The sequence below is a fragment of the Sarcophilus harrisii genome, chromosome 2 (assembly GCF_902635505.1).
Source record: "Sarcophilus harrisii chromosome 2, mSarHar1.11, whole genome shotgun sequence".
NCBI classification, from domain to species: Eukaryota; Metazoa; Chordata; class Mammalia; order Dasyuromorphia; family Dasyuridae; genus Sarcophilus; species Sarcophilus harrisii.
In genome coordinates this window covers 110,485,597-110,557,685 of record NC_045427.1, presented here as the reverse complement: position 1 = coordinate 110,557,685, position 72,089 = coordinate 110,485,597, and the positions used below count along the sequence as shown (strand labels likewise).

Genomic DNA, 72,089 nt, shown 5'->3' with positions numbered 1-72,089 from the left:
TACTGTGCTTTCATAATCAAATTTTATAATGTCTTTTTTATAAGAGGTTTCATTCCTCTACTTATTCCAACACTTTCCTTCCTGCCAAGGAGAACCAAAAGACAAAGACAAAAAATAAATCAAATGTTATTATATATGTATATATTAGAAAATTATATTTATTTGACTCAAGATAGGTCATTTTCCCCAAAGGTCTGCTAAATTGCAGCAGAAGTGCTATAATATCAACAACAAAGTTGGACAATTAATGAAAAAATTTGAACATTGTTAGTAACAATAGAGATTCAATCTTGATAAATAGTCAACAAATATATAATGCTATAGTAATTGAACTAAGGAAATAATTGTTCCAGTACAGTAAGGTTTATATAAAATATATAAAATTCTAGTTTTTATAAGATGTCCTTTGACTTAATCAAAAAGCTGAAATGATTCCCAATCTATCATAAAAAATTTTTAAGGACATGATTAATTCCATTGTTTAAATTCTCTTTTATTGCTTTGTAGAATTCTAAATGATCTTGCACCTATTTAGGGATTATCATTTCCTTCTAAAGTAACACATTAATTAATTTCAATTAAATATATGTAAAAGAAAATATATGTTGAAAAATGCTTCTCCCTCACCATTTGTTAATCTATTGAAAAAGTGTAAACCTTGGAACATTTAGCATAGAAAATATTCATTTTTGGTAATTTCTCCAGGGGGCAATTTATTAAACAAAAGGCTTTTACCATTAGCTAAAAGCAGCCCTGTAAATCATGGGTGTCATCAAACTGCTTCATCACTTCATTAATTTAAAAGATTATTATATGCGTAACTGACATAATTTTGAACAATGTTACATGGTTAATTTATTAATGTAGAAAAGCAGAAATGACACACTGGCTTGATTTATTTTTGTAATTGTATAATTTTAGGACTTTTGCCTGTAACTTTCACCAAAAGAAAAAAATGATTCAGTGTCTTGTTGCTAATTTTATCGAGGTCTTTTCCCTGCTAATGCTTTGGCAATCGTAATATCTACTGGTCAAGTCATTTTAAAATATATTTCTAAAAGTGTAAGCCAAGGCCATCAAAAAAAATTTCCTTCCATTATTTTTAAGTATGCTGGTCAAATACAGGCAAGCATACATCTCCCTGAATGATGACAGTTATGAGGTATGTAAGTATGCAAAATGCTTTGAACTCTTTCATAGAAAGTTGTCAAAATACTACAGGTATTTAGCAACTTAGCAGATAAGCCAGACAGAAATTATATCATTATTTTTCCAAATATTTTGGATATTTATATTTTCTATGAGATTACATTTTCTAATGATTGCATCAAAATATGTCTTTGAATGTCATTTTTAATTTGATGATTTCCTGAGAGCCTCTCAAAAAGATTAAAGTCAAAAAATTACAAATTCTGATTCTTGATTTATGTCAGAAAGTCTGATTTTTTTTTTCTGGAAGATCCCACATATAGGGAATTCTTTGCAGAAACTCACATATTGGAAGAGGCTGACTGTGATTTCACAAACTTAAAGGGTATAACGCATAGCTTAAGTATAGATTATTGTTTAAATTAATAAAATCTCTTTGAAATGAGTGCTGACAAAATTTGATTTTAAAAAATTTCTTTTTGATTATGATTCTTGAAATTTAAGTTTCAGGCTTTGACTTGAGATAACAAATTCAGTGGAGAATAAGACTTAACAGCTTGACACAAGGGTAAAATTTTTCTCTGTGTATTTTAAACTATAAGATTTAGTAATGGGTATATGAGATACAAAAAAATTGACTTGATGACCTTAAAAGACTGAATTTGCCCACAGAAAGACTTTCTCTCAACCACCTAATTCATACATTGAGATATAGTCTAGTCAAATCAGCAGCTATAAGAATGATATTTTTTTTTTTTGGTTTTGTGTGATGATATTAAATTAGGATGAATAGAAATAGGGTATAGTGGGATACTCTTCTCCATGATCTATGTGTATGCACTCCCCCCCATCATGTATGTATGTATGTATGTATCAAATATTAATTTGAACTAGAGTGTTTTACTTGGTAAATGGTTTGTAAAATATGGTAATGATTTCTACATAATTATATTCAGTTTTCTTTTATGTGCTCTAAAATAGGATCACTTTCATGCAGTCTTAAAGATATATTTACAAGAACCTCTCTTTTGTAAGGAAAAATCTTCTCTAGGATATAGCAGTGGTCTCATGGAGTTACTTACCCCAGAGTCTGATAGGATGCTGGAATATACTTTATTGTGTCTTTAGTTAATTCACTTAATATATTCACTAATACATTATAAACACACAGCAGGTACCTGGCCAGATCCTACTATGAAATACTTTGAGACTTCCTTTAAAAGTCTCTGCTAACTTGTTCACATACATTGAGAATACATACTGAAGAGATAGAAAGGTCTACTGAGTTTGTTTTTCTCTTGAAATATTTTTGACAGATCTCAATAGGTACATGGGAAAACGATTCCCAGAACAATTATTATCAAAATATTTTCTTAAAAGAAACATTCATTCTACATAGGAGATTCTTGATTAATCCCTATTTTTTTTGTCCCCTCCTGGCCCATAACAGAGAACACCTCCATTCTATGAATAGTTTTCTTAACAGATCCTAAAGATTAGCAAAGGTAAGGTCAGCTGTCACAGCAGATTGGTGACTCTTGGTAGGTCTTTAATCAAATAAGAAAGACTTAATTATCTTTCATTTCACCATATTAATTGTTTTGTCAACATAACTTTTAAAATAATAATAATAACAACAATAGCAACAACAATAATTTTAAAAACTACCTGCAAGCAGGAGTTATCAAAGATGAGTGTTAGAAGATTTTGTTCCAATAGTTTGGAGAATGGGTAGGGATCCTTGAGAGCTGTTTCACAAGTTGCACAATCAAAAGGCCTGAGTTAGCCTACTTCAAGAATGGGCAAGGTATTGTTACTTAATATTTACTGAACTCTGGCAGTTTAATATGGCAATAGAGAAAACACAGGAAAATCCACAGTCTGCCCTGAGGGTTTATGATCTAAATTAGACAGATGAGACAAGCTAGACATAAAATCACTATAAGAAAGTGGATGATGGTGGAGTAAAATATTTTCAAAGATTATGCAACTTTATGATTTGACAAATTCAGAATGGGGTAAGTCCAAAAAGAAAAAAAAAGAATGCTGTTCTTCCCCTCTGTCTGAATCTGTTACTTTCTTGGTAATACAGATAGAGAAAATATTTTGGTGGTGATTAAAAATCTATGCAGCTGTTCCATAAAGTATACAAGTAAAGGATAAAGATAAATATCAAAATTCTCAGTGAATGTATAGGAATAAGATGTGAATTTCTTTGAGCTATTTCTGTATGGACAAAATGGTCTGGATTGCAATGATTGCTCTCTTCATGAAAAGCGAAAGGGCTTAACAGTTATGTTAACTGAGTTCCATGTCTCCGCTCAGGAAAGATGGGCAATTATTTCAAATTATGTCTAATAGTTTTAGAATGTGGAGTGCTGTTTATTAATGTCTGAAGGGAGGTCCTAAGTCTCCTCTCTCGAAACTCTAGTTTTGACTTTAACTGTCATTTTTTGAAGATAAAAGAACTAGCTTCATTAAGCAAACCGAGATTTGAGTTTCGGTTCTTTAATTTGAAACACACACACACACACACATACACACACACACTTATTTCAGGCTAAATAAAATAGTTATCAAACAAATTCATTCTTATAATCTTGAAATGATTTTTCCCTCATTTGTTCTCAGTAATTTGATGGGAAATGGAACATTAATATGATTAGCATGAAAAGTATTAAAAATACTTTTTCTGTTGTTTTGAGTTCTGTTGTTTGGGGGGCTGTAGGGGGAAATTTCATTAGTTGGGCTTATGTGGTAATGCTGACTATTTATACATTGCTACATTAATTATATATGATATCTTTGGGGGGAGGATGAAATTTTGTTCAGGAGAAGAAAACTAAATGTGCAAGTCACCAAACAGAAAGTGAAATCAATAACCTTAAAACCCCAACAAATACCTACCAAGCAATTGATAGCCCAAAGCAAAATGCTAGCTATTTTGGGCTACATGAACAGTTATGAGACAAGGTCATTGCCCTCAAAGGGCTTATATTTTAGTCCAGACATATACACATGAAAATTTAAATCTGTTATTATAAAAGGAGAAAACAACATTTTAAGATTATATAGAAGGTGGTAGAAAATTCATAGAAAAATGAATCCTAGAGACAATACCTGCTATAAAGATTCAGAGAAAGTAGAAATCATGTTGGGCTAGGGCAGTCAGAAAAGACTTGTAAGCTCAGATTTTATTTAGCTGGACCTCCAAAATAAGATAGAATTTGATTGGGAAGAGGGGAACAGGGGAGACATACCATACAAATGGAATAGGGCATTTCTCTGACAAATAAAAGGTAAACAAAAAGAAAAATGGATGTCACCAGTATAATAGAGTAATTTGTGTCACAATTTCTTTAACTTGTAGCACATTATTTCTTTAATCATTGGTAAAATATTGCCTCTTCAAAGTTTCCCAACATGCTTAAGTTTGAGGAGGCAATTATAAATCCATAAACAGAAGTTTTGTGTTTTCCTCTATAGTTCAGTGTATGTATGTGTGTGTGTGTGTGTGTGTGTGTGTGTGTGTGTGATCTGTCTCCTAATTGTCACGTTTTGGCCAGAATTTGCAAGTTTTTTCCTGTTTGTTTGTCCTGAGGTTTTGACAGTTATTTATAAGCTACATGTCTATCTCTTCTGGCACCTACTTCTGCAAGCCTAGGTCATGTTGGAAAGGAACACTTTTGCCATAAAGAACATTTTGCAATTTCATTGAGCAGCTCTCTTACCAGGCTCCCTGTAGGTTAAGACATATCATGCCAAAAACATATCATTTAGAGAACTATAAATGGACACTGAACCACTCTCTGTATTATCTGGAGAAAATACCAAGAAACTCCTAAGGGTTAGAGATTTCAAAGACTAGAAAGACAAAATGAAGAAGTCTGTTTCCCTCCCCTTTCCCCTTGCATCAAAAGCCAAAGTCTGTGGGACAGAAAAATGTTGCAATCTTTAAAAACTGACACTTTTTTCCACAAACTTTCTTTGGTACCCCCTTGAAGTGAGTCTTTCTACAAAAACATCTGGGATATCGATGAGTCAGATTCAAAACCTGTTTTCCCCTTAACAATTTTTCAATGTAGTGGAAAGGACATTGTACTAGAAAAGGGGGTCCCAATTTTAACTACTACTATTTGGCTGTGAAATCATGGAGATAATCACATAGCCTCTCTGGATCTCATTCTCTTCACCTATAAAATAAAGAATTGGAATAAATGATATTTTAAGTTACTTTTCAATTTAAAAAATGATAGGAATACCTTATCCAGTTTGTTAAGGCTAGATGAATAATATGTATACATAGCAAAAGAGCTACAAAGACCAATATAGTATAATATATTTGGTTATCATATTGCCTCTAGGCAATGAATTCTGAGAAAGGTGAGATCATTGCTGTTTTATCCTGATGTCCCTGGTGGGTCTCACTTCTCCGTGGATTTGGAATAAGTTCAGCTGGTAGAAGCAGATATGAAACTCAAAACCGAACCTGGGATATGTGCCATTGTCCAGCTTGTTGGATTAAATTATTTCTAAGGTTCCTTTGAAATATAAATTCCTGAAGGGAACTAGATTGTGCAGTGGATAGAGTTTTGGGATTTGTGTCAAGAAGACTTGAGTTCAAATCTAATCTCAGACACTATGAGTTGAGTGTCATTTAACTTTTGTCTGCCTCAATTTCCACAACTATAAAACAGGAATAATAATAGTAGGTGTTTATCAGTTATGAGGATCAAATTAGATATTTGTAAAGTGCTTATATTGGCATATACTAAGTAGTTAACAAAAGCTTATTTTTTCCCCCTTTCTATGGCGTCCATTTCATTCCATCCTCTCTAAGACATATATGTATCCAGATTCTACATAAACACAAAGATATAATTACAGACTGATATTATAAAGATCAAGAAATCAATCTATTTTACTAATATCTCTTTTAGAGGGTTAGTTACCATGCACAAATTTGGATTTACATGCACACATATATATACATAATATATGTACCTAGGATCCCCAGAGATGTGTAGCCATGATGCTTTCATGAATCCTACCTGGCTCTGGTTGCCTATATGCCTTTATCAAGACTCTTCCTGCTATACAGAGAATTTATGGCATAGTTTAAGTTCATCAGCAGGGCAAAATCTACTTTCCTCCTTCTCTTCTATACTGCCTATAGTGAGTTTGAGAAAAAATGAGAAGGTACCAGTGATCATAGCTTTTCCCCTAAAAGCCTACCAACACTTCTTTCTCTGAGATACTAATTACTGACAGTTATAGAAGAATCCATTGTCCAATGACTTGATAAAATATGATGTATTACTATGAGGTAGAGGAAGAAATGTCTACAGCCTTTTTAGACTTCCTTAGTCACTCTAGTCATGTCTGTATGCATTGAACAGGGATATGATGGGGAGGGGTGGGGAAGATACAATTTAACTAGCTTTCTTACCATTATTATTTTGTTTCTTTTTCTATTAAAAGAAGCAGAGCTTTGAAGATATTTACTCACCAGAAGTTATAATAAGTTCTAAGAAGGAAAATGAATTCCTAATCTTGCCTGAGACAAAACTTAAAATGAGAGAATCAGAGGACCACAGTAAAGGAGAGGGCAGGTCTCAAAAGCATTCAAAGAATAGTCATTCATTATATTGTGAACTTTTTGAGGGCAGGGACTGTCTTTTGCTTTCTTTTGTATCCCCCTTGTTTAGCACAATATCTGGCACATAATAGATGCTTAATGAATCTATATAGAATGATTATTAATTATTTAAGCAGATGATTTCTAATTAAAGTTCAAAAGCCAGATCTGAACTTAGTATGTGCCTTTGTTACTTTCTAGTGTGGCCTTGATGAGAAGACAAACTCATTAACTTCCTGGGCTGACCCAGGAAAATTAAAAAGAACTTCACCCTATTGAATGAGGATAGTTTTTTGTCCTTCATCTACTGGGTATATACATAGTAAAGATAGCAACTCCAGCAGATAGAGGACATAAGTATCTCTTAAGATGTTACTTCAATTCTATCAGAGTAGAAGACTGAGGCAGAATAAAATGTAACACTCCCCAGAGAGAAGAGGCTTCTTAAACACAACACTCTGTTATGCATGATGGGAAGCTAACTGAAAGAGGTGGTTTAATAAAATTGTATTTTTCCCTTCAGGAAATAAAATTATTTACTATAATATCTGTATTGTGACTGTCAGACAAGTTATTAAGTGACCCTGAAGATAGTTGGATAAATAAACAACAGCTGAAATTGAGCTGTGACACCTAGTGAACAGCAAGATTCTTGATTCTTTATTGATCAAACAAAATCAATCAAATCAAACAAAAAGCATTCAAGAGGAGATACAGAAGCGAGACTGTCCTTGGTTCAAGAAAGTTTCATTCTAATGGGGGGAATACAGCATTTTCACTGATAGGCAAATACAGCATAATACACGTGTGTGTGTGTGTGTGTGTGTGTGTGTGTGTGTGTAAAACTCATAGCTCAGGGTCCTCTAAAGACTCTGAGCTCATATAGACTGTCTGATCCCATGATCTGAACCATGGGAACAATTATCTTTATTTGCTTCATAGTTGCCATGGAAAGTTTATCTAAGATCATCTTTACATGAAACATATATGGTTCATATCTAGGTGTAGCCCAAAATATATAATATGGTTCTTAATTGAACTCAGTGTATAATATGTAAGACTTTATTTCACACACCATAGAAAATGATCAGTGGAAGACAACTGAGATAGGGTGTTCAATAAGGATATATAAAAAGCAAGGCTCTTTGGGATTAAAGTTCCTAATACCATTGGCATTATATCAATAGAAGACATTGATAATTTTATAGAATCAGCTTGTAAGTTGTATTTTCACATGTGTATCCTGATCACATGATCCCTTAATGTGGATGTCACAACCATATATGCTCCTTATTGTGGATGACCTTTATATGATTGCTGCACAGTATTGCTAGGGAGAGTATATATATTTTTATGAGAAGGCGAATTAAAGATTTGAGAAGAGGGCAATATTTTCTGTTGGTATTATTATTATTACTACTATTACTACTACTAACAAATTCCTTTTAACTTAAAAGGTCTTTTTATGAATTATGTGTCTTCTGAGTAGAAAAAATAGGCATCCAAATGGGGGCACAAAGCTAAATTTTGTAAAGTCTTTTTACAAAGTACTTGGAACTTGAGGTAATTAAATGGGAGTTCATTGGTGAGGGACTCTCAGGTGCTATCTTAATGTGACTGAAGTGATCATTTGCCAATGCTATAGTCACTTTTTCCTTTCCACTCCAGCTTAATCTTGATCTTTGTCTATTGAATGAAAATGTGATTTAAAATCTAGACCAAAGTACCTAGTTGATTTTGCATAAAACAGCAGCTGTCTGATGGTATCTAATAATAATGATTTACAAATACTCATTTAGACTCTCAGAGTAGGTTTATATTCCAACAAACCAATAGATCATCAGCTGAACCTTGGTTTGTTCAGGTGATAACTACACAGCAGGCTCTGTTGATCTCACTGGCACTTGGGAAATTTAACCTCTAAATGGATCCAGATGATCTGAATCTTTTCAGGACATGTGTTTGGGGGTTGGGAAAGGCTATGATAAATTAGATTGAAGAAATTAGAACAAAAAATCCCCAACATTTGTTGGGTAACAAATGTAATGTCCACAATTACTTGTAGATATCAGACCAAATTTTCTTTCCATTTCTGTTCAAGGACTTTTTATATAAATTTTTAACTGTTCTAAAATTTCAGATTTCAGAACAGTAAAGACCTCTAGATATTAATCATAAAAAGGCTTAATAAATTATTTATTATTATATTATATATTATTAATTAATTATTTAAAAGTGTTAATGGTTCCTTTCCACAAAATTCTATTTCAAGGTACAAAGTAGGGAAAGATTGACTGAGAATTGGATGGATTTGGGCCTTAATTTATTCCTTGCTTTATAGAAATGGATGTTATTTTTCCTAATTTATATGTTTCCTTTTAAGATGAAATCTCTTCTAGTTTTGGTAATTAGGACAGACCAATAACACATTCTAGTGCCATGGAATAACCGTCGTTGGAAGATTGACTGTACTCCTTGCTGGGGAGTATAAAATATGCCACTTCTCACCTTTGAACAGATTATTCCCAAGATGTCGATAGGATTATTCCTTATTTTTATATCCTGGAAACTCTAGCTCTAAGAAGAATAAACTCAAGAGCTATCTTTCACAAAAAGCCTTTCCTTTTCAATTATTAAGTGTTCCCAAACCACTCTCATTTCATGTTGCTTAGGCTAGAACATAGCAAATGCTTAATAAGTTGAATTGATTTGAATATGAAATAAAAGCGTGATAATGAAATACTTTGAACTCTTAAAAAAATCAAAATCCTCTTATATGGATGTGGTCAAACTATCCTAAGACTGAATGCTACTCTATGACAGACAAGTTAGGCAATGTAGTTTAATGAAGAGAACATTAGGTAAAATGGATACTTGGATTTCTTGGAGTTCTTGTTCTGCCATTTACTAGCTGGGTCATCCTCTGGATTACTTCATTCCCCAGTTTTGCAGAAAGAATTGGATCAGAACTTGGAGTTCTTAGGGCAAGGATTGTTTATGCCTTTCTTTAAATCTCTTTCCCTTAGCCCAGTGCCCAACACAGAATATGTGTTCAATAAATGCTTGTTTCCTTGATTGATTTGACATAGCTTTGGGAATGAAAAGAACCCTCAATGCAACCTTATGGTTGAGAGAACTGAAAACCAGGAAATGAGATGACTTGTCCGATGTCACATAAGTGGCAAAGGCAAGGTTTTAGGTTTTCAAAACCCTAAATGTTTCCACTCAGCCATTCACATAAGGTAGAGTCCTATATTGAGATTATGCAAGATAGGATTCATATTGTCATCTCTGATTCTTTTCTAGCTGTGTACACTTAGACAAGTTGCTTGACCTCTGAACCTCACTTTCCTTATCTGTAAAATGGAGACAATTGTACCTGTAGCAGCTATCTCATAGGGTTTTCATTAAGCTCAAAAGAGATGAAGTCTGCAAAATGCTTGGCAAATCTTAAAAAGCGATATATATGCCAGTTATCCTTAATAAACCATAAAGTGCTACATAAATGTTATTGCTTTTTTACAGTGGTTCTGGGGTACATTTACTATATATTTCTTGGAAAAATAGTAGTTCCAAGAGTGGTTCTAATTATAATGAACTGCATCCAGTGTGTGTGCTTGTGTGTGTATATTTTGTACACACACACTGTAAGAATTTTAAGTGTATTGTAAAGTATAACATATCTCTGTGGATAGCATGACAAGGAGGTTAAAGCTGTAAACAGAAATTCAGAGATGTACAGGCTGACAGTTATCACACGTGAAAGAGACAAAATTTAAACAGAAACAGACAAAATGACTAGCTAAGCGATTAGTGAACAAATTGTCAAATAAATATCTCATTAAAGAGCCACAAAGCTTACACGAAGACGCCAGGGCAATGTCAAGAGGTAAAATTGCTTGGATGCTTATAAGTAAATAAATACAAATAAAACAGAAATATAAATAGGTGAAATAGTTGTTTTCTCAGTAATTACCTGTCATTTTTGTTCTATACATTTCACTGGAGTCTAGTCTAACAATGCTCTGTTTTTGTATGAAGTGTAACATGCACAACAGTGGGACGGGGGACACTAAACAGAAGTCCAAAAAAAGTTTCAGGCTGAGACATTTCCAGATGGAATAAGGCTGTGTGGCCCACACTTGCCCTGTGTAGTATTTTCTCCCCTTTAAGTGGCTGACACTTGTGAATGTTTACAACTTTAGCCTTGGGCCTGGCCTTTCACCCATGAATTACCTACTCTGTAAAGACATTTTCTCATGAGTTCTCATTGATGTCTATGCTTCTAAAATTCCCTCTCATTTCCACTCCCATCATGACGTCCATTTTTCAAAAGGAAACCTTTTTTAAAAATATTACTCCAAATTTAATTTCAAATCTAATTTCCTTCAGTGATATAGCAACTACAGTACCACCATTCTTAAGTCTTTCAGTTTGTTGTTTGAATGTGAGCCCTTGGATTCTAGGCTATTTTTCCTAGTCTAGCCTCTTTTTTTTCCTTTGTCTTTAAGAACCAATGCTAAAAGAACCAGTACAATTTGTTTTTCTGCACAAATCAGTGGAAATTTAGGTTTCAGTAGGTAATTTGCCATTAATCTGTGTATGGTATTCTATGGTGAACCCAGGTCTATATTAGGAATTAGTTGGACTGTTTGCAGTTCTCCACAGCAATGGTGTTCAAACATTTTGATACTGCATATCTATCAAAACATTTTTGATCATGCACTCACAATATATGTTTATTTGTATAAATATAAATAAGTTTATTTAACATAGTTGTATATTAACTGTGTAACTTATTAATCTTCTACAACATAGAAAGTTTTAAAAGAATGGCAGAAAAAAGAAACAATATTTGGTCTTAGTGTCAAGAAGAAGGCATCAGAGTTTATTGAGGGTATTTGTGAAGGGATGAGGTCAGTCATGTGCTTTAGGAAAATGGTGTTGGCAGATGCATATGGGAGAATGAAGTTCAGAGATATGTCAAAGAGGAAGACAAATTATGATGCTATGGCAATAGTCTAGGAAAAATTGATGAATGTTAGCGGAGATGTGGAAAAATAAGCATATAAATGCACTATTGATGGAACTGTGAATTGGTCTTTCCATTCTGGAAAGAAATTTGAAACTATGTCCCAAAAGTCACTATGTTGTATAAAATCTTTGATCTAGAAATATTACTACTAGTTCTGTACCTTCAAGAGATCAAAAAAGAGGGAAATGATCAATATGTATACAAATATTTACAGTAGCTCTTTTCATGGTAGCTCCTCAAAGCTAGAAACTAAGGGGATGTGTAGAGGGCTGAAACTCTTAAGTCGTTGCACTGAGGTTGGTTCAAACACTTAGGGCTAATTACTGATTGGATAATACTCTATGGGCATATGCTTGGAAAATGGTCCTTCCCACTATCCTGTGCTGGCTCAATGATTGGTGTATACAGAGGATTGTAGGAGCGACTAGGGGGTGGAGCAAGATGAGCCAGAATCACCTTTTACAGTAGATGAGGGAGAAGGCGGTTGCAGAGATTCTGCTTCCATCCTGTTTAATCCTGTGTCTAAAGTCCAAGAATAATGACTAAGGACTTTTGCTTATCCTGACTCCAGCTGATTCTGGGGTGTCCTGGGTGCTAGCACGGTCGTCACAGGGGTGTTCTCATGTTAGGCAATGGCTAAACAAATTATGGTATATGAATGTAAAAGAATACTAGTATATAAGATACAGATAAGATATGATGAAAAGGAAAGCTTCAGAAGAACCTAAGAAGACTTGGATGAATTGATCCAAAATGAAGTATACAGAACCAAGGTTGTAATTTGTGTGATGATGATAGCATTGTGAAGACAAACAACTTTTAAAGAAAATAACTATGATCAATGAAATGATTAACCATGATTTCTGAGGACCAATGAGAAAGCATTTTAAAGATGAGAAAGCTAAGTATCACAGTGATTTGCCAAGGCTGTGTGGTATAATGATTAGCCTTGGAGGGAGGAAGAAATGGGCTCTACTATTACCTCCAACAAGAACTTGTTGCTGTGTGATCTTGGGTAAATCATTTATCCTCTTACTACCCAAGTTTAGGAAACTTGTAAAGTCAGTTTGTCAATCAGTCAATGAACATTTATTAAACACTTATATGCTAGTGCTTGAAATTAGAGTTCTGAAGGTGCTAACCTGAATCAGTTGAGGGATTTTTCTTACCCTTATATTAATGAAATTGTAGTTCCAGTCCCTATTCATGTAGATAATAAGAAACAGAAGCGTAATTCAAACCCATCAAGGAACAAGGCATAAGAAAATTGAGAAAGTAGGAAAGATTAAATTGTGAAAGTCTTAAATGCCATGCAGAGTATCTTTCAAAGATTCCTGCCACATGGGATGTCCAGCTCATATCTGAACAGGGATTCCCAGTACAGTCTCTATATCTCTATATTTAGTATTCTTTCCATTATACCATATACCTAGTAATAAATTCCAAATATGCCTCGTGCAGCATTCATTCATTCAAACAAGTGTATGTTGAATGCCTGCTGAATCTAAAGCACTATGGCAGTTGCTGTGGGGCCTATGAAGAGGAATAAGACAAAATTCTTTTTCTGAAGCAATCTTTAATCTTATAAGGAGAAGCTCTGAGTTTTTAACAACTCACTTCCTCCCTCCACTCAAAGAAACAACCAAAAAACGAAGTGCCACCAAATAAGAACTAATTAAAGTTTAGGGTGTTTACACTAGAGATAATTCAAAGAAGGCTTTGTGAAAGAGGTGATATTTGGATTGATTAAGAATTTGACAGATTGATATAGGAAGGATAGCATTTCAGGCATAAGGGAATGACTACTGAGAAATCTTAGAGAGAGAAAAGAAGGAAATGTAAAAAAGAGAGATTCCTGCCATAGCTGAGCTACCATGTTCACCAGGTACTTTGGTATAATAGGATATAATTAATCTAGGTCTCACTAGAGTGTCTAAGTGATTTCTTTTCTCCCTTTATCAAACTAAGATCCTCTGTTGGTCACTTTTGTTCTCTGTCTTTTCCAGCTCAAAGGTTGCAGAATCTCTGACTCTGAGAAGGTTGCAGAATTTCTGATCTGGGACTAGACTAGAAAGGAGCATTGATCATAGGAAAGTAGGGGAATTAGTAGAGCATGGGATGGTAATGTACAACACAGGGAAACAGAACTATTGCTCTTCTTTGGTTTATGATTTTTTGCTAGAAAAATCAGAAGTTCATTCAAAAATAAAAAGTACCACTTGTCAAGCATACTGTACTGGGAAACCCTGTTCAGGTATGAGCTGGACACCCCAAGTGGCAGGAATTTCTGAAATATATTCTATATGGCATTCAAGCCCTTCACACTTTTTTTTTTTCCTGAGGCAATTGGGGTTAAGTGATTTTCACATAGTTAGGAAGTGTTAAGTGTCTGAGACTGGATTTGAATTGAGGTCCTCCTGATTTCAGGGCTAGTGCTCTATCCACTGCATCACCTAGCTGCCCCAAGCCCTTCACAATTTAATCTTTCCTACCTTCCCAGTCTTCTTATGCCTTGTCCCTTGATGTATACGCTTAGATCCAAGGACACTGCTCTCCTGTCTGTCCCACCAATGATACACTTCCCCTCTTGGATTTGGGCATTTTCTTTGACTACCACCTTTGCCTTGAAAGTTCTTTCTCTTCTGCTTTGACTACTGACCTCCCTAACTTTCTTGAAGTTCCAATTAAAATCTTACCTTCTATAGGAAGCCTTCCCCAATTGCTTTTTTTCAAGCGTTTTTTATCTGTTAATGATTCCTACTTACCCTGTATATAACTTACTTTGCATATATTTGTTTTCATTTTGTCTCTCCTAAATTCCTTTTCATATCCCCCTGTGTTTGGCATAGTGTATTGTATATATATAAAAAGCAGTTAAACAAATTTTTATTGATTAGAATATCATGAGGAATGGAAATTCAGCATAAAGAATAAATATTGTACGTATGTGTGTGTGTGTGCGTGTGTGTTTTTAAGGGAATAGAATGTCTATAGCATATAGTCCAGTGAAATTGTCTTTAATTTCTAGCAAAAGTTCTGTAATATACCACTAAAGACATGGTTGTTGAATATCTTTAAAAGGACATGGTGACCACCAAGAGCCAGAATGATTTCATTAAGAAAGAACCATTTCCAACTAATTTCATTTCCTTTTTGGATATGATTATTATCCTGGCAGATTAAGAAAATGGTGATCAATATAAGTCCAAGAGAATCTAACATACCTAGATTTTAGCAAAGCTTTTAAAATGTTCTCCCATTCTATTTTTGTGGACCTGATGGAGTAGTACAGACTAATAAAAAATGCAGTTTAGTGTTTTCAGAAATCATTGAATTCTTGGACCAAAAGAGGAGTGCCTAAGAGTTTGATGTCCATTTAGAAGAGTCTCTTTTGGGTATCTTTGGAATGTATCTTTCACTTTTTAATATTTCAATTTGATAGAAACTTAGAGATTTATCTTGATACAAATATAAAGAACATGCTTATATTAAATTTGCAGACAGAAGTAGTAGCAATACCTAATACACTGAATTATAGAGTAATCAACCAAGAGAGTTTCATTTATTTGGGACATCAAACCAAATATAGCATGATGAAGTTTAAAGGGGATAACTATAAAGTCTTATTTTTTTTCTTTTATCAACTACAGAAGCATAAGGTAGGAGACTGATGGACCAACAGACTGTTATGATTTAGATATGAAAAATAATATGGTGTAGTGGGACATAGTTTAATAAAAAGAATATTGAATTTGGAGACAGTAAGACACAGATTTAAATACTGCTTTTAACACTTGCTGTCTGAGTGATACTGGGCAACTAGGATGTATTAACTATGTCTCCAGTATGCTGAAATATTAGTGGAAAGTATTCCCAGATTAGGGGAAAAGGGAGAGAGTCTGAGGATATTACAAGTCTTCTGTTTTTTTGTTTATGATATCCAAAAAAAGTTAATGCCATCTTAGGTTGTATTAAAAGATGAGTAGTGATCAGAGTGGAGTATGGGTGGGGATAGTCTCATTATACTTTGCTCTCTACATAAAGCATATCAAAAGTCCATTCTGGGTGACTCATTTTAATGAGGATATTGATAAACTATAGACAATCCCAAAGAAAACAACGAGGATAATGAAGTTAATAATTTCATTTTTTCCATTTCTCTTCATATGACATGAACTTTCATTGCTCTTCTCTAGAAACTGTCTCGTTAGTCAATGTTATCTTCAACTAAGGAATCCAAAAATGAATATGACATTCATAATAGTATCTGATAAAGGCAGAGTACAATGGGACTATTTCTTCCTTATTCTTCAAATTCACTTACAAGCTGGACAATATGTTTTCCAAGGTCTCTTCAAGTTTTGAAATTCTGTGCTTGGGAAGAGGTTGGTGGAAACAGCAGAAATAGCTTTCTCATGGAGGATCAAAAAATAAAAAGATTAAATGTCCCTGAGCCCACATCCTTCCCTTAGACCCAGGTTAAGATGTCCATGGAAAACATTCTTGGCTTAGGGCTGGGTGCTACTACCTTCTGGTCTTGAAGGGATGAAATAGTTGGGACAATCTGGGGAGAGAAGATTCTTAATTCAATTAATATGTGTAAATTGGCATATATTTACATGTATTAAGCACTTGCTGTATGCAAAGGAGTTGTGCAGAGACCATGTGGCCTCGAGGAGTCTGGGCTAAACTTTGGTGTCTGAAGATTCAGAACTTTTCATTTCAGGAGACTATAAATATGTTACTGAGTGGCTGAGTGGTAGAATCAGGACATAGGAACTCAGAAGGAATAGCGATAATTAATATATTTTATCACTTTTAAAACACCTTAGTATAGTTCTTTGATATCAGATATGTAGAAATTGTTTTAAAATCTAATAAGTGTTATTTGTTGATATTATTTGAATTATGGTTTTTTGCTCTCATTCTATGAAGGCTCTTTATTTTGCCAAGAGGAGCCCTGAAAAGTGTTGTTTTACCTTCCAACATTTTTATCAGAGTAGAAAGACCCACCCAGCAGCAACTGTCCTGAAGCAGAATCTGGCTGATAATGTGGGAAGCCTGCTGCAGTGAGTGGGACAAATGGTGGATTTGGCAACAGAACCCCTGCTATCTAAATACTAATTTTCCAATCACTTCAAATCCCCAGGCTTTTTATATGTAAAATGATTAGATGGACCGAAAAGTCCTCTACAGCTATACATCCAGGATTGTAGGAGGTTTTTCAGTTAAAATCAATGCGACAAGGAATTTTTTTCTTTATATGCCAGGAAAAATGCTAGATTCTGAAGATATGAAAAGAAAAATTAAACATCCCTTGACCTTAAGAATCTTACTGCATAAGTGGAAAAATCATGAGTCTTTTATTTTATTTTGTTTTTAAAATTTTCAATAGTATTTTGTTTTACCAATACATGTAAAGATAACCCTTTTAAAATATGAAGCAGCAAGGTCATAGATCTAGAATTGGAAGCTAGCATTTTAAGATTTTCAAAGCACTTTCCAAGTATTATCTCACTTTATCTTCACAACAACCATGAGAGATATTATTGATAAGGAAACTGAGGCAGACAAAATTAAATGACTTTTCCAGGGCCACATAGCTAACTGTCTAAGCCTAGATTTCAATTCAGCTCTTTTTTTTTAATCTAACTCTATACATTCCCAAGTGACCACAGAGGCTATTTAGTTTAAAAAGATCATATAAGTATTAATAGTAGAGGCAGGCTTGAACCCACATCCTTTGACTGTTACTAGCAATCTTCAATCAAAATGAAATGGAGATGCTTAGTTAGTGGGGACTCCTATTCAGGTAACAGATTAGAACAGATAATCTTTAAGGTCCCTTCCAACTTGGAGATTCTGTGAGATATTCCCCTCTCTTTCTACTCTTTTACTCACGTTTATCACATATGTCGTGAATTTTATCTTTAAAAGACTTTATAAACATGGGACAGATTCTTGAAACTCTCCTTCAAAGTGGATTAGCCCATTTGACAGATAGGAAAAATGGATCAGAGAATTTAGGGAACTTGCCTAATAATGAACAAGGGCCTAAGGCTCCAGTAACTGGTTCAAGGCCTCTTGTCAAGAAGGTAAGAAAGAATGCCAGGTATCATTATGCACATATTGATCAAGAGCTCCCTGCTGGCTCCCAGATACTGGTCTCAGGCATTTCACATTTCTTTCTAGTCACAAGGAACAAGAGATTCTTAGATGTGTTCCTGACAAAGGCCTGCTGTGACCTTTTTTGCAAATTTTTTTTTGCAAATTTTGCAAAAGTTTTGCAAAAATTGGTGGCAATGAAGTAGAATAAAAATAAATTCTTAAAGTCAATTTTTAAATAAACTAAAATTGATAGAATTGAAGATTAAAGAAAGACCCATTTTTGAAGATTTCATGACATTAAAAAAAAAGCATACGTTTGCAAGGCAAGATGACTAGGCAATACCACAGGCTTTCATGTTAGGAATTCATTGTCTTCCTTATTCATTGACCTTCTCACACCTGGGAAGTCCTTTAGAGCAAAAAAAAAAAAAAAAAAAAAAAATTGGCAGGATATTCAGTTGCTCCTTAGACTGATAACTTAAATTCTTTTTATCATGAGCTTTCATGTTGGAGGAAGGCTTGGATTTATTATCGTTTGCTTCAGAAGGTAGAAATAGGGATTGTAGGGAAAAAAACTATCAAGAGAATGATTTCAGTCTATATATGGAAAACTTTTCTGACACTCAGAACTATCCTGTGCTGCCTCAGGAAACTGTGGATTCCTCCTCATGATGATCTTCACTCAAAATGAAATGAAGATGCTTAATTGGTGTGGGGGATTCCTGTTCAGGTGACAGATTAGAACAGATGATCTTTAAGGTCCCTTCCAACTTAGAGATTTTTCTTTGAAATTTCATTTCTTCAACTATAAAAAGGCAGTGATAACTTCTATTTTACCTACCATAGGGCTGTGGTGAAGACCCCATTAAACAACAGATGAGAAAATACCTTAACAATTTAAAGATGCTATACAATGTTGAGTTTTATCATTGGTAACATTCAACTAGATGCTTTCTAATAAAGGACAATTTCTCTACTATGAATTATAATTTAGATTGCTATGGATTTTTCAGGTAGAAGATGAGCTACAAAAAATTAAGTAAAGAAGAGCTTGTGTTTCTATTTACTTGTTTGGTTAATTTACTTTTCAATTTGATTTAACCGGTTATTAGCCAGGCAATTTTTTATGCTTCTGGATCCCTAGCATTCTATATTTTCTCTATTAAGTTTTTTCCCCAGATGATTAAAACCTAACAGGTTTCAATTTCTTCTTTTTGTCTCATCTTCCTTCTCTTTTACCTCTCTGGGGTGTGAAAAACTAGTGAAGTGATATACACTGGCTCAGCTGCCAATCAACTTTAGTCTGTGCTGGGCTTTCTCCATGTAAATGACATTAGGGGACTCCCTAACTATGTGCATTGGAGATTTATCATGTCATTACTAGGGGCCATATGCTCTTTATAAATGGAAACTCTTGGTACATCTGAAGTCTTTGTTCCCAAGGGTTGAGGGTAGACAAGCAGTCCTGTTCAGACATTCTGACAACATTACACATTGAATTGCATTTAAATAGAGAAAAGTCAGGAAGACTTATAATTATTCAGAATATTATATTTGTCATTTTATATGGAGGGGAATATAGTTCATATTTCCCCTATTCTTTGACAAAAAATTTAACTGGAGTATGATGGTAGTTCTGTGCTGTTACCACTGGACAAGGAGGCAGATGGTGATTTGGAATCTAGATCATGGGGGAAGAGAAAATATTTGTAAATTTGAGGGAGATGAGAATCCCTCTTCAGAGGCAAATGAATGAGCTTGGTGGCAGGACATAAGGCTATATCTATTTCTCATGAATCTGAGCTATAATTCTGTTCATATAAAATGTATCTCAATTCAAAGTATTTCAATTCAATTCATTTAAAATGAATGTATTAGGTGACATTGATATGGAAAATGCAATGCTAAGTGTTGAGGATACTCTCAAAGAGTTTCAATCTACTGTAAGCATTCAATATGTAAACAAGTAAATAGAGAGAATACTACCAATCAGGGATAAGCTAGGCTTCTAAAATTGGGGGGCATCCTAAATGATGCAGACTAGCAATTCTAAGAAGTGGAGGTAAGAAAGGGGTACATATAGGCTCTAGGAAGAGCCTGACTACAGGCTGGAAGACACGTGGAATGTTAAGTTTAGGGAACAGTTGGTAGACGTGTTTGACAGGAATGTGGACTATGTGAAGGGGAATCACATAAAATAAATCTGAAAGTTAGATGAGCATCACTCACACATTCTCCAAAGATATGTCCTAACTAGCTTATTACTTGTTAGCTCTATAATGAATAACTCTCCTTAAGTTACTACTTTGGAAGACTGCTATGTAGCCCTTATTAAGAGAGTTTTATCTTAAATTTGTTGGATCAGAGATTTTTATGTCTTATTTATATAGCATCTCCTTAATTTTTTCAGATAAATTAATGTTTGATCTGTGATTTCATTGGTTTAAAGAATTCTAGGGAGTGGGGAGGATTCTGGAAAGATGATGGAATAGGTTGGTAAAATTCAAGTCTCCTGATTTCCCCCACAAATAGAACAAATTTGCACCTCAGAGTGAACATAGACTGGTGAAAAATCAAGAAGACTTGGGGCAGAACAGGAGTCTTTCTGATATAACCCAACAAAATATGAAGAAAGACCCCAGCGGGGATTAACCTGTATAAAGTGTAAACTCCTTCAGGCTAATTCCTCAGAAATATCCAGGTAGCTGGTTGTTGTTAGAGCTTCATCAGGAACCACAGAGACTTTTACCTCCTGGACTGTTTGTCCAGTGAAAGTGAGCATTGGCTGATTGGGAATACTGGGCCCAGCTGTGCTGCTGAGATGCAGCCCTGGGTGAGAAGGAATCAGCACCTTGTGAGGATCAGCACCTTGTGAGTGCAGAAGCAGCAGGGCAGGGATATTGTTTGCTGTGGACACTTGCAGAAGGGTGGAGCTCTTGGTTTGGGGTTCCTGGTCATAGTGGAGAGCTGAAGGGAAGCTTAAAGCACCATCCGTCCACCCCATGATTAGAAGTATTTATACTAATACCTCTTATTTTAAAAAAATGAACCATCAAAGAAGAAAGGATGCCATCATATGAAACATATGAAGACTGGGTTTCATCTTCAGAAAAGGATACTTTAGTTTCTACAAAAAAGCTTCTATCCCAAAGAGTAACATGAAATAGCTCCCTGTGCAGAGATAATTTATAGAAGAACTCAAAAAAGAATTCAAAAATCAAATGAAAGACATTGAGGAAAAACTAAAGAAAAAAATTAAAATAAAGAAAAATATGATTATGAAAAAAAGTTAACCAATTAGAAAAGGACATACAGAATCTCAAAGATGAAAATAACTCTTTGAAAATTAGAATCGGACAAGGGAAAGCCAGCAAAGCTATGAGAGTCCAAGAAATAGCAAAACATTATAAAAATGAGGAAATAGACTAGAATGTAACACATCTCATAAGAAAATGACATATCTGGAGAACAGATCAAGAAAAGAAAATATAAGAATAATTGGACTGCCAGAAAGTTGTAATCAAAAAGAGCACCTTGACACAACAATGCAGGAAATAATCCTAGAAAATTGTCTTGGAACATGAGAAGAAAGTAGAAATAGAAAAAAATCCACCAATCATCACCTCAAAGATATCCTTAGTGGAAAACACTAAGTTCTTGGAATCATATCGACAGACAAGCAAAAGAATTAGTCCTGCACCTGAAAATATCATATCTAACAAAATTGTCTATAATTTTGAATGAGAAAAAACTGACATTCAATGAATTTGCAGATTATCAGAACTTTCTATCAACTGATCCCAAACTTAACAGAAAATTTAGCATATAAGACCCAATATCAAAGATCATTTTTAAGGAACGCAACATGGACAGACTATTTAAACATGGACAAATTGCTTTTTTACATGGGAAATATATCCTCTATGTTTAAGATTTACATCAACAATAAGCTCAAAAGACAGACTGGCAGAGTAAAGATAAAAGTAGTAGTCAGGCTATACAAATGAGGTACAGAGGACACAGAGACATTAGAGGGGGGAGGAGGGTTTGTAATTCTGAAAACCTACTCGCATTGGGAATGGGTTCAATAGACAACATTATATATATATATATATATATATATATATATATATATATATGTATATATACATATATATATGTATATATACATATATACATATATATATACATATATTTATACATATATATATGTATATATATATATATATATATACACACACACACACATATATATATATACCATGAAGGGTTTAGCACCCTCCAAAATCTATAATGAAATAAGGGAGGAGAGAGGGGTAGTTAGGGAAGTGAAGGATGAGGGAATAAGATAAGGTAGAGATTCCTGGGTGGGAGAAGGTTAAGTTATAATAAACCAAATCATGGAGCAGAATTTAATGAAACAACAGAGATAGGAAAAACATGTATGTATGAGAGGTATGTGTGTATGTGAGTAAGTGTGTGCATGTATGGATATATCTGCATATGTATACTTAAATCTTAACTGTAGCTTGTTTGGTAGTGGTTGGGGGATGAAAGGGAGATATATGTGTGTCTATGTGTGTGTATATATGTGTATGTATGTATCTATATATGAAAATATCCTTTCTTAACTATTACCTGCTTGGGGAATGAGGGGAATAAAAGGGGGAAAGAAAGAATAAAGTAGAAAATGTGTGCAGCAGAGAACAAAAGAATAATTTTCAAGGGAGTAAAGAAAATAAAGACACTCATGAATATAATTTCTTCTACTAATATATATGTATATTAAATATATATAGTATAGTGTGTGTGTTTCTCTCTATATATATATTCTTTCTTAAATTTGTATTTGTTGTCCTGTATTTTGAATCCTCCCTGATGTACTGCTGGGCACATGATAATGTTCTCTCTTTTTTGTGTCATTTTGTTTTGCATTGCATTTCTGTTTTTCTTTTTTCTTATTCTGTTTCTTCAAATAAAATAAATTTTGGGGAAAAATAATTCTAGGGAGGAAATTCCCCATACAAATGCATTTCATTGATTCAAGCCCCTCATTTTATAGACAAGGAAAATCAGACTTAAGGGCACCTAGCATGGCACTTTGCATATATTTTTGTTGAGTCATTTCAATTGTGTCTAACTTGTGGCCTCATTTGAGGTTTTCTTGGCAAGGACACTGAAATGATTTGCCATTTCCTTCTCCAGATCATTTTTTAAGATGAGGAAACTGAAGCAAACAGAGTTAAGTGCCTTGCCCAAAGTCACACAGCTAATAGTGTGAGGCTGGATTTGAATTCATGAAGAAGAATCTTCATGTTTCCAAGCCCAGTGCTCTATCCACTGTGCCACCTAGTTGCATCCTTGTGTATATTAGTCACTTAATAATGAATGATGAAATAAAGTAGAATGCTTTTTACAGAGCTGCCATGCAAATTCATGAGGGAATGGGCATTCTTTTGCTCATCTGCATCTGAAGAGGAGCCTAGGGACCTTGACATTTGTCAAACTTTTCTTTTTTCCTTTCTGATCTAGCCTTAAATAAAAAAAATACAATAACCATCAATTCCTCCCATCAGCCTGTGGTGATAAGAATATAGAATTATCATTATACCCACAAATAATCAAAGATCAAATATTCATTTAGCCACAGAGTCAAGACTAGAACTCAAAACTGCCAGGATGCTCTGTTTTTCTTTTCTGTCTTTTACACAAAGCTATTTTATTTTATAGTTTCTCTCTTTTGAAACTTGATTTATTGAACATGTTCATGGAATAACAAAGTATTTGTGAGTGGGGAGGCAGGATGGAGAAAAATTGAAGGTCTGGAAAGGAAGAGAAGGATTAAAGAGAGAGGTTTTCTACAATGTAGCCATAGTAATCTAATTCACCATGGGCAGCCTAACTTCAGGGAATAGTGACTTTAAAGGACTACAACTCCTGAAGACAGCTGGCAATGAGCTGGTGCTGCTGTCGGCTTCATATTGCCTTGGTCTATCCTATAAACACAACTGATGCTATTTAGATTTTTTTTTTTTTAAAAAAGGTCTGCACAGGAAATTTTTTCTCAATGCCTGTAAAAGCTGTTCGATTCCCCAAAGAAAGAGACTTGGCAACTTGGTTAGAGGGAAATAGAAAGCTCTGGAGCACATGAGCAAATTTTAACAACATGCAAGTGTAACTTTTATTGCCAACTGTAGATATGCATTGGAATTTGAAGAGAGGCCTAAGTGTTAAATGCAATTATTTTTATCTCCGAAGAATGCTGTGGTTTCACTGCAAGATGAGTCACTTTGCTCTGATTTATCCTGTTTGTAAATGTATCTGATTTGTTTTCATTAGGGAGTTGAAATATTTTTTTTTTTTTTTTAGCAAGGCACACTCTGCTTTGGTAAGAATATAAAAGAAACCCAACTTTGTTGAAATGCTTGGGAAAGTTAAAACCAGGATGTCACCTGCCATGTATAATGAAGAGGGTTTTGGCAATAAGAGGAAACTTTGGATTTCACAAACCAAACACAGCACAGTGAGCTTCTGACAGCAACTTTTATATGCCCATTCCAGGTTGTTAAGTGAGAAATACTAGGCCTTTTGTTTCTTGTTGTCTTCATTTTCTTAAATCAATTATAGTTTGGTCTGAATCAGTGACTTTATTGATGTAGGGAACTCCCAGGGAAGAAATCCTCTCTATTGTGGCTACTTTTCAGTACCTAAATAACCTTGGGGACTCTCTGGGGGAATATGAGTTTAAGGAATTTGTTTAGGATCAGGAAGCCAGTTAAGTATCAGAAACAAGATTCAAATTCAGCTCTTTCCACTAATATTTAAATACTATCACCAGTGTTCTGGGCACATGTGGTATCAGGGGCAATGAATAGATAGATAGATAGATAGATAGATAGATAGTTCCCCTTCCTTCTCCCCTAGACAGTCAACAATCTGATATAGGTTAAACATGTGCAATTCTCCTAAACATATTTCCATATCTGTCATGCTGACAAGAAAAATCAGATCAAAAGGGAAAAAATAAGAAAAAAATAAAACAGCAGCAGCAACGAACAAAAAGGTGAAAATACTATCTTTTGATCCACATTCAGTCTCCACAGTTGTTTCTCTGCATGTAGATGGCACTTTCCATCCTAATTCTTTTGGAATTGTCTTGAATCACTTCATTATTGAAAAGAGCCAAGTCCATCACAGATCATTACATAATCTTCTTATTAATGTGTACAATGCTCTCTTGTTTCTGCTCGCTTCACTCAGCATCAATTCATTTAAGTCTTTCCAGGCTTTTCTGAAATCAGTCTGCTCTTCATTTCTTATAGAATAATACTATTCCATTACACTCATATGCCACAACTTATTTTCCCCAGCTGATGGGCATCCACTCAATTTCCAGTTCTTTGCACTACAAAAAGGGCTGCCACAAACGTTTTTGTACATGTGGGTCCTTTTCCCTCTTTTATGTTGATGTACATTCATTAACATAAAATATCAATACATTTTTTCTATCACTATCTTATGTCTAGACCACCAACAAATAAATTAACCATTGCTATGTAGTATTCCAAACAATTTTCAATTATAAAAGTTTATATTTCCCAATTACACCCCTGTTCTAAGCCTTGTACCATGCTTCTTCTTTTATATACTTTGAATTCTTAATTAAAGATAGTATCATTTATCTATAGTGCTTTCCACAAGCACTATAGACATAAACCTGATAAATTTCAACTGTGTCAGACTCCTTGTGATTCCATTGGGGTTTTCTTGGCAAAGATACTAGAGAGTGCTTTGTCATTGTCTTATCCAGCTCATTTTATATATAAGGAAACTGAGGTAAACAGAATTAAGTGACTTGTCTCGAGTCACATGGCTGATGTTTGAGGCTGAATTTAAACTCAGGTCATCCTGACTTCAGTCCAGCACTCTAGCCATTCTACCACCACACAGTGGATACCACACAAGTATTTATTAAATCATATTGAAGATTACACCTCATTTCATATGCTATGATATAAATGAGGATGTCATTATGTTCTTCAGAACTTGTTTAACTGGTTCAAGCAAATCAACATGTTTACAGAGCATCTTGATCATTCCATTACTTTTTAAAAAAAACTTATTTGTGTACTTGCTTCTCACCTTCTTATACCTATTAGAATATAAGCTCTTTGAAGCCAGAATTTCATTTTTGTCTGTCTTCAGCTTAGTGTAGTGCCTTCTAGCTCATAGACTCCCAAAAAGTATCTATTAGATGGAATTGCAAAATTTGGCATTCAGAGATCTTTTGTTGAAGGAATGAGTTTGCTTATTAGAACAATATCCAAATAATTCAGAATAACTCTGTTTTTAACCTTTTAATTTTTTAAAAATTCTCTACATACAAGAGAATTTGTGCTAATTAGGAAAATATTTTTCCTTTTGTAACTTGTTTTCTTTCTCATGTTACAAACTAAAGGAGTAGTATAGGATCCTGCAAAGCTTTAAGCGTCTCTCTGTGTATTTCTTTCTATGACCCAAATCACCTTTTTAATTGGAAAAATGACAGATTTCATAGTGTATTAAACATACTGAGGGGAAATGGTCCTGCACAACAAGTCCAATAACTAAGGCTATTTTGAGAAATATAGGCAAAATGAATATGCACGAAAAGTTTTCACCTTGATCCTCTGGAGAGGAGAATCTGTAGATACAAACATCATTTTAACTATTAAATTTGGAGAGAATTTACTTTAAAAGGAGAAGATAAACAAATGTCTTCTCATTAGAAGCATTTTCCCATTGTGTATATTGTTTTTGTATGTCTATTTTCCCTCTTTATAGCCATTTTGAATTCCACAGAAATTTCTGTGAGAAACAATACTTTGTTTTAAGCTCAGTGGACTGGGATGTCATTCTAGTGACTTTTTACCCATGAAGAATTTATCAGACTCTCTCTCCCTCTTGTCTCCATTACTTGGCAGGGCTAAAAAGTCTGTTTCCAATCCTGGCATACCTAATATTTAGGAAGGTAACACTTTTGTAGCAGATTTAAAAGAGTTCCCAACAAGACCTCATGGCTTTACTCAACCATGTTTCCTCTTCTATCATTTGTTGGAAAAATCCTTTGCTAACTCTTCTTGGTTCACTGTCCTTTGTTAGCTACAAAAGGCAGATTTTCTTTTGCAAATCCTTAGTAATTAAATGAGTACTTCAGTAGCTGGAGCCTTCAATGGCCTTGTTTCCTAGGTTTTGCCTTTGACAGTCATATTTTTGCAAAGGCCCCTAAGATGACTGGGCATCTTACCCTACTTAACACTAAACCAATTGATGGCCGCGCACCCTGCATGAAGGAGGAAAAGATTCATTAAGGGCACTTCATTAAAGAACTGAAGTGGGAAGGTCTCAATGTGCCTGAACCAACTTCAATCCAGAGGCGCTGTCTATTAGGAAGGCAACAAGCAACAAAGACAGTTTCGGAAACTGAACTCCGGCTCCAGTGCATCGGATTAGGAAGAGTGATGGGATTAGTGTTTAATGACTTGGGGCCGGAGACAAAGGGAATTTCCACAAAGAGGCTTAGATATGGAAGAATTAACACTCTCTATCCCAACCAGGCCTCCAATGACTTCCAACATTCTTTTCAGACTGAAGGGAAGAAGGGGGGCTAAAAGATGAGTAAACCTTTAATACTTCCTTAACCCCCTTTTTTTTTATCACAGTAGTAACAACAATAAAATGAAAGAAAATAAATTAAGGGCACTTTCTGTATCATTTATGCTCAGAATTCCCATTGAAAATAAAGATTTTATATATATATATATATATATATATATATATATATGTATATATATATATATACACACATATACACTTGTATGTGTTGTATATGTTTTATATACACACAAACACATACATATAAAATACTTTATGGTTTACAAAGGACTTTCTATTCATTATCTCATTTGTGTCTCATCACTAATAAGCAAAATAAGCTATTGAGATGGATAGTTATAAATATCATCACCCCCACTTTTTTTTTTTTTTGCTGAGGTAATTGGGGTTAAGTAATTTGCCTAGGGTCACACAGCTAGGATATATTAAGGGTCTGAGGCTGCATTTGAACTCAGGTCCTCCTGCCAGGGCTGGCACTCTTTCCACTATGCCATCTAGCTGCCCTATCCCACTTTCTTAAGAAGGAAACTGAGATTTTATGAGAATAAATGCCTGACCCAAGCACACAATCAGTATCTGAACCCACAACTTATATAGGTTCAGAGACTCAATATCTAGAGCTGGAAATTAAAGGTTATCTAGTGTAACCCCTTTATTTTTACTGATGAGGAAATTGAGGCCCAGTGAATTTAAGGGACTTGACCAAAGTTCCAGGTAACAAATATTAGACAAAGCATTGAACCCAGGTCCTCTGAAGCCAGAACCAATGTGCATGGCACTGTACCTAAATCCCAAAAGCCAAGCCCAGTGTTCTTCCACCTTAACCATATTGTTACATAAGGTATGTACTTGGCCTTAACAACAAACAGATGGTCTAAATACCTTCCTTTCCATCTCCAAACATTATCACCAGTGCAAATGAAACTCCAAATGAACATCCTTAGCAGGCTGCAGTGGCCCATCAGAGTGGCTTCAAAAAAAGCATTCTACATAATCTGGCTGTTTATGCTTACAGGTGGCAGGAGGGGCTGAGGGAAATTCCACATCACACCGATGGAGGCCTCCACCTGACACCAGCTGGCCCAGAACCAAAGGAGCTGGGAGTTGATAGCCTGATAAAAAGTGTTTAGTGAGATGGGATGATTATTCTGGTGGCAGGAGGAGATAACATTGGGAACATAAATAGTTTGAAAGTACATTTTTTCAAAGTACACATATTTAAAGTCAACTTAAAAGCTAACAGGCAGTGCTAGGTCCTGGCAAGAGTGTTTTCTTTGAATTGGACAAGAATGAGGTATCATTCTCTAAACATGAAACCAAAATGAAGTAAGTGCCTGACCCTCAAGTAGGGGATTATTCCCTGGACTGTTAAGTAAATAGACTCCAAGCACCAAGTGCCTGCTCACAGTAAGTATGTGATTATGTGTTGGAGCCAATGGCAGAATGCAGGTGCATGTGTTACTATAGGGGAAAGGACGATCCAAATAGAGCAATAAATGCTCTCATACTGTAAACCAATTCAACGTGGCCTGATTTTTAACCAAACTAAATTACTTGCAGAAAATCTGGGTATTCATTTCATGTGCTAGTCCATATGAAATGGTCCTGGAGCAGCTTTAGACACCAAGGTATTATTTAACCGGTGTGGTTTATCGGGACAATGGCAGCCCCCTGCCGTAATCCATTCAGGGGCAATACCGTCAGTCAGTGTGAAATTAAATACATTACAGGGTAAGAGCTTAATGCGTTTTATAGGCAGTTGTTCATCCACATCAAACTTTAGCTTTTAAAATCCTAACATTTGATCCCACGACAGGAACCGTGGCTCAAGTCAGAGATTGGCACATTTTGCACTGCCAGCAAGGCAGAAAAAGGCCTAGCAGCGTCTACAGTTGAGGGTACAATTGGCTGAAAGGAAACATTTTTGAATTATCTTAACTCCTCAGAGCACCTCAGACTTCAAGTGCCCAGACTGGCGGTCAGGCAGTGTTTGAACACCATGCTCTTTAGCTTGGCCCTGCATGACTTGGAAGTCTGCTTTACTGCTAACATTTTTTTTTCTTTTTTTGAAGGATCGATGTTTTCCCAGGGCAGTGAGCACTCATTTTCTCGAAGCAAAAATAATGTAGAATGTAATGGGCTTCCCTCACCTCCCTCCTTGTCCCCCCTCGACCCCAAAGTCTGTTCTTTGTTAAATTGAAAATGTGTAGAAATTTTTATAGAGATCCTCAGCTATATAAATAGCTTTGAAAATTGTTGTAACTTTAAAAACAGGTCAAAGAGGAAATTGAACAGCTAGTGAGTTTCATACTATCCAGTCAGGCTTTTTAAAGCATCACATTGGCCTGCTGTAGTAAATGGTTGTTTTTACCGCTGGGGTTTCAACTATTTCTTGAGCTGTTTGCAATCCAAAAGGGAGCTTTTATGGAATTCTGTGATAGAATATCAAACATACTCAGATACATGGAGGACTCCCAGGACCACATTCAGTCACCAGGAATATTCATCAGCTTTCGGTTAAAGGATCAGATGTCACTCTTGCATATCTGACACTCCAGGAACACTGACAACTTTCACCATTTGTAGTAGCTTCATGGCATTTTCCTAAACATTCCTGGAGATGGGCTAGAAATCCTCCAGTTTGTCTGCCTTCATCTTAGTTATGTTGAGCCGTTAGACTCTGGTTGCTAACTTCAGCTTTGAGGATAAAAACCTAATCCAAAATATGGCAAGTTTTTTTTTTTTTTTTTTTTAAGGGATGGATCTTGGAGATATATGTCTTTATTATATGATATTACTTAGAAGATTTTTATCTGTTAGTTTAATGGTGCTCTGGAAGTCTAGCAGCTCTGGGCTTGCCTTTTTGAAAGTGCTAAGCAGTACCTCCTTTGGGAGTTGGAAGCCAGTTAAACTCCAATGGGGCCATTGGGGGAAAAAATCCCCAGCCCTGGAAGGTGATATTTCTGCAGACTATTCCAAATGTAGAGTGTAAGGAGGGAGGGAAGGAGGAAAGAAAGAAGTTTTACTCAAGAAGTAGCATGCAGGGGGGGCAGGGAAGGGGGGGAGTAGGAAGAAACTCCCAAGGCAAAACCAAGACTCACTTAAATCTCAAATTTCAAATCTTCCTTGGAAAATTTCTAAAAAATCTGATGCAATCTAGAAGTGTTTTAATTCCAAAAAGGAAAAAAAAAAACACTTCCCTTTAAGGTTTTCCATTTGTCTTTAATTTTCATATTCATTTTGTGTGGATATCTTAGATAGGGAGATGAATCGTAAAGCCCAAAGCTGTGGAAGTCATGATTCTTATTGTTTCAGGCCCCATTTGCTTCCTCCTTTCTTTTCCCTTTTCAATGGATCTTTTTCTTGATTGTTCTTCCCCTCTTTCTTGCTTTCCCTCCATGGATTTACTCCCAACTTCTTCTTTATCCCTTGTATTTTCTTTTCTATGAAATAAAAACATTTGTAATTCCTTTGCTCATTCTTCTGTTGAGCTGGATAGGGAGTTTAGAGATAGTTGGATTCCTGAATGCTATTATAAACAATAGCTTGCTTTTTTATATAATGCTTTAAGTTACTTAGACTATTGTACATGCATTATCTCATTTTCACATCATAACAATATTGCAAAATTTAATTATCTCCATTTTCAGGTAAGGAAACTGAGGCATGCCTAAGATCATGCAATTGAGACAGAATTTTAAAATTCCGCCTAACTAACAAGGCCAAATGGGCACATATGCTGCCTTTTGGTAAATGGAGGGAATTAAAAGAGAATAGGAAGAAAAGAACATTGAAGGGGAAGAGCTGTGAAGATATCATGGAAAAGGCCCTGAACCAGGAACTAAGAGATCTGGGACCTAGTCCTTGTTGAGCTCATAGCTAGCTGTGTGACCATGAACAAGTCATATTACTTATTTAGATCTTGGTTTTTCCATTGTAAATGAGATCATTAGTAAGAAATAGCATTTAGGTTTGTGGACCCTTTCATCACTAAAACCTTATGACATAGGCAGCAAAAGCATTTTCACCCCCATTTTACAATGAGAAAGCTCAGGCTTAGAGAAGATAATTGTCTTATGGAAGGCCACATAGCTAGGATAATGGAGCATGCACAGAGCTACATTGGCTGTTTCCAGCTAGTCATTTGTGATAATGCTGAAAATAACTTCGATGCTTTGGGGATAAGGAGACAATCCCCTTATTGCCACTGATTAGTAAGAGTAGGTGACTCAGTAGACAATAAAAAGGATATAACTGCCCTAGACTCTTTGTTCTACCCTCTTGTTGCTGTTGTTTAGTTGAATTCAGTTGTGTTTAAGTTTTTAGGATCACTTTTGGAGTTTTCTTGGAAAAGACACTGAAATGGTTTGCCGTTTCCTTCCCCAGCTCATTTTACAGATGAGGAAACTGAGGCAAATAGAGTTAAGTGACTTGTCTTTCTGACTCAAAGCTTGGTGCTCTCTCCAATGAGCCACCCTTGTAATGCCTTGTTTAGCTTGAGAACTTACCATGGGGTAGGAAAAAGTGACTTTCTTTAGTTACCTCCCTAGCAGAATGTAGCCTATTCTTCCTAGCAACCAGAGCAATGGGGCTCCACTAGTCAAGTTTGAGGCTGGGCCACAGAACAACTCTTTGATTTTGTGGGGTTTTTTTGTCTGATGATAATAATAGGTAACATTTATATAATTATTACTATTTGCCAAGTACTATAGTAAGCACTACAATTATTATCTTATTTGAGTTTCACAACACTGTGAGATAGGTGCTATTATCATCCCCATTTTACAGATAAGGAAACTGAGGCAAACAGGGTTAAATGATTTGTTCAGGGTCACACAGATAGTAAGTGTCTGAGGTCATATTTAAACTCAGGTTTTTCTGACTCCATCCGCAGCATTCTATTCCCAGCAATACCAGGTATCTAACCTGCTCCAAAATGACAGAGATGGTGGTATCTAGACTGGTAGTCAATTTTTAAAGTCCCAGGTGCCCCCAAATCCTGGGTCAGTCCATGATGATTGTGTTATAGGAGTCTTAATAACCAACTATTTTGAGGCTCTTGGGGAAAATGACTATCCCACAGAATGAATTTAATTCCTATTCTGGTTTAGAATACATTTGCTATAACACAGAACCTGCATGAAATTAAAATGCCTACTCAACAGTCCTGGAAGATACTTTTGATAGTTTTAAGTCTCGGTCTTCCAGTAGAGCAAAACAGCACTTGCCTATGTTGTTCAAGTTTTTCTGTCAATCAATACTTGTAAGAAATATTTGTTAAAGAAATGGTTGACCATCATTTTTTGGGTGTGTAGGAAAGAAATATCTCTTTCTTACCTGACTTAGACTGTACATTGAGTACCTTGATATGTTCTACTCTGACATTTAGTGATGTCCTAGAACTCAAGCATCTTAGATAAGAATTAAACTATAAGCATATTTCCTCTAGGATGCTCTGGTGGTGTGATGAGTCAAAGAAAGTGAGAAAAATGGAGAATGATCTTTGTTCTAGGTAAGAGATTCTTATTTAGGGTTCTTGAGGAGATGTCTGTAGATAGATTTTATAGAATCCTTATTTTTAGAAGGAGAAAAATAGTATACCTACATTTTCCTTAACCTGGAGCTAAAATTTAGCATTACTTTTAATTATTAATTTAAAAAATATTGTTTTGAGAAGGGAGTCATAGTTTTTGTTAGGCTTTCAAAAGGATTCATGATACATAAAGTTTAAGAACCTTTCTTCTAAATAGTTAGACTCTCTTGGAACTGAACCAGGTCTAGACTGCATGACTGGATCAAAATAAAATAGAATTCAACTAACAAATACAATGCTAGAACCCAGTTCTTATTGAAGCCAGCAGGTGTATGCCATTAAAAAAATTAGATCAGAGATCTGGTAATTAAATTTGTCTCTGCTATAGAGACAAACAGCTATAACGAGACAGTGTTTGGTATAGAGTACCTGGAGGTAGCTATGATACAAAAACTAAAAGGGAGCCAGAATGGGAATGATGTCCTTCTCTTTTTGGTGACCTCCATGTGTCGCACTCCTCAAGTCACTTAGGCTCTCTGATTCCCTCAGACAATTGATTAAGCTCTATTGCTTTCAATAATATGGATCACTGACCAGGGAAAGCTCCAGAGAGCACAAAGAATGTTTGTGCTTTTGCACGAGAGACTAAAAATCCCAAATAAAGGCTCTGAAACATTACTATCCAAATGCAAAGAAAGCCCTCCCTGCAAGACTTAGACTGTGACATTTCTCATCCTCTGAAGGTGATCCATGTTGGGGTACTTTTCTTATGAACTTCTCTTCTCTCCTCTAGCCAACATGATGCTAGACAGAGTTTAGGAACTCAAAATAGTCTAAGGTTTATCAAGAAGCTCACACTTCTATTGGAAGGGAAAAAATCAGGAGCATGCTAAATTTTAGTCCTCCCTCCCATTTATTTTTTATTTAATCTTGGGTCAGGTGCTTAATCTCTTTGAGTTTCAATTTTTCATTCATCAATTAACATTTGTGAAATAAATATTGGGAATACAAAGACAAATGCAAAACAGTTCCTACCCTTAAGGAGCTTACATTCTATTGGGAGAGATAGTAGCATGGAGATGTCACAGTGGATAGAAGAGTCAAATCTGATTTCAGACACTTATTAGCTGTGGGACCATGAGCAAATTAATTAACTTATGTTTGCCTTAGTTACCTCCTTTGTAAAATAGGAAAAATAACAACACCTACCTCCCATGAGGGTTGTGAAGACCAAATGAGATGACATACATATATATATATATATATATATATATATATATATATATATATATATATACATATATCATTTATCAATGCTTGGCTAATTAAATGTTGGCTCTTATTATCACTATTACACAAATAAGGATATAAAATATATGTGAGGAAATTTGACAGGGCTGGAAGACACTAGCAAAGTCCAGTTTAGGAATGATTTTATCTTGAAAAGAAGAAAGAACACATATGTACAAAAATATTTATAACAGCTCTTTATGTGATGGCAAAGAGCTAGAAACTAAGAAGGTGTCCATCAACTGGGGAATAGCTGAGCAAATCATAATACATGAATGGACTGAATATTATTGTACTATAAGAAATTACCAAAAAAAAAAAAAAAAAACAGTTTTGGAGAGATCTCGAAAGTCTTGTATGAACTAGTGCAGAGTAAAGTGAGCAAACCAGGAGAACAAGTTATATAATAACAACTCTGTAAAACCACATGTCTTTGATTTGGAATTCTGATCGATGCAATGATCAGCCTACATCACTGAATGCAGAATCAGGAAGACAATCCATTCAAATCCATCCTGAGACACTGTGCTTCTCTGGGACATTGCTTAACCTCTTTCACGACAAATTTCCTTTTTGGCAAAATAGCAATACTTGCTTCATAGAGTTGCTGTGGCAATCAGACGAGATTACATATTCTAGCCCTTACCACTGTGTCTAGCACATAGCAGGCACTTTTTCTTGTTGTTTCATTGCTTTTCAGTTGTGTCCATCTCTTTGTAATCCCTTTTGGGGTCTTTTTTGGCAGAGATACTGGAGTGGTTTGCCATTTCCTTCCCTCCAGCTCATTTTACACAGGAGGAAACTGAGGCAAAGTGGCTTAAGTGATATACCCAAGGTCCACAGTTAATAAGTGTTGAGAGGATATGAACTCAGAAAGATGAATCTTCCTGATTCCAGATCTGGTGCTCTATTCACTAGTCCACCTAGCTGCCTATACATGTTAGCTTTTAGAATGATGGAATGGCAGGGCAAAGGACTAACAGAAGAAAATAAGTATTTAATTAAAAACCTACTATGTGTCAGTCATTGTAATAAGAGATTTACAAAAACCTCATTTGATCCTCACAGCAACCCTATGAGGTAGGTATTTCAACAGGATAGGCAATTATAGTTTGTTTTCTGGAGACTGTGAAGAATCTTTATAAAAATATATCTGTACTCTCTTACATAGACCTCTGTACACATATTTTAAAGATAACTGGTGAATTAGTGGCCTGATTATACATATATATGTATATATAATATGTATATGTATTAATATATCCAAATCCTTAAGCTTTTTCCTCTGTGCAAAACTAAATGGACCCTATGTGTATATGATTTCTACTCAGTATCATTTGCACTAGGTACAGAGAATTTTGCTAATGGGACTTAGCATGCATTTGCAAAATAGTATATTACTGAGGCTTTTTGACATCACACTCAAACTTTCAGCCATTGAGATGACCAATGTCATAGAAGCTGAATTCCAGAGGGATTGTGGAAGGAAGACTTGATCTGGAGTTAGAAAACCTACATCTGGGTCTGACTATCTGCTCTGCTATTAAAAAGAAAGTGAGGTCATTAGTAAAGGTCTTAGAGTAAAAGTTGGATCGTTACTTGAGGTACAGGTTAAACTGAAGATGACTTCTATGGTATTGATAATTTTGAGATGTAGTGATGTTGAGCAAATTACGTTAACTCTCTGGAAATCAATTTTCTTATCTGTAAAATGGGTTGATTTTTTGGGATAGCTTGTCTCATGGATATGAAAATTATAAATATTGAATTCTTTTCTAAATATACAATGATAAAAAGATCAGACTATTGAATGGGCACAGGCTGAAGCTAATTTATGACTGTGTGTGTATGTGTGTGTGTGTGTGTGTGTATTTAAAATAAATCCTGACCCTTTTCTTCCAACTATTGTTTTCTTTTCTATCATAATAATTATGAAGGTTCTATAGTAGATAAAACTAAAAAGGAGCAAACAAAACCAATGGTTTTCCTGGCTGCCACCTGTCATCCCAAGTCTGTTCAGAGTACATTATGCCTGGAAATCAGCAGAGAAAAACATGGCATCAATTTTTCTGTTACTTTCACCTCATCCTTTTCCTCCCTTCAGTCATAAATGAGGCAGCAATATGTCCAGTTGAATTTCTTCAGTAACTAAAGCTTTACTTTGTTACCTCCCTTTGAAGTCATACCATGTTTCATAGGCTCATAGGTTAGGGAAACAGATAATTTAGCTTCAAATGAGATTCAGGGAGGTTAATCAACTTGCCCAAATACATGCATATACCTCCTTTGGCAGATCTGGCCTAACAGTGTGATTTTTGGAAGATTTCTGTGAATTTCCATGTTCCCTAAGGCCTGAAATTCTATGGTTACTACTTAATTATTTTGATTTAAAGAGTTTCAAGCCCTTTCTTGAGAGAATGCTTTGAAAGGGAGAAAGTTAGAAGGAATAGGATCCAAGAGGGGGACTCTGAAGGGTGGGGAAAAAGAGAAGAAACTGGAGAAGCCAATGACACATACTTCACAACTTTGCCTAAAGTTGACATAGTCAACTATAGTCAACATAAGACTCTGTTCATCCAGTTTTCAGGCTCTTCTTGCCACACATGTTCCATTATTGTCATAGAGGTTTTCTGCCATTTCCATATCAAAATGTTAAAGGACTATGTTTCTGAGGTTATTTCTCATCTGTCTTCGGTGCAGAAAGAGGATGAAAGGAAGTAAAAATTGGAAAGAACCAACATAAAGTGACCTAAAGCAAATTTGACTTATATTGTTATGGTTCTTCAGGAGAGCTCCAAACTCTCCTGCTTTCTTTTTTCTTTCTAGATTCAATTTCCTATTTTCTTCTTTTCTCTCCTTTTCCTTTCTCACAAAAGCTAGCAAGTATTAAGACCAGCCATCCAGGCTGGCCATGCTCAATAGCCACAGGCAAGCTTGGTTTGCAATCAGAAAGCTCTAAGAATTTTTCTTTCATGGTGTTTTCATTGTTTATATGAGAATAATCCAAAGGATTAGTACATGGATAAGCAAGAAACCTCCTCTACCTATGACAGAAGAGACAAGTTCAAACAGGACACTTCCCTGAAACATGATACAAGTCAGATACTGCTGGAAGTAAGGAACACCCTACTCCCAGGCACTGACCCTGAGATGGCAGATATCTACTCCGATATTGTTTTGTCAACATTAACTCCCTCCAGCTACACCCAGGGCTGCCGCCCTTTTCTTCTTCCCTCAAATCTTTGTTTAACTCACATTTTTCTTTGTCCATGTGCCAATTGTCCTCATCATTTCCTGGCCATCTGCTCATACTTCTTTCCCACTGTCAGAGACCACTGACCACTTTTCTATTCTTAACTCATGAGGTTGACTAGGAGATAAAATGAAGGATGTTCTGCCTGATATAAAAGGTGGGGCAAGTTGCAAAAACTCTGAATGGTGAAGATGGTCTAAATTCTGGCTGAAAGTATTATGGTAGAAAGGCTAAAATGTCATTATCCATTACAACAATTCACTACATGGTACTTGAAGTGAAGGGCGTTAGGTGAAGACAACTTGTGAATTGCCTGAATTAGTAAAATGATTAGTAGAATAGTTTGAACATTATCTCAATTGAAAATAAATAAAATTATTCAACAGTCACAGTGGTTTTAGACAACTCTATGAAAAAGTAGTGAGATGATAGGTTAACTTAAAGAAAGAAGAGGTTTGGCACTTACCTCATTGTTTTCTCTAACATCCTTCCAAGTTTTGTACTTGTCTGTAATTATGTGTTGCCCTCCTACACCCAAGAACTGGAATAACTGGGAAAAAAGCACTAGCCATATATCAAAAATGAGAAGAGAAAAGGGATAGGAAATTCAGAAAAAAAAAAGAGAGAACAATTGCTTCTTTATGTCAAAGATGTGTTGCAGGAACAATGTGATATGTAAAACACACAGATAATGAAATATGTAACACACTTTTTATATGAAACCTGTAGTGAGTTACAGTCAATAGTATTATTTGGAGTCATATTTAATTTCTTTCTGTTTTTTTTAAAGTTCTAGGAGAATAATAGAGCCTAGGTACACAAATTTTTTTGGTTGCTAATGATAAAGCCATTTTTGTTTCATATTTTTATGAATGATATCAAGCCTGAGTCTCTTGGTGGTGCTCTGAGAAACCCATTAACTCTTTCAGGTTATTCTTATATCACCTAACATATTTTGGCTGTAACTTACTTAATATTGCCTGCAAAATGTTAATGTAACCCTCCAATTGTCCAAATAACTGGGGAATAACTGGGAGAACAAGATTGACTATTGTCTGGGAAGAGAAGGATCTTACTGTTTGTTGTTGTTAGTTTTGTTAAGAGGAAATTATTAAGTTTAGCTGGATAGTTACCGATTTAGAAAACTATTTATCTCTTTATTATGTTTACAGATGGACTAAGCAGAAGGGTGATCATGATCATTTTCCAAAGGAAGTGCCATGGGTGCATTTCACATTAATCTTCCCTCTAGCCTTTAATAGTTATGTGACCTATGGCAAGTTATTGAATCTCTTTGGATTCAGTTTCCTCATCTATAAAATGAGGAGATGAGTAAATGATCTCTAAGGTCATCTCCAGCTCTGAAAGAAATACTGTGATTTTAAGTTTTCCCAAGAGACTGTTCACTGAAGTCTTTATCTCTGAAAGCACAAGTACATTTCCTATTATACTATTGCAAAAAGACCTACAGTTGAAATGGAAGAAACTAGGGATTTCTGATTATGCTTTAAACTCTGTGCTGCTGTGTTTTCATTCAAAAAGGTATGTGATATGGTAGCCCATGTCCTGGATTAGGAATCAGGAGGAACTGGGTTTTCATCTTTCCTTTAACTTCTATCAGTTCTGTGCTCATGGGAAGTCACTTAACTTCTCAGTCTTATTTTTCTATTCTATAAAATGGGAATAATAATGCCAAGAATACATATATTATCAAATATGATCATATTTGTAAAGTATTTAACACAGTGCCTAGCTATATCAAGTAGGTATTTAATACAAGTTTGTTCTCTTCCCTTCCCCCATTTCATAGGGTTATTGTCAGTCATAAATGAAATAATGTATGTCAAATGCAAAGTACACAGTCTGAGACTCCTCCTTTTCCTTGTCCTTGTTCTCCATCTCCTATTTCTTCTCTTCCTCCTCCTCCCTTCTCCCAGATGAATCTTTCTTTTTGCTGAACAACCAATGCTACTCAGAATTAATACCACACAATTTAGCAATTAATTATGTTATTTATTGCAACATTCAATTTGGTTTCATGTGTCTTACTTGCTTGGCAGTTTAGAATATAAACTTCTTGATGGCAAAGACCATGATATGTTATTTTGAATCTTATATCATCGAGCTCAGGGATGGTATTGGTTAGCACTTTCTATCTCTGCCTCTCCCTCTTTCTTTCTTTTTTCTTTCTTTCTTTCTTTCTTTCTTTCTTTCTTTCTTTCTTTCTTTCTCTTTAAACGATCTTGTTATCTCATGTTTATTTATCTGCATACCAAATATCCTCTTCCCCCAGTGGCATGTTAACTCTTTGAGGGTAGTCAGGGCTTTAGGTTTTGTCTTTGTAACCCCAGTACTTAGCACAATTTTGTAGATGCTTAGTGACTTGAATTAAATTGTTATGAAACAATGCCTTGTATGTAATAGGTAGGCATTAAGTACAAGCCTATGAATTGAATTAATTGTTACATTCAAAATATTAGTTTTCTGAGATTTATTATCTTAGATTTCATTAACTTTTTTCTTTTAAAATGATAGTAGGAAGGGCTTTCTTTTCATTTATTTTTTGTTTTAGATATAGCATTTGTTCAACAAATATTCATTGCAAACAAACTTTCTATTTTCTGCACTAATTGTGCTGGGCTTTGTAGGACACAAAAAAGTGAATGTCCACCCCAATACCTGACCCTGAGGAGTTTAGAAACTAGTAAGGGAATGACTTTGAAAGCACTACAAAGAAACATATGAAAATTTCCATGAAATAAGCAGGATGGTAGGAATGAGGAAAGATGACTTATACATTGGATAATTAAATAGAATGACTTGGTGGAGGTGATGGAATTTAGACTGGAACTTGAAGAACTGATAGGATTTTAAAAGACAAAGGTAGCTTTTTTGTGAAGGGAAATGATGTGATCAAAGTCAAGAAAAGATAAGGGTTCTGTTTGGAAAACAGGGATTAGACCAGTTCTAGTGGAGTCAAGAAGAGAGAAAGAAGAACAATATAGTATAGTAAAGTACAGTATAACATAATAGCAAAACAAATTTTTATTGTCACCTGTGTGCAGAATATTGTTTTAGATACTTGAAGAGATGTAAAGTTGTGTTATATCACGGTCCTTGTGCCAATTTATTTCTATTTTAATAGGAAATAAGAAGTGAGAAGAGATGAGAGTTAAAATTCCTCTTCTGACAATTCCTTGTTTTTGAACCAGTGATGTGCTGGTAAATTTTTAACAACCAATTCTTTGGGGGGGAAAGTACACAATTGTATTATTAATAATTTTGTCATCACTTTCTTAACAATCAATAAAAAAATCAAGTACTGATTTAGTGTTCATCAATTCTAAGATGTAAGTATTCACACTGAAATTTCAACAATCAGTTCTTGAAAACCAGTTTGAATTTGCTCCAGCATCCTGTATAGGACCATAGGTAATTTAGATCACATGACCACTCTGAGTCTGGGTTCCTTATATATAAAATTGGGACAATCACACTTGTAATGTCTGATTCATCGATCCTGAGAATCAAATGAGATAATGAAAGCAAATGCACCTTGAAAAGCTTAAAGCACTGAAAAAAATGTCAAGCATTGTTTTGGTTAGATACTGGCATAAATATTGGGGTTGTACAATATTCCATTATGAGTGATACAAAACAAAGTATCATGTGAAATTTAAGGGAGAAAGTTGCTACCAATAAGGCAGATGAAGAAAAGTTTCAAGGATGAAGTTATATTTGTGATAAATACTATTGTATGGATAGGAATTTGACAGAAAGAATAAGGAAGAATATTTAAGATATAGCTGTCAACTTTAATAAATGCATAGTGTGATTGGACAAGACTGGATGAATAGGAAACAATGGAAAAAGAAGAATCAGTAAAACTTAGTGAATAATTAGATTGTGTAGTTAAGGAGAGGGATAAATAAAATAAGATAATTTTATTTAGAGCTTTACAATTTAGAAAGCATTTCACTTGTTATCATCTTTTGTGGTAAATAGTGCTAATGATATTATTTTGATTTCTTTGATGAGAAAACTGAATCTTATAAAGTTTAAAGTGGCTTAACAATAATTATATGGGAAACAAATAACAAAGCCAAGTCTCATACTTCTGACACAAGTTTGGATGATTTTGAAAATGATAGCATTAACAGAAATATCAGTTATGCTTTGGGATAGGGTGCAGTTAAAATGATAACACTAATGATTACAGAAACAAAAATTAAAACAACTTTTAGGTACTGTCTCACAACTATCATATTGACTAAGATGACAAATAAAGAAAATAATAGATGTGCTGGAAAAGCTGTGGGAAAACAGGTAAACTAATGCCCTGTTAGGGCAACTGTGAACTCGAAAGCATTTTAAAAAACCATTTGGAGGTATACCCAAATTGCAATTAAACTGTACATGCCCTTTTATCTAATGATATCATTATTAGGTCTATTTCCAAAGAGATCAAAGAAAGAAGAAAAGGGCACATGTGTATAAGAATATTTATTGTAGTTTTTTCATGGTAGCACAGAACTGGAAACTGAGGGAATGCTGATCAATTGGGAAGTAACAGAACAAGTTGTGGTATATGAATATGATGGAATACTACTGTGCTATAAGAAATGATGAAGGGAGATTCAGAATTGATATGAACTGATGCAAAGTGAAGTGAGCAGAACAAGAAGAACAATTTATACATAAAAACAATATTATAAAGATGATTGACTCTGAAAGGCTAAAATACTGATCAATAAGATGATCAATCACAGTACCAAAGGACACATGATAAAAAATGCCATTAACTTCCAGAAAGAGAACTGATGGATTAAGAGTTCAGATTGAAGCACATTTTCTTTGAATGTGGCTAATACAATAAATTTGTTCCATTATGTCGATACAGATTTTTAATGGATTTCATTTTTCTTGCCTTCTCATACATGGGTGAAGGGAAAAGGAAGGGAGAGAATTTGGAATCAAAAATAAAATAAAATTGAATTTAAGAAAAGTTGATAGAGTCATTTTGGGATATATTGAATTTAAAGTAGTTGAAGAACATTCAGGCAGAGAGACATTCCAGGAGAATGTGTAAATGTATAACTAAAACATTGGAATGTATCCAATAAATACAACATCGGATGTATTTATATTCATATTTATAAATATGGTCATCCATATGTGTAATAATAATTGAGAATCCATTTGCATAGATGGAATAAATGAAGACAGCAGAGCGATGAGATTATGACATGAGATACTATAAAGAAAGAAGTTGAGGAACAAAGACTATGTTGTTTCAGGATAGTTGGACACAGAGACAGCTTGCAGAGACAAAGAACTTTTTGTCCAACCCCCAGGGAAGTGATGAGGTCTTACCTGATCTTTGAAAAAAAAATCCATCCAAAAGATTCATGGAAACCTACTCAGTACTAAGGGTTATTCCAAGAAATCAAAGCCACTCAGTTACGTGGTCATATTATGGCTATTAAAAATAATACACACTCTCATAGCTCTTTAAAATTTGAAAAGACTTTTGCACCCTTACTCTATGAAGCAAGTAGTGGAATTATGATTATTATCATTTTGCAGATGATTGAGTCTCAAAGAGATTGAATCATAGTTGAAGGGCCTGAGATAGGATTTAACCCAAGTGTTTCTGACTACAATGTCAATGCCCTCTACTATTCCAGACTACCTTTCCAGGCATAGGGTATAGAGAAGCAAGATTTTTAATGGAGTTTCACCAATTTAGCTTCATAGCTATTTCACCCAGGCAAAGTTAGAACTCTGGGTTTTCAACCACTAGACCAGTAGCTCACTAATTGAAGCTGATTTAATGGTTACTATTCCCACCTTCTTATTAATTTCTCTCCTTTGGAAAAAAATGCTTTTTTGACAGTTATTCAATGGGGAACTGAGAAATGAAAGCCTAGTCCATATGCTCTGCCTAATATAGTTCCCATATGGATTTTGGACTATACAAAGGTATTGTTTCTGTTCAAGGAATGAAGAGGAGGGAAAGCTGAATCTGAAGCCAATGTTTCTTATTCCTTTGTCCCCAAGTGACTCGTAGGGGACTTAGCTGGAATACTCTCTTCTCATTTGCTACTTAGTGTTATCCAGATTTCTCAGGTTCAGACTAGCTTTCTGTTTTATAGATGACCCATATGATATGACCAAGTTTCCTCAGCCAACACAACATGTTTCCTATACCATGTGCTGTAGTTGATAATTGAATTTAATTTGAATTCTTCCACTGATTTTGTTATGTTCTCACTTTCTTAAAGTATTGATTACTTTAAATAGGGTGGAGTGATTTGATTTATTTGACTTCTACCCTTAAACTCTCCTTAGTTTTAAGATTTATTTTTTTCATCAAATTTATTGAAATGTGTTTTGCAAAGTCTATAGTCCCAAATTCTATATAAGTCTTTAAAGCTTTGAGAGTTTTAGCATTAATTCTGAAAATTATATTTTCCAGTGCTTTGTACTAAAGAGACTCTTTAAAGAACTGCAGAAGGCAGAATTTGAGATGAGGTGAGTCTGTAAAGAAATGAAGGTAATCAGAAGATGAAGGAGCAAGAGCCTTTCAAGTAGAGAAGAGAGTCAATGAAAGGGTTTGAGTCAAGAGATGGTATGTCATGAATAAAGAAAGCATTAAGACAAGTATTGCTGAATTATAGAGCATGTTGATGGGAATACAGCATAAGAAGGTTGGAAAAATCGGGATGGATTACATTGGAAAGGACTTTAAAAGTCAAACCCTAGGGTTATGTCTTTGATCCTAGAGGTAATAGGAAATCATGGGAGGTGTGTGTGTGTGTGTGTGTGTGTGTGTGTGTGTGTGGTTTTGATATGATTAGACCAATTCAGTAGATGATGGGAAGCAGTAGGTATAGCAATAGTTCAGGAGCAAGGTGATGAGCATCTTTACTAGAGTACCAGGTATTTGAGAGAAGAGAAGTGAATGTATATGTAAGGGAGACATGATAAGATTCAGTAACAGATTGCATACATGGAATGAGAGAATATGAGTTGAGTATGGTACCAATGTTATGACCGAGTGAATGGGATGATGGTGATATCTTTAATAGAAATGGGAAAATTTAGATGATGAGATGGCTTAAGGGAAAGACAATGAGTTCTACAAGACATCCAGTTCAAAATGTCCAATAGGAAGGTAGAGATGTGAGACTGAAGATAAGGAGAAGTTGGGGTTAGACAAATTGATCTGAGAATCATCAACATAGAGAAATACTTGAATCCATGAGATCTAATAAAATGTCCAGTGAAACAATACAGAAGAAGTAGAGAATAGCACCATGAAGGGAACCTTGAGGGATACTCACAGTTAATAAACATAACCTGGAAGAAGTCCCAGAAGACAATATTGAGAAAATGTAATAACAGAGGATGAAAACCAGGAGAGAGCAATGTCACAAAAACTTCAAGAGGAGACAGTAACTGAGAGAAGAGAGTGATCAATATGTCAAAAGCCAAGAGAGATCAAGAAGGATGACAACTGAGGAAAAAAGCCATTATATTAACAATCAAGAGATTGGCAATTTATAGAGAGAAGTTGCAGTTGAATGATGAGGTCAGAAGGCAGACTGAAACGGGTTTAGAAGAGATTAATAGGAAAAGAAAATATTGGGGAGCTAAGATGGTGGAGTGGAGAAAGTACTATAGCCAAGATTTTCCAAGATTACTCTCTAAAGAATTTTAATATAATGCTTCAAATCAAATTCTGGAACAGCAAAGTCCTCAGAAGGTCAGGATATAACATTTTTTTCTGTGACGGGCCAGAACTCTGTACTTCAAACAAGGATTCTTACAAGGTATTAAGTGAGTGGAACTGATAAAAATGGTTACCTAGTTTAGCATGGTGCTTAATAGTTCTCTAGTTCAGTATGATTGATTTAATCTTACAGCAAATAATGGTTTCCTAGTGATATAATGACTGGTTTATACTCAGTATACTGCATATAAACTGGGACAAACTCAGCCAGAGAGATTCATATCATCTCCCACCTTTGTGGTAGCTGGAGGCTGGAGCACAAGCTCTTGGACTGAGACAGACTTCAAGACAGAGACCATTGTGATGGTCCTCCTGCCTCCCCCACAGACACTAAGACATATTCTGGAGGACCTCAAGAAAGCTAGCCCAGGCCCCAGGCAAGGAAACTAGACTGTGAAGGAGATAATAAAGATTTGGACTTTAACACCTGGCTATTTTTGTGGTGATTACTGAAATGAAGGCTGGTCCAAGACCTCTAGAAAACCAACCAGAACATGACATTTTTCAGTCCAAGATAAATTAGAAGGTTGGGAGATGTTGTTACGTTGAAATGGGAGCCCAAGTCCTGAGGACAGCAGCAATAGATTTTGGAAGGGTAGGAAGCAGCAGCAGCAATAGCAACAGCAGCTCCAGGAGCTCTCAAAATGGAGATAGAAGAGGACCTGACAATTGGTTATAAAGTGATTACAAAGGACTCCTGTGCTAGCACTGAGTATAGGATCAAGTACTGATGAAAACTTCATGGCTTATATATACTCCAAGACCACAGTTTCAGAGAGGAAAATATTTAGTCACAAGAGATCAGGAGCCCTGAAGAGTAGTATTGCTTTTGGGTGAAAGGGAATAGGGGACTTGGGAAGAAGCAGTATTGCTTTTCAGTCAAGGGAATAGGGGACTTGGGAAGAAGCAGTATTGCTTTTCAGTCATAAGAGAAGAGGAGTTATGGGGAATAATAGCACTTATGGGTGCAAGGGGTCAAGGGACCCTTTCTGAGAAGGACCAGAGAGCAGACCAGGGTATCAGTGATCTCATCTTTCCCCACATCACACCATTTGGAAGCACCTAAAATTTCCAAACCTCTAGAACCAGCCCTGAAAACAGCAGCATGAAAAACCCTAAAGTTCGGGATGGTGTATCCCTCATTCCTCTCATCCTGGTAACACACTTTCTTCAGAGAAAATATGATTTTAATGTGGAACAATATGCAAAATTTTGAAAGAGAAACAGAATATATTTTTATGTTAAGATTATAGAATGGGTGAGTGCATTTAATGCACCCAAATAGATTAAAAATAAAGACAGCTAAATCTCCAAAAAAACCCATTAAAAATAAAAGTAAAAAATTGAAGTTCAAAGATTAAGCAAGTTGCTCAGGTCACACAACTAGTTGTGTTTTAGCCAAATTTGAATCCAGGTCTTCCAGATCCAGAACTATATCTGCTGTGTGATCTTCTTGCTTTTATACTCTTCAACAATCTTCTTCCTAGATTTTACTCTTAATAGACATTCACTTCATTAAGTATACTGTCATATAGTGAACTCTCAATTTTCCATAACACATTTCAGCACATTCAGGCCTATATATCCATGGTATCTCTTGTCCTTGTCTCTTGTTCATATCTCCATTATCTATGTAGTAGCAGGGAAAGCTGAAAACAAGAGATAATCCCCAAATAATTTCTCTTTGGCTTTAGAACATCATATATGATTTCATTGGTAGCAGATTTATGTTCCCAATTATGTTTTGTGCAAGTAAACATGAGCTTGCATTCCCAGAGCACAGATTTGCTGTTGGCAGGAAAGGCAATCCAGGAACATGCTGGGTGTCAGGGAAAATCCACTTGGGGATTAAAGAACTTGCCACAGACTATCCTAAAGTGCATAATCCTCATGTGGATAATTGAGTGTTGATTGCAGGTGAGAGAAATGAAATGACAAGAAGGGAGAGAGGGGAAAGAGACATATCCCAGCAATATGGATGAAATTTTATTTAAAAAAGGTTTGGTAGAAGAAAAGGACCATTTGACTTTGCTATTGGCTTTTTTTAAAACCATAATCTGACCCTCAAAATAGCTATGATTCATCTTGATTTTTTTTCTTGATTCTAAAGACGTTGAATGTTTCATGAACTTAAAGAATGTATCTGAGGAAAAAATACATAATGTTATATTGAAGAGAATGGCAATGAAGAGTTTGACTACTTTTCAAAAAGCACCATATGAAGGGACAAATAAAAAAATATATAGCATTTTGATTTCTTTCTAGGCTGGTCCTATCTTTTAGGATATCATTTAATTTCCACGGTGATCAAATTTTTGCTAGAGTTTATTGACGATAATAAAAAAGAGTCTTGGATTTTGGGTTCAAATAGTTCTTTTATGATTTACTACCCATGCTATGTTAAGTAATTCATTTTAAAATTTCTGTGCTACTTTTCTTATGTGAAAAATGATGCCCTCAATTTTTAATATTCCCTTCTGAAAACAAAGGTCCAACTACTAATTCTAAATACATTGGTTTTAGGAAATCTTTAGTGAGAAAAAGTCCTCTTGGCAATGTAGGTCAGTATCTTCCCTGTAATGGACAGTTTTAGAGCTGTGGTCCTCAAAATTCAGGTCATCCATAAAGTCAAAATTATTTTCATAATACTAAAATGTTTTAATTCATAATACAATATACTGATCACTTTATCACCTATCTTTCAATTTTTCTCTAGCTATCATAGCTCTATCATTTATCTTTCTTTAGCTATCTATCATATCTCTCTCATTAACATTCAATGTACCGCTATCTACATCTCTTTCTCTATCATCACTGTCATCTAGTTACCATTCATATATTTAAGCAGAAAGTTTTTCGAGGCAGTATTCCTCAATAATTTTTAAGAGTGTAAAGAGAATTTTAGGTTTAAGAAGTACTCTCCTAGAAAGCTACCCAGAGCAGTGAGAGAGTAAATAGTTTGAATAGAGTCACACAGCAAGTGTCTATTAGTGGTGAGACTTGAACCTTGATGTTTTGGACTTTGAGGCCAACTTTTATTCACCACTTCATACTTCCTATCTCTGAAAGAATTACATTGCCTTTACTTTCTGTGTATATTTTATTTTCTTCCAATATAAGGTAAGTTCAAGGATAGGAACTATCTTGATTTTTTTCTTTATATTTCTGCTATCTAGTTTGGTAGTTAGTGATAATTTTTTTGTCCACATCTATGGTTTCATTGGTATAGGAAAAAAATTTCATAAAGAAATTCTCCTTACCAGGATAGGTCAACAATTGGTCTGTAACTTACAATTTTAGAGTTGTCTAGAGGAATTGAGAGGTTTAAAGCAGTTACCCAGAGTCAAACATCTAAACTGTATTAAAGACAGTATTTGAACACAATTTTTTCTTGATTCTAAGATCAACTCTCTGAGTATTATACCATAATGCTTTTCACCTGACATATAGTAGTTTCTCCTTACATTTTTATTGAATTAAATAAAAAGGAATAGTTGGGAGGAGGGATTAGTTGTTGTCCTTCATGCTTTAAGGAACAAGCTGACATCACTATATTGGGATCAAGATACAGGATGTCCAATTGTAGCTGATCAGACCTGTAGAAGTTCAGAAGGTTCATTACAGGTTGGGCACAAATAATCTGTATGAACATTTAAGATGGAAATATTTCTGTTTCTGCATCTCACATTTCTTTTGTGCTATCACAATTCTGCTTTCCTCATAGATGTGGAGGGATGAAGACACAGGGAAGAATGAATTACAATCACTGACTGCAAGCAAAGTATAATCACACAACATTGTATTTGGGATATACCAGAGATTTAATGTTAAATATTTATCATGGTATTCTTAGTGCCTAGTACCTTTTGTATTTCTGGTAATCCACTGGATTTGTGATTACATTGAAGTAGGCATTTCTCCCAACATAACACATTTCAACACATTCAAGCCTATGTATCCATAATGACTTTTGTCCTTATCTCTTGTTCATATCTCCATTATCCATGGGGATAATAAATAGTACCTATTTTCCAGAGTTCTTGTAATGATCAAATAAGAAAATGTGTGTAAAGTCTTTAACAGTGCCTGGGTGCACAGAAGTCATTCAAAAATGCTTTTTTTCATTCCTTTCTTTCTTTTCTTATACTAATGTTTTCCCTCCACCTTTTATTTCTCTTTTTTCTTTTGAATATAGTAATACCCATCTAAAGCCATTGTTCGGCTAACGTAATTTTTTATTTATTTATTTGCCAACTAAAGATTTTATCTCTTCAAGTTTCAGAGATACCTAAGGTGTGCCACATTATATATGTCCATACAAAGTTTCCTCTACTATCTTTAGTGATTGATATTTTCATCCTTATAATATTGATGTACTTATGGGCATTCATATCTCACCCTTAAGCACTCATTCAATGCTTTTTATAATCAGTGATAACTTCTTTACAATTTGACAACTTCACTGGAAATAGTTTTCTATATTTCAGTAATTCCACAGCTACAACCAAAGCCACACCCTTTTCTCCTTAGCCTTGCTCGTCTTAATTTTTACCAACTTGCTCCAATCATTCATTTCACTATTTAACTGTCCCATTTACCTTTTCATATTAGGTTTACTGTGGCTCACCAACTAATGTTTCCTTATCCTTGTTTGATTACCTCATGCGTCTTAATTTCTTCAGGTTCTCCCTAAACCTTCTCCCTTGGAAGTCAGAAGTAGGAAAGAAAAAAGAGAGAAAAAAGTTTATGGTTTACTTCTTTTATATTAGGTCATTTCCTTATATTTTAGTGGAAAGAAGTTCTGAAGAAGAGGCTTAAGACAGTCCTAAAATGGGTAATAGAGGAAAGTTATGGCATTAGTGTTTCCAAATTTATTTCCCACCACCTTTTTTTTTTTAAAAATAATTTTATATTCAGTACACTTGAAAATGACAATGCACTAAAGCATAAGACACTACTGTCCTGGAAGTTCTCACTTTCCCCCCCACTCAGAATGTCAGGGAGAAAACAATTAAAGAAAACAACAACAACAAAAAAATAACAAACAAAGATCATCTCTAAAGACAAGATATTTGGTCCAAAAGAACCCAACATAATTAACTCAATGACTGTGAACAACTTTGCTGAGTTATTGGAATCATGATGTTTTCATTGGGCTTTCCTTCAGTAAACCAGCAGGGTCTGCTTGAGGACTAAGCACATGTGGGATATATCTTTGGACTGCTTACTAAACTTGGGGTTAAAGTCACACAACAAAGCCATGCATTCCCAGTCAATGCCAAAAGTTTCTTCAAGATTGTTTACAAAAACTTCTTCAGCTGTCCTGTTATTTACGGTTTTTTTTTGTTTTTTTTTTTTTTTGTAGATGTTCATTTTGCCTTGCATATCATTCTTCTAACTCTTTTATTGCTTTTTCTTTCCTTTTGCTTCCTGCTTCTGAGAATTAGTATCAAGGACTTCCAGACTTTTTATTTGTTCTTCTCTCTATTTATGGATAAATACTTCCTGGTTCTGACTGTAATCAATCCACTTGTGAAATAGCTGCATAACTATTGTTTGGACTGTTTGTTCCTCTCCTGGTAGTATTTTCTATTTATCACTCCCTCATCATTCCTGATGCCCAGTGATCTTGCTCTCCTGCTGGGCTAGGAGGACCAGGGCTGGACTTTTTTTGCTGCTGCTGTTACCTACTATAAGACATTCTGGGGCAGAGGCTGCAGCAGGCGAAGTGTCAAATGGGTCAACCTTAGCCATAGCGCACAGGGCCATGGGGGTAATCTGGTGGAGAGTAGATCTGGGGAGGGAAGGCAGTCAGGGATGGAGATCAATGGTCACAATAGTGGGAGTAGTGGGGGGCTGTTTCCAAATTTCTTTAAGAAAAAACTAAATGTCCATCTTTGGATGAACTAAAAGTAGACAGTGTTAATGTTGCTGATTTCCCTGGCTTCTTCATCCTTTTTTTTTTTTTTTTCTCACTGGGAAAAGATAGTGATTAAAATGTATACATAAAAAAGGATTTCTAGACATAATATCTCAAGACTTGTAGAAATTCATTCAGTGTGAGGACACCAGGGCAAATATTGATTATGCTATTTTTGGATTGATAAGAATATAATTTTGGAATCACAAAATCATAGAGAATTTGAGTTATAAATTACCTTAAGGGTTATAGAATCCAGCTATCAGGGATATACAAGGAAATATTTAACATCTGGCTTTCTGGGAGGGGGGAGATAATATTTTAAGTTGTATCTACATTATTAACATTTCCTCTATCATTTTCTTAAGTCTAAGCAATTAAGAAAATAGTAAATCATGCTTTGATTTTTAGAGTTTATAAATATGTAGTGTTTATAGATCTGTAGTGTTTATAGAGGTGTAAACGCTCATTCTGAAAATTTAACAGTTGGCTTTCTGGAGTGGATTCAAGCTGGCTCCAGCACACCCCTCTGGGGCTGAGAGAAATTAGGTAACTTTTCTCATAACAAATAGCCAAGTAGGCTAAGGTAATAGTCTGTGTAGAGAAAATGAAGGCTGACTCTAAACTATGGAAGAGAAAGTGTATAGTGCATGCTCCAATGTCTGTGACTCACTCCTTTTGGATGAGGTAAGTGTTGACATTAGACAATTTGGTGGGCAGCGTGTATTTGTCTATTTATTAAAATGTCAAATGGAACCTTGGGAACACCTCCTGAAAGACAGGCAGGTGGTGTTCTTCAAAACACAGCATTAGGAAGAGGATGAAACTTCTAATGTATTAGCTTCATGAGATAATGAAAAGTGAGTTAAATATATCAGGGATGTTAAAAGACAACATTTCATAGAAATCTACAAATATTCTCAAAAAGAGTGAAGGGATAGTATGTTATACCTGAAGTTAGGAACCTGGGTCTGAACCTTGCCTCAGAAGCTCACTAATTGTGTGAATATAAACAAATAATTCAATTTCTGTGAATCTCAATTTCCTCATATGTAAAAAAAAAAAAGCTTGTCCTATCTACTTAATTAGAGAGTTGTTGTAAGGAAATTACATTTTAAATCTCAAAACATTATAAAAACATGATGCTTTTCTTGAACCAAAGACAAATAGATAAATACATTAAGCCAAATTTATCCATCATTGTATATTAAATCAAGAGAAGGCAAATATCCAAGACCTAAGCAAGTTCATCAATGCCCTGCTGATATTTTTCTTATTCTAAAATCACAAAGTATATATGTCCCAAGAAAGATCCGTATTATCTCGGGGGAAGGCTGAGGCCATGTAGTTGTTATGGACAATTGCCTGATTTGGCTGTAATGAAGTTAGTTCTGTACTTTTCATTGCTTTCTTTGAGGTGTCTAGTATTCAAGGGACTGACAAAATTGGGCTTGGCTCATTTTGCTGCGGGCTTGTGAGCACTCCTTTCAGCATTTCTTTGGTATAAAAAAGTGAAGTGGGGAAATGGAAGATTTCCATTGATTGCTCAACCCCCCAATGACTTAAGCCTTAATCAGTTAAATATTTAAGTTAAAATTAAGTGAAATTGATATACCCCCAATTCTGTACTTCCCTTTACATATGTACACAGACTCAACAAGAACTAAGTGTTTTCTTCTTGTAAAAAAAAAAAATTTTGTAAAGTTAATGTAGTTCAGTCAGTGTCCTAAGAAGTAATCTGCCTCTGAAAGGATTCAAGAGGAAGTGGTAAAGCATTAACCGTAATGATTTTATTCTCTGAATTCTGGCTATAGTCTTAAGGCTCAAGCAGGCTAGATATTATAACCTTTCCTGTCTCTCCCAGAAATCTTTGAGAAAGAGAGAAAAAGATGTTGGCTTGTTCAAATCACAGGGAAATATAAACGGAGGGCAAGAAAACCACAACATCTGGAACATGAGTAAAGATTTTGCTGGAAAAGACTTGACGAACTCTGAAAACAAAGTTCTAGACTTTACTAATTTGTTTTGGCTGCAAATTCGAGCTCCATGCAAAGCTCAAAGAGGATTTGTCTGAGCCTCCTTCTGAAGAAATAAAAAGCCAACATGAACTAATATTAATGCATTGACTAAAAAAACAGTCAAGATAGTTGTCTGATACAGGGGGAATATTGCTATACTGAGACTTTTTTTGTTATTTATGGGATTATTATTGGAGGAAACAGGGCAATTAGATACCGCCTCACTCTCAGAGCTAAGGAAAGGAGGAAAGGTGTCAAACATGGTTTTTCAATTTAATTTCTTGATCATTTCTTGCAATTACTTTGTAATTAAACCATATATGTCCTTGTGTTCCTGTGCATTGTCAAGAAACTCCTGGAGGCAGGAAATTTTGAGTTCAAATTTCACAAAATAATCAGAAAAAGTGATACAAAGTCTCTCCTAAGAACTTTAGAATCATTTGTATGACATGGGAGACAATGGCACCACTTAGAATGGCATGCTCTCATTAGAGAATGTACTGTGCTCTATGGGCAAAGCAGAATTGAAGAAACTGGAGGTGCACAAATTTAGAGAATCCACTCCACTTATTTAGGGACTATTTGTGTCTGATCTGTGGCAGAGCATTCCAGGCTTGTATTTGTCTGATCAGCCACAGTTGGACACTAACTCTAACATAGTGATGTCATTTTGGTTCTCTTTAAGAAGGAAGAACAACAACCAGGTCACAGAGTGTTTCCTCCCTGGGGTCAAAACCAGATAACAGAAGGTCTGCTCTATTTTTCAGTTTAGTGTCAGTGTTTGAATAGGCCAATCCCAACTTAATTCTAGCCGAAACTACTCTTCATTGATTCCCTCTGAACAGCTGGGATGAAATAAGGTATCAGCCAGTTTATCCATGGCCAGTCAGAACAGGCCACCTGCCCACAAGGGATACCATGTGGTATTAAATCCCATGTGATAGGATTATATTATAATAAAGCTTCTAGGATATACATAAGCAGCCATATGGAAAAGGACAAAAATCACTGCCAATAAATATATATATATATATATATAATATGTATATATTTATATATTTTTATATAAATAAATATATATTTCTCATCCTCCTCCAATATATGTATATATATATAGTTCTAAAATGTACAATTAAAAATGAATATAAAATGATCCAAATGTAATTCTCTATATAAAGCTGACTGATTCTTTGAAAAGGAGAGTAACTCCCAAATGTAGTCCTTCATTTAAAAACAAACTGAATAAATTCCAGGCTTTTTCCCACTTGCTTAAAAAAAAATTAAACCTCTGTCACTGAGAGCTACTGGGTGACTAGGAGTGGAGACATTTGCTTTCACTCCTTAGTAATGAGCCTGCATTTTCTTCCTAAGTGTTTGAGTGAGTGAGTGAATGTCAAACTATTTTTTTCCCTTTGCTACAGACTTGAACTGAGATTAAAGAAGGCCAATGTGGGTAAGAGGTATGTCTGAGTCGGCAGCAGAATGTGTTGGCTTCAAAGGGAAGCATCCAGAGAGTGATTCATTCTGCACCATTCTTTTCCTGCCAATAGTTTACTTCCACAGTGTGAGGTGAACCAAATAGCACATACTCAAAAAATTGAAAGATTAATCATCATTCTAAATTTGACCATTTATATTTAATTGGCTGGAAATGAAAACATTTTGGAGGGACATAATATAATTTTATTGGGGAGGAGTTAGGTAATGATTCCCTCTCATCATGCAAATTCAATATAGGGTTAGTGACTTGATGGCCATTTACTGGTTGAAGTGAAAGGACTTGGTTTTCTGAAGTTACCTCCTTGTCAATGGACATCCTTAGCAAGGAATGTATTTTTCATGACTATAAATCCAATTTATTACCTACAGTCTTCTCTATCCCACAGTTAATGAGCCAGCAGTTGCTGATCATTAGAAGGGAAAATCATCAGAAAAAAGTGAAGAATTCCACATCACCATCCCTGTCACTGTGGAATGATTATTCTACTTTATTTCTTCAGACTGTCCTTTGGCTTTCCCTGAAATAGCCTGAGGTTATCAGAAATGTTACTGGTAACATAGTCTGTTTCCTGGGCCCCTGTTGCTGAAGCTGTCGTATCCAATGGACTAGGCAGATTAAGTCTCTGCTAACCATCAGATCAAGAAGCAAGCTTCCTCCACATAAGTGTACCTGACTATGGCTATATCATTAATTCTGTGACTATATTACCCATGGTTGAGCAGAAAGAGTACATGTGATAGAGCACTTCAGCAGTCAACCTAGCCTGGAAAGAAACTGAAATGCACCTTTGCTTTTTGGAAGCTGGTAAGTACATCACTAACAGAGGCAAAAATAGTATGTGGGTTTTAGGGTATTGAATTTCCATATATTTAACATATAACCAGCCAAAGAGACCATTCCAAAGGAGACAGCAAGAAGTTTGTTCTCTCTGACTGGGCTATTGGCTCATTTTTTTTAATGTTTGAAGAAAGCTTGGGTAGAGAACTACTTACAATGCAATGCTGACCAGTGCAAAGTCAGCAAGAAGAGATCTTAAGTTGATACAAGATTGTAAGGCTAATATGTTCTTGCCAAACTCCATTGATTCACAGGATTGAAAAATGTTAGAATTAGAATGAAAGTTAATATAGCTCATCCAGTATGAAATATGCTTATAGGATAGTTGAGGAAACTGGATCCTTAGGATTAAAGTAATTTGTGGGAGTAAATGGTAAAATCAGGATTAAGACCCAGAAATCTTGGGTTTACATGTAGTACTCTTTCTGCTTAGTTTGGCCTTAGTTGGGAGTGGGATCTCCTTGAGGGTTGCTAATTGTAACAGCCCTGACATTTCCTGAATAACCATTGGTCATCTTATATATTAAAATCATTACAAAGATAAAGTCATTTCTAACTTTGCTGGTCTTGAAGATTCAATTTTGATGTATTGCAGCAAAAATCAACAAAGGGATGAAGGTCAGAAGAGAATGCTTCAGAACTACATTGTGTCTACTAAACAAACATTAAGTACCTCTCATAGGACAAAGTTAACTCCTGGGTGTTAGGAAGGACTGTGGTTCACCTGGAGTAACTTGCGGATTGAAAATTAATACCAAGTTGGCTCAGTCCTGTCTAAACACAAAGGGTTTGACTGCAACCAAACTGGCTTTTTCACAATTTAAAGAACTGAATTAATGACTTGCTGAACTTAAATTGCTTGATGCATCTGCTATGTTATGCATATGTTGAACATCCTTTAAAATAATGGTACCTGAAAATTTTCCATTAAGTCACTGTTTAGCTATTCTGAGTTTCCTTTGGGAATTTCAGAATTGTATCTGTATATTTCCTCTATGAAAAAATAAAGGGAAAAGTCAAAGAACTTTTACCTTCAGTGCAAAAAAATCAGTTTTATAAGATAGACATCTCCTAGAAGTTCTAACTCAAGGCTCTTGCTCTTTATCTCCCAGGGAACCATATGCATGCTTAAACTCAGGAAAAATAATCTACCTTGGCTCTTTGTCTTGTCATCCTTATGCTATCTCTGTTCCTCCTCTACTAAGGGAAGGTGCTTCTCCTTCTTGTGTCAGTTTCCCTTTTGGTGATACTCAGAAGTGCAGAAACTTAGAAAGAGAGAATATCTATCTAGTCTAAACCCTACTTAAATAAGTATCTTCTGAACAACATGAGCAATAGTTAGTCATCCAGACTTAGGTCAAAATCCTCCAATGAACAAGAATCCACTCATTCTAGAGGCAGCCTGTTCTACTTTTTATTAGTCCTAATGATTAAATATTCTTCTTATATTGTCTACATTTTCTTCTTTATAGCTTTTATTCATTTCTTCTAGTTCATCCTTCTGGGGCCAAGCAACACAAAACAATTACCTCTTCTGTGGGAAAATCTTAATTACTTTCAGATAGTTATGACCTCTAAAAAAGATAAAACAAGCCTAAAGTCCTGTTCTCCAGGCTAAACATTTTAGTTCCTTCAATAGATCTTCACTTTTATAGACTGCTAGCCCATGAGGGCAAAGACCTTTAAGGAAGTGTAGATATTTTCTATTTAGTTCCAATTCAACACCTGGAACTTTGAAAGCCAGTTTTGTGCATAACAATTCAGGAGGTTCTTGCTTTATGATGACAGAAGTCTTTTAATTGGCTTTAGATTTAGGACTGCTAATTCTGGAAGTAATGAATTAGAAATGAATATGCCAAGAGAATCTGCTTATCTCTCAATCTCATCTCTTTTCCTTGAGACTTAAGAGTGAGGAAGTTTGCTTTCAGCTGATGGCTGATCATCTCTCAGTGACAGCAAGTCATTGTCTTCCTTTTCTTCCTTCTCCATGTGTCTGTGAATACATGACCCCTTTGTTTCTTCTGTATTTCTTCTTTGCTGATCCTCGATGAATTAATACTGATTTTAAGAGTATTTTGAGATAGAATATCCAGGCAATCAGATATTTGAAAGAGGTGTCTCCAGCAATCATACTGGAAACTGGAGTGAGTTGCAACATCTACTACAGCTAGAAGCAGTAGCCATAGCAGTTGGGGTGGAGGGGTGGGAGGAGTGGGGACTTGATTAGCAATCTTGAGATGAACTTGTCCAAGACATGACTTTGCAAAATGTGGAGAGATTTCAGGATGGCAGCTGAAAAGCAGCTAATTGAGCTAGTCAAGCATCTTTTCTTCTTTGGAACCTAAGGAGAAAGTCTAGAGAAGGTAGGGAGGAAGTGACTGCTAGAGTGCTAATGTCTAACAAAAGAGGAAGCATAGTGCTATGGAAACACAGCCACTTGAGGACAACAGGGATCATAACCCCTCAGGATGGAAAGAAGTAATAATTAGGGACTCTCCAAGGACACCAACTCTCTAAGCCCGGAAGAAAGCTACACTCACTAGGAACTATGAAGAAAATTCTTTTCCCACAAATGTTCTTTATTTTACATTTGAAACCTCCATACCCAAGGACTTTATCTGTGTTTGGAGAAGTTTTACATCAGTAGGTCTTCCTAAACCTTCTTTTAAAATCTCTTTCTTTAGAAGTTGATAAAGTTCAGTTGGTTGATTTGTATCGGGAGAACAGAAAAATCTTAGAAGAGTTATTACACAAGAAAGATATGACAAGATGGTTTACTATTATGTTAGAGTTGACCTTGTCTAGAGAATTTCACACCTTGTTCAGAAACAATGGAAAGGAAAGAAGTTTACCTGAATTCTCATCAGGCATTTCTAGTTACTCTGATATCTCCATATGTAGATGTACATATATGTGTGTGTTTATGTATATTTAGGGTTAGAGTCAGGTGGTGGGAGGTAGGATTTAGGGTTAATGTGATATATATCACACACACACACATACACATATACACATAAAGATATTTAATTTAGAAGATTTACATAAATTGGATTGTTAAACATATATAATCCAACCTATTAGGCATATTTAGGGTATGGTTGACTTTTACTCTTCCTCTTCCCCCTTCTCTTTCTCATGTTCCTCCTTTTTTTTTTTTTTTTGATTAAAGCTTTTTATTTTCAAAACATATGCATAGATAATTTTCAACATTCACTTTTACAAACCTTGTGTTCCAAATTTTTTTCCTTCTCTTCCCCCCATTCCCTGCCCTAGACAACAAGGTAATCCATTATGTTAAACATATGCAATCCTACTATACATATTACCACAATTGTTATGATGTACAAGAAAAATCAGATCAAAAAGAAAAAAAAATAAGAAAGAAAACAAAATGCAACCAAACAACAATAAAAAAGTGAAAATACTATGTTGTGATCCACATTCAGTCCCCACAGCTCTCTCTCTCTGGGTGCAGATGACTCTCTTCATCACAAGACCATTGGAACTGGCCTGAAACATGTCATTGTTGAAAAGAGTCACATCCATCAGAATTAATTATCTTCTTTTTTCACCTCTTACTTCCCTCCCTTCCTCCCTTCCTTTTCTTCCTTCCTTCCTTCCTTCCTTCCTCCCTTCCTTCTCTTCTTTTCTTCCTTCCTTCTTTCCTTTTCTTTCTTCCTTCTTTCCTTTCTTTCTTCCTTCCTTTCTTCCTTCCTTCCTTCCTTCCTTCCCTCCTTCCTTTCTTTCTTTCTTTTTTCTTTCTTTCTTTCTTTTTTTCTTTCTTTCTTTGTTTCTTTCTTTCTTTCTTTCTTTTTTCTTTCTTTCTTTCTTTTTCTTTCTTCTCTTTCCCCACAAATACAAACATGTAATGAATAACTCATTCTATTTATGACACTATGCTAATTCAATCTAATTCAATAAATATTTATTGTGTCTACTCTGTGCCAGATATTGTGCTAAATGCTGGGATACTATGTATAAGAAGATAGATAGTCCCTGCTTTCAAGGAGTTTATAATCTGAAAGAGGAGATAACACACGAAAGGAATGGTTGAAGGGACATCTTGTTCCATGGAGTTGAAACCAGTGAGAGGAGCAGATACAAAGTGGAGACAATGTTGTATTTGAGGGTTGTGAAGAATATCAAGAGGGAAAAGACTTAATCTTTTCTCTCAAGAGGCTTATTTAACCACATTAAGATCAAGGGCTAAAGGGATTTATAGGTCAAAGACCTATAGGAAATTCTAACTGCTTTATCTGTGTGTCAGGGAACATCTTCAATAGATTATCCAGGATAGAAAGGTGGCTGCATCATAACTAAATGTCCCATCACTTCCTGGATCTCCCCTTCTAAGGTTTATGTTTTGCCTAAGAATCCCATAAGACTTCTTATTTGTTTACTCCTGGTGGCAGTAAAATGTTTCTTTCATGTCTTATTATCTAATCAGCACAAATCTCTTCTAAACTCAGGCTCAAATTATGGAACTCTATGGTGGCAAATTACTTGTTTCTTCACTTTGACACAGTTAAAAAACTAGATGTTCCAGAAATGGTCTTTTCTAGATAATTGTTCACCATACAAAAAGTCCCATTCAAGGAATAGGATGGAAATGGAAAAATATTTAATTGGAATAGAAATGAACAGTAAAGCAACATAAATCAATCACTGCCCCCATCACTTTGAATTATAAACTCTGTCTCTTTCTCTAAAAAATAGCTTTGGTCTCAAGTCCTCCATATTCCCAGTTTTAATAGAGAAGACATAGACCCAGGATTGAGAGTCTTCAAAATTCTTCTTTCAAAGTTTTCCAGCTTATATCTGTCTTTCTTACATATAGTGTTCACACCTATAGTCATATGAAAAAAAATTACTCTAAATCACTACTGATTAGAAAAATGTAAATTAAAATAACTTTGAGATACTATCTCACACCTATCAAATTGGCTAAGATGACAGGAAAAGATAATGATAAGTATTGGAGGGGATGTAGGAAAATTGGGATATTGATGCATTGTTGATGGAGTTAGAATGATCCAACTATTCTGCAGAGCAACTTGGAACTATGCCCAAAGGGCTATAAAATTGTGCATACTTTTTGATCCAGCAGTGCCACTACTAGGTCTCCCAAAGAAATCATAAAAGAGGGGAAAAAACCCATTTGTGCAAAAGTGTTTGTAGCAGCCCTATTAGTGGTGGAAAAGATTTGGAAAAATGAATGGATACTCATCAATTAGGGGATGACTGGATAAGTTGTGGTATATGAAAGTAATGGAATATTATTGCTCTGTTTTAATAATTTTTTTATTTTCAAAATACATGCAAATATAGTTTTCTTTATTCATCTTCAATTATTATTGTTCTATAAAAATGATTAATAGGCTTATTTCAGAAAAACCTTGGAAAAACTATTATGAGCTGATGCTGAGTGAAACAAGAAGAACCAGGAAAACATTGTACATAGTAATAGCAAGATTTTATGATGATCAAGTATGATAGACTTAGCATTTCTCAGCAATTCAGTGACTCAAGGAAATTCCAGTAAACTTTGGATGGAAAATGCTATTCAAATCCAGAGAGAAAACTATGGAAACTGAATATGGATTGAAGCATTTTGTTTTCATCTTTTTTCCCCTTCTGTTTTTTTTTCTTTCTTGCAGTTTTTTTCCCTTTTGTTTTGATTTTTCTCTCCCAATATAATTAATATGGAAATGCATAAAACTGAATGTACATGTATGACCTAAAGTTTTTAAAATTCAATATCAATTGTGACAGAGATAAAATAAAATATAATACCCAATACTAAAAACAAAACAAACAAATGAAAAAAAAATCCAGATGTGATCTGTTCAAGGTAGATCTTAATGATATTTTCATTTTCCTATTTCTGGAAGTTATGTTTCTTTATCTAAACCAACTTTACAATAGCTTTCTTATTTGCCATATTGCCTTATTGATTGATATTGAGATTGTGGTCCACCAAATTCTCAGATCTTTTTCAGATAATTTGCTGGTAGCTATTTTTCCTTTGAAGTTTATTTTTAAACCTTAGTTTTAAGACTTTAGATTTATACCTAATAATTTTCCTCTTATTATATGAGGCACAGTGCTCTAGACTGTCAAGATCTTTTTGAAGGCTGACTTTGCTGACTATTCCTTATAACTTTACACCATCCATGAATTTGATAGGGATGCCATTTTATCTTTAATGAAGTCATTGATAAAAATGTTAAAACAGTAGAGTGACAAGCACAGGTCCCTAGGGCACTATTCTGGAGACTTTATCAGTTGACATCAAACTCTTAATGACTGCTCTTTAGATCTAGTCATCCAGCCAGTCCCAAAGCTATTTAATTGTATTCTCATCTAGCAGAGAGATGACAAAGATAGATGATAGAAGAGATATAAATAGATGATAGTCAGGTAGCTAGATATAAGAAAGATAGATTGATAAAATGAGAAAGTGGGGTTTGAATCCTGTCCCAGATACTTACTAGCTGTGTGATGGCACTTCACTTCTCTGATCATAAGTTTCTTCATCTGTAAAATGAGAGGATTGGACTCAATGACTTTGAGGTCTCTTCCAACTCTAAATTTATGACTATGACTCAATAACTGTCTTTAGCAAAATCTGTTTTCTTATACTGACATTGATCACTGCAAAGTGAAATGAAATGAAAAAGTATTACATATAGTTATTCTTGAACATTTGGGGGTTTCATATTCACAATTCTGGTTTTTTGTGGGTTGGTCATTGATAATAAAAAGGGGAATTTTTGGAGACTGATGTATAGATGTAAAAAAAAAACCCACAATTTAAATTAGTAAACCATAAATGAATAGTACATTATTTATGTGCCAAATAAATATGATCAAAATTATTAAAAATAAAAGTTTGGAGAGGAACCTGAAGCTATTAGTTATTTTTCACATTTGTGGGGGTCTTTTGACCTCATTTCTGCAAATGTCAAGGGATGACTGTACATATATAGACACATATTTCAACATGTATCATCAACATTGGACAAAAAATGGACATTGAATACCAATCATTAATTTAGTGTTTACAAATTGTTTAATTACTATATAATTCTTAGCATCTTAGCCCCTTTTTTGGCTACTACATCACTGTCACTATAGAAATAGAGAGTCTACGGAGTTGGGGACTAACTTGTGCTTTTACCCTGTCAACAAATCAAACATTTATTAAATGTCAACTGTGTGCCAGGCACTGTGCTAAGCACTAGAAATATAAATACTAGCAAAAGAAAAAAAAATGTCTCTACCCCCAAGAGATTTTAATTCTAATTAAAGAAGACAACAGTGAAAGGGAACTAGAGAATGCCAGTGAAGGTGAGAGAAGGTACTGTGAGGTGAGGCACAGTAGCAAGGTTTGGAAAATCAGAAAAATGGCTGGCTTAGGCATGTTCTCAAAAGGGAAGTTCTAGAAGGAACTCATCAATAGAAGGAGGGGAATACTGTGGTGGAAGAATCTTCCAGATTAAGAAGGCTTCGAGGATAAAGGGATTTTTCATGGTGAGAAGGAAGTTTGGTAACAGTGTTGAAATACAGAGAGTCAGTTGGATGGTCAAAAAAAGATTGAAGTATGATTAGGCTGAGAAGTCCCTCAAAGGAAAGTTTGGGAGGAACTTGGGATGTGGTAATCACAAAGGTAGAGGGATCTTTAGAATAAGAAGGTGGCTGAGATGGAGAGAAGGAGAGAGAGACAGAGAGAGACAGGGAAAGAGATAGAACCAGACAGACAGACAGACAGGCACAGACAGAGATAGAGAGAGACAGGGAGACAGAGGGACAGACAGAGACAGAGACCAAGCGGCAGGGTCACACAGAGAAAGACAGAGACACAAAGAGAGAGAAAAACAGACACACACACACACACACACACAAACACCCAGGGAGAAAAAAGAGATTAGACAAGTAAGAAGAAAAGTATCTCAGCATGAACCCTGACTTTCTGATTTGGAGTAAATGTGTAAGTCTTAAAGTTCTAAGGGAAAGTGAGTTCTAAATAGAGGGATGCCAAATGTTAGTCCCTAATGATAAATTTCCAGAGTTGCAATGATGGAGTTATTACATATGCTAAATGAATGGCACAGTTCTGAGCCCCCTATGTGGGAAAAGAGGGATGATCTGGAATAACAACAAATATTTATTAAATTCTTTATGTGTGTTGGGCACTACAATGAGCTAGGGGTAGGAAGAAGGATAAAAACATCCCTTACCCTCCGGAAGCTCACATTTTAATGGGGAAGAACACAATAGACCTTTAGTTCAAAGGGACCATGGCTTAGTGACAAATGGTGACATAGTTGTGATTTTATGTGAATGAATCTTTTGCTGACTCTAGTATACAACAAAGAATAAGGGGGATGTGATTGTAAAGTATTAAGAAAAATTTAGAGTCATAACTAACTATCCTAATAATAAATAGGGTCCAGGAAAAGTGGAAAATTCAGCAGGGCTAGTATTGATTCCATGGAGTATATATGCAATAGCTTTATGGGTTTCTTATACAAAGACTTCTGGGATCCATATGCTTTTCAAGTTCTCCGAATTCTCTGGGAGCTGATGAGACTCAGTGCCAATACTATCCCAGGTACACATGCCTCCAATCTTTGATTACTAAAATAAATTTACTAAAATTTGGTCTTTGCTATAGACAAAGCATATAATTACAAAAAGTCATGTTCCTCCAGCATACAATAAAGCAAAAGAACTTGTGTTTTATTTATTTCACAAAAGATAGAGTTCATATTTGAAGATATATTTTAAAAGATTTTATAGCATGTCTTTAAAATGTTTCTGAGTATATTTAAGTTGTTAAAACAAATCTAGGCATAAGATTAGTTTTCATTTAGTGAACCAAATATAATTTCTCTTTACTGTATCTTTCTGGTATTTTATTTTGAGATATTTGAACAAGTGTTGATGGCCACGTTGGGCCCAAACAAGTCCTCTCTTATTCAGCGTGTTTACTTTCATTGTGTCACTGGAAGTGAAGACTTTAATGAGTGCACAGGAAATATTGATTTTCCTTTTTTGGATTCAGTTTTGCTTCATCACATATCATCAACTTGGCTTTCTTTTTTTGCATTCCATTCAGGTTTCTTCCTTCAACCTCTCTAAATACTACCCTTTTATCTTTTTTCTTGAACTTTTTTGAAAAAGATTGAGAGGTCCTAAGAAAGAGAATTATATTCAAATACTTTTTTTTTAAGAGAAAGGATTATCTATTCATTTACTGATTCTAGTATGTGGTTAGCCTTATGTGACAAGGGAACTGAAGTTCTGAGAGGTTAAATAACTCTTAAATACAAGTAGTAAAAATCAGATGTGAAATCTGAACACATTGCTTGGAGAATTCCAAGCCCTAAATTCTCTAGGTATTACACATAACTAGCCTCTTATTTCTCTATCTATAAAATGAAATAATTATACTTACAAAAGCCAATCAGTGAACATTCATTTATTAAGTACTTATTATGTTCTAGGCATTTTGCTAAACTTAGTGTGAATAAAGAAAAGCAAAATATAGCTTCTTTGTTCACAGAGCTCATGGCCTAATCTGGAGACACGTGAGAACAACTTTGTACAAACAAGATATTTACAGAATCTGCCTTATAGGAATGTTATAAAAATTAAGTGAAAAATCAATTTTTGGGGGGGAGCCTTAAATTATCATATAATATAAATGTATCCTCAAATACTTCCTTCTCCCCAACTCATTCAACATAGCACCATTGTCAGTGCTTGTAAGGTCAGACAATAAAGAAAGGTCCATTGCCTAGAAAACAATTATAAAATTTATGTTGTTTCTGAGTGCTGGAAGAGCTTTTCTTACAGGTTCATTCTACTTCCACAAGCATATTGGCCCTGGGTTGTTGTTTTTTTTTTTTTTTATCACATTAGTCTATTGTAACTTTGGGAGCCACAAAGAGCCTGATCATGAAAGAGCTGAGATAAAAATTAGGTAAATTTAAATGGGCTAACTGGAGAAAGAGCTTAGAAGAGGGTGTGTGTGTGAGGTCAACTCTAGGTCAGTGAGGGAAGACCCAGGCCTTAGGGTGCTAAGCCTGGAATCCAAGGGACTATTAAACAACAATAATAATAAAATAATAACTAACATAGCGCCTTCTAAGGTTGGCAAAGTGCTTCAGAAATAGTAATTTATTTTGTCCCATAATAACTTTGGGAAACAGGTGCTATTATTATCCTCATTTTACAAAGGGGGTGGTTAAATGATTTGTTCAGGATCAGACATCTAGGGAGCATCTGAAGTCTTTATGATTCTAAGTCCAAAGCTCTGTCCAGTGTGACACCTAACTACTTTATGAAGGATGATGAAGGCAGAGAATCAGTGAAGTAAGAGAATGAAAAGAAGGAACTAGGAATTTTTAGCCTAGAAAAGAGATGATCTAGAGAGAGTAGGGAGACAGGAGATGTGATAGTTGTCTTCGAGTATTTGAGAGATTCAACTCACTTGCTTGAACCCAAAGTATAGAACTTTTTACAGTGAATGGAAGTTGAATGGAAGACAACAATTTCTGAACAATTACAGTTATCCCAAATTGGAATGGTTTCCCTCAGAAGGTAGTGGTTCTTTTTCATTGGAAGTTTTGTAAGTAAAAGTGTTCAATTAGGGGGAATTCTTGTTAAGGTATGTGTTCTACCCTAATGGATATGATTCACTGAGAACCATGCTTTAAATCAATACTTTATTCAAAAAACTAAAATTGCTCTCTATTCTGTTTGGGGACCACTCCTCTTTTGGGAAGGGCAAGGCAAAGGAGGGATAACCAAAAGCTATCAGATGCCATAATATTACCAAAAATGAGGAAGTTAGACATATTATCTGACATGAGATTTGGGCTAGAAGATCTTTGTAACTTTTTCTAATTCTGAGATTTTGCACTTCTTATTCTAAATACAATGGTGAAACAAAGGTGAAAAAATATATATCTTATGGCCCCTCATGCACAGAAAAGGCCAAAATGACATCATTTTGACAGAATTAAGGTTCAGTATCTCCAACTGTGGCTGATCAGATCTATATGGGCTCAGAAGGCTCCACCACAGTCAGGTCTCTGAGAACATTTGGAATGGAGAGGTCTCTAAATCTGCACATCTTGAGGCATTTTTGATTTACTGAATTCTGCTTTGCTCCTAGAGCATGGAGCCTTTTTTGATATGGGCATGCCATGCTGGATTGTCCTGTACCACCATGTCTCAATCAATTCCAAAGTATTTCAGAGACCTTGAGAGTGTCCTTGTATTGCTTCCCTTACTGGTCTTTTAGTCCATCCATTTTTCAGATGAAGAAACTGAAACCCAGAGCTGTCAAATTATGTGCTCAAGACCACAACACTCTAGAGGCAGAGCTGATGTTCAAACCAGTTTTTTTTTCTCTCTCATTTCAGTGATCTTGCTTCTATCTTCTCAGCTTCTCTCACTCTCTTGCTTTGACTACTGCCTACATGTATTAACCTTCCTCCCTCTGACTCATATTTGTCTCAATTTCACAGCACTACAGATTAATTTTGCTTCATTCAAGGTTATCAAGTTAGCTGTTTGTGTTTCATTTTCTTAGCCCCTTTGTATCCTTTCCCTTCTTTTTATGATGCCTCTTTTCCAGGGTCTCAGTAATCTCATGTGCTCCCCCTTTTTTTTCCTTTTGTATTAGAGTAATAGCTCAGGAAAAATAAAGCTGATACATTCACTTATAAATGATAAAAGGCTTAATAGGTTCTGTCTTCCAAGAGTCACTTTATTTTACAATCTCCAAAGAATGTGTCATTAATGTAAGATTTTAGCTATTGATAGGTGAAGATTATTTTGGGAGGCAGTGAGGCTTTCCTGGAAGTCCTCAAATTGAATCATATTAATAGCTACTTTCATTACTTCTTCCTGAGCTTGACTGAAACTTCAGGAGACATGAAATTCTCTGTGATGAAGAAGATAGGAAGGATACCTAGTCTCTTTCATAACCATGACTTGTCTCCAGTCACAAAGCAGAGCTAGGACTGGAATTCAACTCTCTTGGGTCTGGATCAGATCATCTCGCTTAGCTTCTTTGCCATTTCCTTCTATTTCTCTTCTTGATCTTTGGGTATTATTCCTGGTGAATTCTTTTTTTTTTTTTTCAAATTTTGAGGAATAATTTTTTCAAGGGATTTTAATGTTCTCAGTACATATTTCAAAGCTGAGGAAGGGAAAAAAACAGTTTATATGAATTTACTGAAAATTATTCCCATGTTCATGTTCATAAAATGCTATTAGGAGAAGATTAATTATGAAGGTAATTAAAATGTAATATTTACTCATAATGCCATGAATGGTACTTATAAAGCTCAAACTTTCACTTCAGAAGGAGGCCCTCTTGCCTTCTTTTATAAGCAGCATATTCTTTTAGGCTGAAAACATAATGTAGTTTGGTCTCTCTCTCTCTCTCTCTCTCTCTCTCTCTCTCTGTCTCTGTCTCTGTCTCTGTCTCTTTCTCTGTCTCTTTCTACACACACACACACACACACACACACACACACACACTTTTTTTTCATGAGAAGTAGCAAAATTGTAGATTAACTTGAGTTCAGACAAAACAATAGGGGAAAGGATTTTAATGGTGATGCATTCAGTCATTCCAAGGCTTCAATCCTGGATGTCTAAAGTTGGAAAAAAAAATGGAAATGTTGACATTTCTTTAAACAATAAAAATTACAACTGATTGCAAAGGTGCCATGAGCTGACATTTACAGAGATTGTCCTCCTCTTACAAATATGAAATATCATAAGTAATTAGCCCCCAGTAATTACCTGTCCTTCGTTATTTTGCCTTTAGAATATTTTTTAAGGCTTAGGTTACTAAAATTTCAAATAATCCTGGGCGGTGCTGTCATGGTTCTTTATCCAAATGAATCGTAGACTCTTGTAAACAGTCCTATGATCTGATTTCCATTGGGACGGGAGTTGTGAAAGGCAGGGGATTTGCAATGGATTTACACGTATACTGTTTCAGTTAAGTTACCAAGGTCGACTTAACAGCCCTTTTCCTCAGAGTCTTAAATACATTCGCCACCCAGCCTTTTTCTACCAATTGCAAAGAAATGGGTGATGAGATTAAAATGGGGGCCCCTGAACTTCAGTGGAAATTCCAATTTACATTCCTTTAGCCGGCAGTGGAGGCTTACTTAATGAGCTTGGTCAAGTTGCTAGAAAGATGATTCTTTGCAAACATGTTACCTTTCAGGGAGGAGGCAGATGGCTTTTTTTTCAGAAGTGCTATTGGCAAGTAAGAGGGGATGTTGGGCATATATAGCTGTATAGTAAAACCCGGGAGGGTTTTGCCTAAACAAGATTGCTTCTAGGGGTATTAGCATCAGGAGTCTATTCCCCCCAACTATCTTGCCCCTGTTTTTCTCCTTTCAGAATAAAAAAAGATTGGTCCCACACTAATAGACTGGCCTTCATAAAGGATGCTTAGCTCAGACTGGAAGCATAACAAACAAATATTAATGACACACCATTACTGGTTACATTTTCAATGAAGTTTAAATTGTCTGAGTTATGATGATTAGCTAGAAATGTACAGATAATAAAGGTAAATGAGATTCATATTTAATCCCCAACTCTAAATGACTGGTTTGATTGTCTCATTCACTTGGCAAACAATTTCTTTTCTAAATGTTATTTCAGCCACAGATATAATTTCTTTAACACAGCAGAAAGGATTCGATTAAAATATGATACAGAGACAGCACTTACCTTGGACTGATTAATAATATGCTTTGGCTGCTCCCATGTCACTATACTTAAAAGCATACAGACATGCTTTTCTACCCTTAGTGATAGATAGATAAATAGATAGATAGATAGATAGATAGATACCTTTTTTAGTCATACTAAACCATTGCTTAAGTGGTATGTATTCCTCTGGTCTATATTTCCCCTAATCAACTCATAAATTATGAAACTATTCAATAGTAGCACTGTTTTACCTAGAAGAGGTACAGAAGAATTCATCAAGATTTTCTCTAAAACTATTAAAAACAAAATGCCTAAGTCATTATGCCTTTAAACTCCTCTACTCACATGAATGTTGTTTTGTCACATGACAAAGTGATGAAAGGTGTAGAGCAAAACCTGGTAGAATTCAGTCATTGTAGTACAACAAACTGATTTGGATTTAATTAATCACTTTGGCCTTAATAGTACAAGGGTTGGGACTATATAACCACTTCAAATTTTCCTCTTTACTTTGCTTATGAAGTCAAAATGCATTGGGGTTATAACATATAGTTTGGGCTAAAAACATTCAGACACTAGTTTTCTAGAAACACAGAACATTTTGTTGTCTTGTGGTCATCAAGTCTTGACCCCGAGTGAACTTACACATGATTTAATTTCTATTTAACTGGGCTCTGCCTTCAGATCAAGGACTGTTTAGAAGGTAGGGAGAAAATATATCCTTGAAGGTATAAAGAAAACATTCTCTTCCTTTTTTCATTTGTCAACCAATTTGAGCTTCTTAAAGATGGTCAGGACTGCACATTTGTTTCCCACCACTTTTCCTACCTCTCCTTTTCCCTTCTCTATGATGTCTTACTTCCCAGAATCCCTCCCACCCCCACTTCTGTGTGATGTCTCTGGGAGCTAAAACATTGACTTTGAGTAATTATAATGGGAAAATAAGGCTTTGAACTTGCCATGAATTTGGGAAACTGGAAAACCTGCAAAGTATGCCTCTGTCCTATGGTCCAATATGACAACTTTTTTAAAAACTCTGCATGAAATGAAATTCAATCTAATTTTTCCTTTTTACTCATGTTACAGGAGCATTGGTGTAAAATATTACATTTTCAAGCAAAAGTGCAAAGTTAATCTATCACAATGTACCTCCAAGTGAGATTTATTAGAGGTTGCTTTCTTTAAAAAAAAAATCTGGTATGTTCTCTGCGCATATGCATACCATATTCATCTTATTATTATCCAGTTGAAAAATTCCCAGTGTGTGCAACGCCTCAGATATAATAGCAGGCATGCCAACAGAATATGACACTTATGCTAATCTGCACCCTGCTGTGGAAAAACATACACAAGGATTCCATTACCACATTCATTAGGCTGCAAGGCACTTCATCCTGAATAGGGATTATGAACCAGAATGGGCTGAAAACAGTTGATTGAACCCACTTAGCCAAATCTCTCTGACATTAGCCAAATATTTCAGCACTGGGGAAGAGTCTGTCTCATCTTCTCTTTGGAATAAATCCTGTTATGAAATTTTGTCACTGCCTAGCAAGTGTCAGACCAGTCTTGGCATAAGGATGATTATTAGCTAAATTTGAGAAATCTGGAACTGGCTACCTATTTGTACTTTGGTCTGTAAAAGATGGTTTTTAACATCTCTTACTATTCCTAAAAACCATGCACCTGCTACAATTTCTTTGACACTTGGAACAACCTACACTTTCTTACTGATCCCAGGCAGAGTCATCAGGTGACTTGATTGGATGGGGAAAAGGGCTAATTAGGATCAGATGAAGAATATGGTTAGTTGACTGCTGAGACTATCAATCTGCTAAACTGGATACCCCAAGTTGTGTGATATATGTAGAGCACAGTTGTTGCTTAGATAACTTGTCTTTCCTATTCCACTGAAAAGTGAGCTCAAAATATTTTAAACATCTTCAGAAACAATAAAGGAAGGAACCCAAGTTACTACTTGGGAGATATGGAATTTGGTGGGCACAGACAGAAAAAGGGGGTGAGAAGGTTTAAATTTTTTATGCATAACGAAAAAAGATAATAGTCAAAACCTTCTGCCTTTAAGATGTTATCAGATGAAGGAATCTTTTGTCTCTGTCCTTCCTTGTGGATGTGACTGCTAAAGAGCAATAGTGCTCCCTTGCAGTATGAAATTATCGCTTCCAGTTGAAGTATTCCTGAGAAAGTTAGGGATGAATACGATTTTGGCAAATCGAATCATATCCCCGAAACACTGAGAACATTATAGCTAGAGGAGCCCTGTGGAGAACTAGAAGGCAAGAGTAAAATGAAGTATCCCATTGCATGCAGCACAAACGCTGCTTAGCTTGTCTATCCCCTAAATTCGGGTTTTTATTGGCCAGATTTTCTTAAAGTGAGCCTCGCCTGTACTCGCAAGTGGAAAGGGAGGGGCATGAGCCAAAGAGCACGGGCTGATTTACAGAAATGGAGCCAGTGGTTCCCCAACCCTAGAAAATAGAAATGTCAGAGAGACCGAGGAGCTTCATTTTTCTTTGCATGCTTAGCTTGCGTCATATATTTGGGAAAAACATAACTAAGCCCTTATGTTTTCTCAAAAC

General features: G+C 35.3%; 1 pseudogene; it reads right to left on the bottom strand.

Annotated features, from left to right (window-relative positions):
* Window positions 1-50,618: 50,618 nt before the first annotated feature.
* LOC111718653 lies at window positions 50,619-51,209 on the bottom strand (annotated as a pseudogene).
* Window positions 51,210-72,089: the final 20,880 nt, after the last annotated feature.